Source organism: Zootoca vivipara, chromosome 1, assembly GCF_963506605.1.
Source record: "Zootoca vivipara chromosome 1, rZooViv1.1, whole genome shotgun sequence".
NCBI lineage: Eukaryota > Metazoa > Chordata > Lepidosauria > Squamata > Lacertidae > Zootoca > Zootoca vivipara.
The window spans coordinates 19,041,548-19,102,590 of NC_083276.1; the positions used below are offsets into that span (position 1 = coordinate 19,041,548).

The 61,043-nt window shown below is 43.8% G+C and overlaps 1 protein-coding gene across 1 annotated transcript; it reads right to left on the reverse strand.

Annotated features, from left to right (window-relative positions):
• Positions 1 to 10,086: 10,086 nt before the first annotated feature.
• On the reverse strand, positions 10,087 to 48,341 carry C1H14orf132 (chromosome 1 C14orf132 homolog). Its single transcript, XM_035117261.2, has 3 exons — positions 48,333 to 48,341; positions 46,878 to 47,189; positions 10,087 to 12,324 (listed from the first exon to the last, which is right to left on the reverse strand). Exons 1-3 carry the CDS (start codon positions 48,339 to 48,341, stop codon positions 12,100 to 12,102), a joined length of 546 nt encoding a protein of 181 aa, XP_034973152.2. The 3' UTR covers positions 10,087 to 12,099.
• Positions 48,342 to 61,043: the final 12,702 nt, after the last annotated feature.

Below are 61,043 nucleotides of genomic sequence, written 5' to 3' on the forward strand. Positions count from 1 at the left end.
TCTCTGTAAAGGAGAAATTGAGGCCTTCAGCTTTTAGGCACCAGGTTGATAAAGACTGTCATATACAGATTTGCATTTCTGTATCTTTGCATTCTTAAAAGTTCACCTCACTGATGAATCCATATAGAGAAAGTGCTAGCAGGGCCGTTTTCAGTTGAGGGTTACTGACGAGCAACACCTGGACATGAGCATCTAACTTCGCCCACATGTAAAACAGCGCAAGATGGAAGCAATTCTAGCATTTATGTGGTTTGGCAAAGCCAAGTCGAGTCCTTCTGTGAGAATCCTTGGGACAGCCAAAGAAGAAAATTGCTCTTGGGTGTTCACTTATATTCTCATGTAATAGAGGAACAAAACGCTTTCAACACAAACAACAGAATCTAAGTCTATTAATTAAAGAACAGGGAGGAGAAATCCTGTTAGGTTAGGCAAAAACAGCTACAGAACACTGTATTTATCTATTTCATGAAATTTGTACACTGCTTGATTGTAAGAACAAAACAAACCTCAAACTGGTTCACAGAACAGTAAAATCAAGAAAAACACACACACAATGACATTATTATTTATCTACCATTCGTTAATTCCATGAATCAGCTGCCCCATAATCTAGGTTCTTTGGACAATGAACTCTTGTAAAAGATTAAAATTCATAAATCTGGTAGAATACCCATTATTAATTTGAGTGTGGGTTGGGTAGAGGAAGGAACTGTATATTATAGGGTAGACACCTGGAGCTAAAGTGCACTATATATAGGAACCCTGTAACTGTGTCTGGGGTATCCTGTGTCATACTGTATAGTGCTTCACTTTCCTCCATAGACGGTCATTCAGTCCCACAAACCAGGGGCAGCCAATGTGCCTTCCAGATGCCGATGGACTACAACACCCATTCTACTAGACCATTGGCCGTGTTGGTTTGGGGATGATGGGACATGGAGTCCAGCAACTCCCAGAGAGCACCACATTGGCTTTTCTGGCTACAGACAAAAGTAGAGAGGTGCACTGGGACACTCTTTTGGGGAGTGCCTAAATCTTCTCCTGGCACTAACCATTCAGAATTAAGCCTGGTCTTGTCCATTGATCTATTGATCACATTTCTCCTGGGAGATCCCTGAAGGCAACTGTCCTCTCATTACAGAAGAAGATGTCTTATGTTGTGTCCATCTAGCTTCGTATGGTTTTCTTCGGATGCTTGGGAATGAATATGGGGTCTTAAGAACATAAGAAGTGCCTGTTGGGTCAGACCAATGGCCAATCTATTTTCATGGTGGCCACCCAGGTGCCTACAAGGAATGGGCTTGACCACGAGAGACAGACTGCAGCACAGCTAGACAGCTAAACAAATACTCGTGTGCATGCCCTCAATGGAGCTAAGAGGAAGGCACGTTTGGCAAATCCTCACCGTGATCAGGTCCCACCCGCAAACCTATGTCCCCACTGTGGAAGGATGTGAGGATCCAGAATTGGCCTCCACAGTCACTTATGGACACACTGTTAAGACCATATTCATGGAAGACAATCTTACTTAGGTATCACCAAAGAAGAAGAAATTGATGGGAGGGAACAACACACAGTGAAAATATATCCAATGAAGTACCCCCAGACTTATTCTTTTGGCTGGCAATGTAAATTCTCAGACTATTGCAACCTGTTATGGTGAACTGAAATTATTTCTTCCATGAAGATCTTAAGAGACATATCATTTAATGTTGAGCACACTGACTTTCAGGGCAGTAATTCAACCAGGATTTCTCCAGAGCCCACAGCTGTGAATCAACCCTGTCACCAGGCGTCAGGGTTACAGCTGCAGCACTTACGGATTTAGGATAGTGAGTCAGAACAGAGCCTCAGGGCAAAATGCCTCTTGTCTAAACCATGGTATGGATCTCTCAGCTGGGAGTACTGGCAACCAAAGAGTGCCGTGCATGGGATGTGCCTGTAATAGACAATTGACCGTTGCTGTGAAGGTAAAACGGGAGAAGTATAATGGCATCTGCAAAGCGTAATACATTGCAATGAGCTAGATCATGGCTTGTGACATAGGCAAAGGCTCATCCACACTGGGGTTTTAAGGTGGATTTGAAGTTGCTTGTGTTTGTTTCGGTTTTGTGGCGTCCACACTATATATTCTTTATCCACGTTGAAGCCTGCACTGCCTACCTCACCCCCCATTTGAATTTTCCTGATCTGCAGATAATCTGATAAGGGAAGAAAATCCAGTATAAAGTCACATTACCTGACTGCAGATGCATTGCATTTTTGTAAAATAATAATAATAATAATAATAATAATAATAATAATAATAATAATAATATATTATTTATACCCCGCCCATCTGGCTGGGTTTCCCCAGCCACTCTGGGCGGCTTCCAACAGAAAAATAAAACACAGTAATCTATTAAACATTAAAAACCTCCCTAAACAGGGCTGCCTTCAGATGTCTTCTAAAAATCTGGTAGCTGTTTTTCTCTTTGACATCTGATGAGAGGGCGTTCCACAGGGCGGGCGCCACCACCGAGAAGGCCCTCTGCCTGGTTCCCTGCAACATGGCTTCTCGCAACGAGGGAACCGCCAGAAGGCCCTCGGTGCTGGACCTCAGTGTCCCGGCAGAACGATGGAAAGAAAAACAGTAACTATAGGAAAAGAATCAAAATATCACCATTTGCAAACATTGATAACTTTAATAGGTTTTTTTTTTTAGAAAAGCACAAATATGACTGTACTTTAACAAAGGCATTTTCACCCTACCCAAATAATAATAATAATAATAATAATAATAATAATAATAATAATAATATCAACAATTACATGTATAGTGAGGCTCATAAACAACAAGGAGCATTGTAGTAGTGAAAAAGTAGTATAGATTTGGTTTGCTTAAACCAGTTGAAGACTTATACAAGATGTTATGCAAACCCCGGGTAAAACACAGAAGCATTCTCAATGTTTTGCCCTCTGTTCAGAAACCCCAGTTATCAAGAACATGTTTTATTACAAGAATAAGTTTCTGTAGAACAATTCATACAAGATAAAAATGGTACAACTGTAGACCTTTCCAAAGAAAGAGAGAGAGAGAATATAAAGATTCCATCACAACACTCGGGATAGCAGTATCTAGCTCAGGTGTAGGGAACTTCTGATGACGTGGCTTCTTCTGAAGGATCACCTGACAGCAGCAGCACGGTGCTAAAATGAACTGGTAGCTGGATCTTGGAGAGACCATTTGAATTTTCCACAATGCATTGAGAAAGGGTGTTGTTGGAAATAAAAAATGGCAGCTCCAATACTCAAATTGCCTGGCCTGCATCAAAATGCTGGGTGAAAAAAGTTTAAAGGTAAAGGGGGCCCAGGGCAGGTGTGAGTAGTAGGCCCTCCTAGAGTACTAGGCAGTTGCCTGAGCAACCAACATGGTGGCACCATGCCAGCTGGCCACTCTCTAGGCTCAAAACATCTCAGCTAATGGCATCCAGAAACTCTTCCACCTGCCTCTTCCACCTGCAGTTGTACATCTGTTTCCACCTGCCTCTTCCACCTGCAGTTGTACCTCAGAAGCTGAACAGAATCTGTTCCAGAAGTCCATTCGACTTCCAACATGTTCGGAAACCAAAGCACGGCTTCGGATTGGCTGCAGCAAGTTCCTGCAGCCAATCAGAAGCCGCAGAAGCCCTGTTGGACGTTCGGTTTCCAAAGAACGTTCTCAAATCAGAACACTCACTTCCGGGTTTTGATCGTTCGGGACCCAATTTGTTCAGGAGCCAAGCTGTTTGAGATCCAAGGTTTGACTGTATTAGGGTGCTGCAGCCAGAGACTTCATTTGCAGCACATGCCACAGTACAGATGACAGGATTCTTCTTTGTAGTTGAACACCTGTCATGTTAGATTACTTAAAAAAGCGGAAAGAACATGCTTGCAACATTGATGGCCTTTTTTGTGTGCAAAACCTCACAAACACCTTAAGAGCTTTCAGCACATTGCAAAAAAAAAAATAGGGAGAAAGAACACACACTCACCAAAAAAAGTTCTGCAAAATAGTGAAAAATAAATAGATTAACCACCCACTCACCATAGAACGATCCACATGAGAAATTTACATCAGAATTATGATTTGTGTCCAGAATCCCAAGAGTGCATAACCTTATGTATGCTTTGGCCCTAATGGGGCTTCCAAGCTCTGAAGGAGCGTAATTGGAGTGCCAAAGTGACACCCAGTTATATTGCATACCAGACTTGTTTGAGGCTATCAAAACAACTGGCTCTACTTCTATACTGATGGCTTCAAAAACAGCCCAGTATTTTAGGTTGGTTAAAAATAACAGAGCATTTATAAAAGGGGCAAATTAATACTGGAAACTCCTCTGCATGAACAGACTCAGGGGAGCGAAAGAGCCCAAGCTCACCACCCCCACTGTGTAGAGAGTCTCTCCACACCACCGGCGGTCACTTCTGGGAACAACCCGGTTTGGGGCACACACTGAGAAATGGGGGAGACTTACACAGATCAGCACCTGATCATTTCTGTTCCAGCCAACCCTGATCTCAGCAAGATCAGGGGACCTGGTTGTACAAGCGTTCCCATTCTGCAGACTCGCGGGCAGATGCTCACACCCTAACACACATTTTCTGCAGGAAAGGAATAGTGATGATGGCTAAAAGCCCTGGTCTGCTTCTCTGTCAACACAGCAAAGCCTTACATGCAAGGAACAAGTGGGTAGGATTATAAATCCTAAGAACAATGGCCCACCTAGTCCAGAATTCTGTTCTCACAGTGGCCAGCCAGATGTTTATTGGAAGCCTGTAAGCAGGGCCTGAATGCAATGGCACAGTCCCCACTTGTGACTCCCAGTAATCCAAGGCATACTGCCTCCAACAGGGTAACACAGCCTTAACCTCCATGAATTTGTCTAACCTGCTTTTGTTTTTGTTTTTTTTTAAAAAATATTTTTATTAATTTTCCAATTAAAACCAATTATATCACATTCAATATTTCAAATTATACACATATATATATCAATCAGACCGAATGTTATGCCAAATCATCTAAAGAATTTTTTATTTGGGTTCCCATGCTTCAAGAAATTGGGAATTCCTCGCAACTGTCCACTGCCGTCTTTTTTCTAAAGTTCAAATCGTCCTTCAAGTTCATAATAATCCAGATCTTCCCCTTACAGTCACATAGATGTTTTCCACTTTCACGATTGTTTCCCAGCTGCTGATATAAATATCAAACAAAGTCTCACAGATGTTCTTTCTCCTGTGTGAGTTAATCAGTCCAGCCTCCCCATAAATCTTCTTAATGGAGCTCCTGTTGCGTTGAAGCAATTCGAAGTAGCGCCATCTTAAAAAGCTCAAATCACTTTCGCTTTCCTCTCATGGCCATGAAAATTTACGATCATTATAGAATTTACAGCTTTTCCAGGCAGGAGACCCAAACATCAAACCATAGACTCTTGGTAAATTAATAGATCTCCTTGCCCTATAGCTGAACTTAGCTTCAGGTCGCTGCTCCAATTTAAAGTGCGTCACAGCTCATAAATCCTCCGAACGCATTCAGAACTCCTTCCGTCCGACTAGGGGGGGGCTTTTCTCATCGGCAACTCCACATCTTTAAAAAAATATGCTCAGTAACAACAGTTATAAGGTTCAACTCACACAGTCTTTTGCTTCTCTTTCACTCCAAACAAGCCAGGACATCGCGTCCGGGAAGGTACGAGGCAACAATATGAAGAAAAAAAATAAAATAAAAACTCACTCCCCTTATCGCTCCGTCCCCATCAATCCTTCTTCCAGATGCAGTACAATCTTTGACTCCTCTCACTCGGCAGCATAAATTTCTCAGCAGTAAACAGCGCTTCTTTCCCTCCTTCTGAAGTATGTCCATAGATTTAAGCCTAATTATCTTCTTTAACCATGGAAATCCCCGCCATGCAGATTAGCGTCCGGGAGTCCTGGCCCTTGTAAGTGCTCAGCCCAAGCTCCCCCCACTCCAAAAACAGTCGGAGTGGGTCTGGGGGCATCGCGGGCCAGCGGCCCCTCTCCGTAACCCCCGGAGAGGGTAGGGGGTTGCCATTTACTCCCCTAGCAACCGCCAAATTCCTTACAAAGGTCAGAGAGATGGAAAACAGGTCCGCCATTCCTGCAGGCGGAAACCGGAACCTGAATTTGTCTAACCTGCTTTTGAAGGCAACTCAAATTGGTGCCCATCACGACTTCCTGTGCTGGTAAATTCCACAGTTTGGCTATGCACTCACTCACATAGTATTCAAAGTTCATGCATTTAAGATTAAAAGTTTATGCTCTCCCTAATAAGAAGCTGCTACAGTGCATGGTTTCATTCATGCTTGGCAGGGGGTTGGACTGGATGGCCCTTGTGGTCTCTTCCAACTCTATGATTCTATGATTTGTTCCTTATACAGCTGTGGCTATTCATCACTGCATTACATTGGTACCTTGGTCCCCAAACTTAATCCGTTCCGGAATCTGCGTTCTAAAACCAAGGTGTGCTTTCCCATAGAAAGTAATGCAAAATGGATTAATCCGTTCCAGACTTTTAAAGACAACCCTAAAACAGCAATTTAACATGAATTTTACTATCTTATGAGACCATTGATCCATAAAATAAAAGCAATAATCAATGAACTGCACTCTAAAATAAACAAGACAGTATTGCAGATGATAAAAATTAAAAAATAAAAATTCTTACAGGCACTGATGATAGTCATTGTTTGGATGGGGGGCTTTTATCCATTTCTGCAGTCACACAATCAACCGGGAGCTGAACTGAATTCCACACAGTCCCAAAAACGAAGTCACAAGCCACAGTCACAAGTCAGTCCCATAAAACAAAGAACAAGTCACAGTAAAAAAAATATGAAAAAAGCCACACAAACAAAAACGCAAGAAAATAGTAAAAACAAAAGCTCCAAATATCACCTCTGTGTTGCATGGGTGCTCGGGAGTCAACAGCCGACAGACTCAACAGGAAGCCTCTGGTTAGCAGCAGGGGACTCAATTTACAGACAGAACATACTCAACAGGAAACAGAACATGTTCAGCTTCCGAGGCAAAGTTCACAAACAGGAACACCTACTTCTGGGTTTGCAGCGTTCTGTTTCCAAGTTGTTCATAAACTAAGCTGTTTTAAAACCAAAGTACCACTGTACTAGAAATGGGTAGCGCTTCATCATCTAAGCCAGGGGTTCCCAACAAAATTTTCTCGAGGACCCCTCATTGAGCCGCTATTGTGACAAGGACCCCTATTAATTCCTAATCCTAAATCTAATTCCTAATTCCTAATCTAATTTTTCCAGTAAGCTTAACACTGATCTTGGAAGGGTTAGGTTCAAGGGACGCTGACGATGATTTAGGTTCAATGGACACTGGCAAGATCGGTTCGAGAGTCACTGACTTACTTGCTTGAACATCAAATGCATTATCTTCCTCTTCATCTGTTGGCCATTGTCGTTTTAACGAACCACTTTTTAACCAACGGTCCATTTTTAACTACGCGAACTGTAGCTTCCGCGAAAAACAACACTTTGTTTACAAACACTACTGTTCTGCAAAGAGGCAGCGCGCGCCAGGGAGGAGGGAGGGGAATGGAGAAGACAGGGCACCTGCGCAGTAGCGCACAAATGAAGCCGATGCGCGCAAAGCATCTTGGGGAGGTGAGCGTTAGTAGAATGCACGTGCTGCCTCTTTGCAAAACAGTAGTGTTTGTAAAGCGCCACCTAACGGCATACAGCAGAACTACTGCCTCTATCTAATTCTAGACTCTGCTCATGCAGGAAGCGGCCAAAACAAAAAATCTGTTATCATACAAAATATATTTAATATTTTTTTTATTCTAATAGCATCTTGCGGACCCCTCTGGCATAGCTCGCGGACCCCTGTTGGGAACCACTGATCTAAGCAAAGAGAAGCAGATTAAAACTGTGAGGACTCTAAATGCAAAATTAATTTTTTTCGAAGGTTTTTTATTTTATTTTTACTGAATTCATTTCACAGGCCCTCCAGTTCTGTGATTACCTGCAGGACACTGGGCAAAATTACATTATCAGGGACATGATGTGAAAAACAGAACTGCTTTACACATTAATAATTCCCCTGCAGGAAAATGTGGAGAAGTTATTAAGATCTTGAAATACTCTAGGATACACAGAGGAAGCTTTCATAGGAGGGAAAAACACACAGCAAATCACTGAACTAGGATGGTCAATTTCATTTGTCCCTTCCTAAGTCCATTAATTCCAACAATTCTCCTCTGAGCAGAATTTAGTCGGATATAACCCTTTGATAGCCTTATCCTCAATTTGTCCAATTGTAAAGCCATTCATTTTGGTGGCCATCACTGCCTCTTGTGGGAAGCAGTACCACAGAATATTAGTAGCAGTTTGGTCTTAAATCAGTAATTGAGATATGTGAGACCATTACTAATAATATTAGCAAACTGTGGGTATGGAAAATATGGGGTGGAGAGAGATAAGAACTACTTCTCTGCCTTGTTTTCTGAAAACACTACACTCATGCAATGAAATTACATCACTTGCTCTTTAAAAAGACAGCTTAGTTCTTTTCTCCACAATTTGTCTGCTCTTTTTTCCAAGGCTGAATGATCTCTTAAAATTTGGTCTAGTCCGTCGGCAAACAAACACAAACACTGTTAATTGCACTTAGATTAAAACCCACAAATTAGCTAAAGCGAAGCATTGTTATCAGCAAATTCATCAAGCAGCACAGGGAGCCGACTGGGTAAAAATAAAATAAAATAAGTACAATTGTGTGTAACCATGGTGAAATGGTTTTATCTCTTACTGGCGGTGCAAAGTTTGTCTTTGCTGCAAAAATGTGCCAGAGCTGCTGAAACTCCTATGAATATCTAATCAATCTAATCATGAAGCTAGCAATAGGCCTGCAACAAAACAAAAAAGCACTCAGGAGCGTGAAACTAAAGTCATTTAGTTTTCATTAGTGGTTTGGAATGGGAACTGACGGGGGAGGGGTGAACTGGGGAAATTTGGGTTTGAGCAGTAGCCTCACAGAATCGTAGAGCTGGAAGGGATCTTGAGGGTCATCTAGTCCTATTTCCTGCAATGGAATCTCAACACTCGGTCTCCCATCCAATTTGAAACCAGGCCAGACCCTGCTTAGCTTTGCAAATGTGCTGCTTGAACAAATGATGACTGATGACTTGATGGAAAATAATGGTAAGGCAAGAAAAGATGTATTGCTAGTCAACTGTTTAAAAGGTAGGTCTGATGCATAAATGGGGGGGGGGGAGTTAGACGATGCCTATAAATATTCACTAGCCATACTGATATTTTCCTTCTACTGATACCTCTTCCATCATTTTTAGAGGTTTCACTGCATCCTCCATCTTTATCTCTGCAGTTGTTTATGACAGAAGTTTCCCGGTCCAGTCCTATGAGCATTTTTCTCCCTATGTTCCATGGGGCTTTCTCCCAGGAAGATATGTGCACAGGATTTCAGCCTCTGACTCTGCCTTCCATGCAACAACCACAGTGCAATGATCTTGAGAATCAGGCCGTTGCTTATTAATGGATTAATCCTCACAGCATTTCCAAATGCAATAAAGGAAATGTTCACCAAAATGTACATCCACTTTTGGAAACACTGAAATATTTGACTGCAAAAAAAATGATAATAAATAAAAACACAAAGTGCACTTTTATAGCATTCGTCATGATTATATTTTTATATGACATGCTAACTGAAACCATGTTGCCAGTGCAGGGAGAACGCTCATCAACCTGCTGATAACAACAGCCACTCAAGTGTGCAGAACCAGAAGGTTGGCCAGAAAAATAATACAGATGCTTTTGAGGAATAATCACATAAGGTCTGAAATGGGGGGGGGGGGTTGAGCTTTGGGAATGGGAAGAGGTAGAAGACATATAAGCAGTACAAACGATGGCTTGGAACTGGGGTGGAGAACCTATGCCAGGAGTGTACAGTGGTACCTCTACTTACAAATAATTCTACTTACGAATTTTTCTACTTACAAATGGAGCTCTGTCCGCCATCTTGGATGCGGTTTAGATAGGATTTTATCTACTTACGAATTTTTAGATAGGGTTGCTTCGACTTACGAATTTTTCTCCCAATGCATTCCTATGGGATTCAACTTACAATTTTTTTCGACTTACAAATGTGTGTTTGGAACGCATTAAATTCGTAAGTAGAGGTACCACTGTAGTGACAAATTTAGAAGTGCAGTGTCCCTTCCTGCTAGTCCTAGCCATGCCCCCTCACAGCTATATCCCTTCTACAATTATATAACTTTCTAAAATATTACTTTTTAGAACTACCATTTTCTGTGCGTGTCCACAGAGTGTTCCAGTATCTTCTTTCAGAGTGACTTGAGTTGTGTGGGTTTTTTTCCATGAAGTTCCATTTTACAACCTTCTCCTGAAACTGAAGCACCTTGTGTTCTTGGTGTCCCTAAATGCTTAGCTTGAGAACATACAGAGGCTACAAAAGCTCCCCTTTCCGGGTGATTCTAGAACACTGGAAACAGGGACCTACAAGAGGAATGGTAACAGATCGGTGACATCTCCATAAGCCACTACACCATTGCCTTTGGACCTCTATGTGCTGCAGTAGTGATGCTGATAACCAGCCGTCACTGTCTGATTGTTTTTTGACTGTGTCTGACAAGCAAGCAGGTGGTAGCAATGATGACTCAGAGAAGTAGCAGGTGGCAAGTGAGTGCAGAGCAGTGAGTGGACAACTGGAGCCCTCCATATGGTGTTGGACTACAACTCCCATCCTCCCTGTCTATTGCCCATGCTGGCTGGGTCTGCTGGAAACTGGAGCCACAAGAATAGGTTCTCTATCCCTGGTTTAGAACAACAGCAAAAAAAAAGGTCTTCTCCTAATTCCCTTTGACATTATTTTTTATACAAATATCTCTATGGACCTGGTGAAAGAGTGGCATTGGTTTCTGAGCCACAGACACACAATAACATCTCATTCTGTTCTAGACCATCACAGACTTTGTTCAATGCAGCTGGGTTAGAAGACATTAGAATCTCTCTCTGTGCATGAGAGAGTGGCTTCGGGATTGTCACCATTATGTTTCCCCATACTGTATAACCAAGATCAATACAAGACTCTATCAATATTGTTACAAGCCTCTATTTCATTATCAGATCCTGAACTTCCACCATGTTATCCTTCCAGACTCAGGGTTTTCAGATTTATGCAACTGGATTGTACAACTTTCTAGACACCTGAGCCGTTTTCTTTCCCCCGGCAGGAGGAACTGCTAGGAAAGTAACCGTATCTACAAAACCGACTGAAATATTTCAATGTGCCTTTGTAATGGACAACAAAAAAGGGGTACTCTCCACATGCTGCCTTGCCAGAACCTTCCTGTCATTTAAAAATAAAAATTAAAACCAGTTCTGCATGTCTACTTGTCCAGTGCCTATGGAGGGCAAGAAAAAATATTGCTGCAGAACGTAAGGAGGAAAAGTATTCATGTACAAAGCTCCAGTTCAGGAGTAATTAGATACTTAAAACCAAAGAGAAATGAGAGAAGCAACAAATTCACTAGCCAGCAAGCACCAGAGCCCTTGGGGAGCACACCTGCCTTTTCTTTTGTGTGCGTTGCAGTTTGCATGATGGGGAAAGGCTGTAGCTCAGTTGTGAAGCCTCTGCTTTGCATTCAGAAGGTCTCAGGTTCAATCCCTGGCAACTCCAGATAGGAGATGGGGTAAAGTCCCTCTGTCTGAAACCCTGGAGATCTGCTGCCAGTCAGTAAGACAATAGCGAGCTAGATTCACTGGCTTTTCATGTTAAGCTTTACATTTAATTGATTATGCTGCTAATGAGATGCTTCCTCCCCACATCATTTACAAAGGACCTCAAGGGTGGCTCCCCGGCCTCATTATCTTTTGGTCACCTATTGTTAAGCTTGTTCTTAGCTAACAAGGGTCTACCTACAAATATTTAAAAAGATTTACATTTGTATATAGGCATGTGCGCATATATATATATATCTACATACATACACACACACACTCTGCGCTGATGAAACAGCAACTGTCCACCTCCCCTAGCTGTTGTCCTTTCTTCTCAGAACGTGAAGGCATACACAACTCCAACAACAACTATGTTTCCAATTGTGGCTATAATTGCAATCCATAACAAAATGGCGTCATTTGAAGAACGGGAGGCATCTTCAGGCTGGTTCGGCATTGAAGCAGCTGCATGGACGTTGCCAGAGGAATTAAACAAGGAGTATTCCGTACTAAAGTCCTCGTTGGGCGAATCCATGAAGGCTCCTCCCATAACTGGAAGCTGTGGAAGAATAATTTAGAACATTAGGGTCAAGAATTGGAGGAAGAGGTCCATAAATAGAAACTTGTTTGCTGTTTGCTGTTGGTTTACAACTCCCATCACCTGCTGTTTGTGGTGGAGTTCAGCAATATCTGGTGATATAATGGTGAGGATTGCAAAAATATACCTTAAAGAGAGGTGCAAGACTCCTAACATGCAGGTGTCCTCCAAAGGACTCCTAACATGCAGATGATGGGTTTCAAATGTGTTATAGTAGAGGTGCATGAAGTGAGGCATACCTTCCAAGAGCCCTGGAAAAAACAGGGCATCCCATTTGTTCATATGAGACCTTGGCGGCCATTTTGGGTGCTGCGGTCTCATGTGCTCTTGCCCCGAAAAAGTGTTTTCTTTGGGGTGAAAGTGAAGCATGGGTCACGTAACTTGCTACGAGCACATCCCAGAAGATGCACTTCCCAGTTTTGTGTCAGAAAAAGTTGGACAGTATGGTGAGGTAACATTAGTTAGTGGAAGGAAGTGAGGGAGAGAGGGCTAGCAAGTGGCTAATTTAGCCCATTAGTCCTGGTTTCTGAAGGCCTGATGTGCCAGGCTGGTGATTCTATCCTCGCTAAAGCCAAGCCCTCCTTTCTCTGTATGAGATCTGTTCAAGAGTCATTCTTCCAGAATGACCATTTCAGTAAACAGGCCTTGTCCAAGATAAATATTTGATATGGGATTTCAAGCTTCAAACATAGTATCTTACATAGTTTTTGGTGGGAGGGGAAAACATATTCATGTGGACACACAATTCAGCATGTCCAAGTGCCTTCTTGATCCCAGGCAAGAAACCAGTACTTTGGGGGGGGGGCGTGAATTAAGAGTCTTTTCCTTCAGATGAATTTAAATTCTAATTCAGAGCTTGTCTGGAGCCTGAGACAAATTCTGCCATGAAAGCTAACAGCTGGGCTTGAAGTTCCAATGACAGGCAGCCTCTGCCACAGCCATTCCCCACAAATTCTGCAGTCAATTAAGACAAAGTTAAGCATCTGATATGACAAGACCCATCATTTAAGAGAATTTTAAGAAACTTTAAGAGATTGAGCTGGTGTGGCCTCATGTCCTATTTTAAAAAGACGAGTCCTCAGCTTGAAGGGCTGCCAAGCCATGAAACTCACTGAGTTAATAGAATCTAACCTCAGAGAGGATTGCTGCATGGATAAAATGAGAACAGCACCCTCCATCTTTGCCACCCTGAGCTGCTTGAAGAAGTTTGGGGTACCACATTGCTTGGCACCTCAGTACCCAAGGGAATGTCTCCTCCCATATGATGCTACGCTTGACAATGGAGCCCCTCATCCAAGTGTCTTCTCAATCAGAAAGACTTTGAGAAAGAGAACATTTCTCAGTGGTGTTCTGTAAGCCTGGAAATACCAGTTACTGGAAACCAAAAGAGTCAGGAGGAGTGCTGCTGTGCTCAAGTGCTACTTGAAGACTTCACATGTGCACCTGGTTGACCACTGTGATAGCAGGATGCTTGACTAGATGAGCCACTGGCCCTAATCCAGTACATTCTTACATTCATTCTTGCTGGGTTATGAAATGCTCACCCAAGGGAAACTGGCTTGGGAGTACCGACATTGTTTTTTTAAAATAATATTCTTATTAATTTTTTATATAAACACAAACAAAACATAAAACACAACAATATATATATTTTCTGTCCCTCCATCCTCCCTTCCCCCACCAGTCCACTTCTGCCACCAGTAGGACCAGTAGGCGTTGAGAGCCGAAGGGGTCCATTTTAAGGCTAAGTTCGTCCTCCCCCCTCCTCCTCCACCCCCGCCCCCCCTGCCACCAGAAGGCCAGGTGCGGAAGAGCAGCATGGTTTGGATTTCCCCCAGCTGTTCCTTAAACACACACATATAAAACAAACAAATAAATTTACCAATTCTTATATCTTAACATTATACTTATGGGTTCCTCAGATCTCTTCTTCCTGGTCTTCCTAATTTCTTAACATAATTGTGGCGGATTTTCTATTCATGACTAAAATCTTTTCCTTTAAATATTCACATTATCCTCCTCCTTTTTCGTGCCCCCTCCCCACGGATCCCCTCCTGCCACGAGGTGAATCCATGAGGTGCGGCCTTCCAAAGGAGATCCATTTTTGTGTCTGGGTTTCCCTCCACCCCCTCCTCTCTCCTCAGAGCACCCGGGAGTACCGACATTGTTGTCGTTTAGGCATCAAGCGAAGCCTTTTCTGTTCTCCCAGCTTTCACGGTAGTGTTAACTTCTGGCATTTTGCTAATCATGTTAGTATGTTATCAGCTCTTGATTTTATTGCGTTTTCTTAGTGTGGTTCATTTGGATGTTAGGACTTATTGTGGACTTCCGCTGCATATTATTGTGTTTTTAAACAAAAAATCTTACCCCAATTCTCTGGAGAAGATTCAGGACACACAGAGACTGAGGGATGGGCACACAGTCCCACTGGAAGAAATGTTCCACTTGCACAGTTATTTAGTTGAACACTGCCCTAGGTGTCTAATACCAGTATAGTTGTACCTCTGGTTATGAACTTAATTCATTCTGGAGGTCTGTTCTTAACCCGAAACCATTCTTAACCTGAGGTACCACTTTAGCTAATGGGGCCTCCCACTGCGGCACGATTTCTGTTCTCATCCTGAGGTAAAGTTCTTAACTCGAGGTACTACTTCCGAGTTAGCAGAGTCTGTAACCCGAAATGTTTGTTACCTGAGGTGTTTGTAACCCAAGGTACCACTGTATAGTTAAAAATCTTCTGTAGTACTGTGTGATTTGAATAAGTGAGCACAAAAGGAAATTGTGTAAGAAGAGCAGATCTTTTCAAATGAGCAACTGGGAAAACCCAGAGTTCTCTTCCTTTGGGGGAAGCTGGGGGAATTACTCTTCTTAATTGTCCATGTGAATCATTGTTACAGAAAGCTCTCAAAGTCTAGTGGTTTGAGAGCCTTTATCAGTGAAGAAAGACACATCAGAGCTGGCCCTAAGCCCAGATAGCCAAATAGCTAAGGGGACCGATTGGGTTTCTAACATGTCTCTACTAGGCAAGCTTTAGAGAAGATTATTCTTATAATTGGGCAATGTGCTATTTGTAGCAAAGCCCCACAATACATCATCTTTCCATTTAAATTGTACCCTCGGTGCCTTACTTTCCCCAGGGTTGGCAGAAAATCTTAAGAGATCAGTGTCAAGCCCTTTACAAGACATTTAGAAAAGGAGCTTGAAAAGGGGTGTTTTAGACTATGTTTTCTGTATTCACAAAACAATCCCTAGAAAAAGCTCAGGGAACAAATGAAATGATGCTTGTGGAAATTGATTTTGTTTGGCACAAACATATACTAGCTGCGGGAAAACTGAACGATGTGGTTTAAAGCAATCTTTAGGTTTCCGATCCCAGCATCCAAAAGAGGACTCTGCCAGATTGTCTTGTTTTATTGAGCATTCATCTTGTTTGGATGGTGGTTTTAGGATGTCGCCCAACACTGCCATTATCCAGTGCATTTTCCTGTCACTTTCCTTGCCACAAAACCCCCACTTCTTTGGGAAGTGGCTTTGTTGCGCAAGACCATCAACTCCACTTTGTATGAATGAATTATAGTGTGATGGTCTAGAAGCAGCCGGACTCAACAGGAAAATCTCTCATTAATGTCTTTCAGTAAGTGGGGAACCAAAGCATGGGGGTGGGTTGCACCGCAGCTCAGCGGTAGAGCTCTGGCTTTGCATTCAGAAGGTCACAGGTTCAATCCCCCAGATCTCCAGTTTTAAAAAGGGTCAGGTGGCAGGCAATGTGAAAGACCTCTGCTTCGGAGAGTGGACAGCCACTGCAACTCAAAGTTACCAATACAGTGGTACCTCTGGATACGTACTTGATCCGTTCCCGGGTGCTGTTCTTACCCCGAAAAGTATGTATCTGGAGTGGTGCTTCCGCGCATGCGCAAAGCGCGCAGAACGCAGAAGTAAACACTTCCGGGTCCGCCGTGTTCTTAAGCTGAAAATACGCAACCCGCAGCAAACGTAAACAGAGGTATGACTGTATACGGAAAATAGTCGGACCTGCTTTATATGGCAGTTCCCTACATTTCCATCTTTCTACTCACCATCTTGTACATTTCAAGATTATCTCAAGGTCATGCAAGTATTTGTAAACTCTGGGGGAAGATTAAGTACCTTGTATGCTTAAAAAGATTAAGTATGTTAGAATCCATTCCAACGGATCTTGGCCCAGGACAAAGCTGTACGAACAGACCACATCTGTTTTCAGCAACAGATTATCGGGAAATAAAAAGGAAAGACTGAAAAGGGGAAGAAACTCTAAAAATTCAGATTGCAAACAACCCAGACCTTTATTTTATTTTTTGGGGGTAGAGACAGATCCAGATCTCCCCACCCTACTTCTTTTAATTAAGAAATTCAAAATAAACATGGATCAAAGTGGAAAAGCTTCTCAGATGATCAGATGGTGCCTCCTGAATCGAACTTGAACTCTGGTGGTTTCCTATACAACAATGGAGGCCGGCAGTTCAGTTGAGGGGGCACAGGGCAAGCTGTCTGACACACAGTTCTCTGTCCTCCAACACCTTGCATCACTCCCTGCCCCCCTGCAACTGCTGCCCGAGGCAGCCACTTTATTCTGCCCAATGGGAGGGCCGGCCCTGCAGAGGATTGATGTTTTAGGAGCCATGAGATATTTAAAGGGTTTCTTGCAGGACATCAATACTTTGCACAAGAGATGCAAAGGAAAAGAAGGTTTAAGGTATGCCAGTCTGCTCATATTAAGGAAATGAAGCTTTCTCAAGGGAGCTCAGAGTCTGCAGAATAAATTCTTTCTAATGAAGCACTTATTGCTATGGAAGCAATTGAATTCAAAAAGCACACGGTTGCACACGTGCCATGTAATCCGACCTTGTGGCTCAGCATCTTTTCGTACCATTGTTTAAATGAGAGAGGCCCAACATCACAAATACTTATGATTAGTATGCAATAATGAAAAAAATGTATGCTGTGACCCACCCCCCCAAAGCTAGCATATTTGACACTTATGTAACTAATAATTCTTACATGAAATAATGTAAATTTTCCACAGACAATCGAGATTCAGAATGAGTGTGCAGTTCCCACTGGTTCCATGTTCTGCTAAATGATAAAAATTTTATATTGCTCCTCCTGGCCCCCTTTACCTCAGCAACCTTCACATTTATGCCTTGAAATGTATATGTTAAAGTATTAATGTGAAAGCGAGCTTTCTCACAAAGGAAATCTCTTTGCTATGGATAAAAATCAGTGTTAAAAGTCAAGTCCAAAAATGTTTTATTTAGTGAAAATAAAAATAAGTGTATACAAAATGCTCCAAATAGCAGGATGCTGTCAATAAATTCAGCCTGATGCAACCCCACACATTATACAGCTTGCCATTTAAAATATAAAAAAGAGAGAGAGAAAACTGAAAGAGAAATATAATAATGAAATTATATAAAGTGAAACAAACAAGGCTACCAACATACTAAGTAGGTTCACGTTTGAATTTCAATTCATCATAAAATAAATATCTATCTGTGCCAATTTCCCCTTTTGCTCACAGTTGTTGCTCTAAATAACAATAGGATGCAAAAAAACAGATAGCTGGATGTCAGGGGGTCTCTTTACAGAGAGCCCCCACCCATCATTTTCACCAGCTCATCACCCAGTGTCAGCACCAGCAGCGAGTCAGAGCAGAGGAATGAGGACGTGAGCGGGGTGGAGAGAGGGCTGTCGTATGCTACAGAGCCCTCTGAGGGAGAGCTAGGGGAGGAGGAGCTGAGACAACCATCAGACACAGGGCGGCCATTTCCCCCGACGCCTGAATTGAGGCGTGCAGCCAGGGCCGGTGCTAGGGTTTTTTGTGCCCTAGGCGAGATCACCTTCTGGCGCCCTCCCCCCCCCATTAATAAAAAATAAAATTTAAAAAACTAAAAAAAATAGAAAAAATAAAAAATAAAAAAAAAACAGCTGAGAGGCGCGGCGAGGTGGCTCCAGGCTCGCGCTCCCTGCATGCCCCTGGAGCTTCACGCGGGGAGCGCGAGCCTGGGGCCGCCTCCACTGCGCCTGTCAGATGTTGAGCGGCTTCAGCCCACTCTCCGGAGGCACGCATGCGCCTCAGGATAGCGGCTTGAAGCCGCTGAACAGGTGACAGGCGCAGTGGAGGCGGCTTCATGCAGCACTGGGGGGCGGCGGGCAGGCTGGCTAGCACCCCCTCCATTTTAGCGCCCTAGGCAGCTGCCTAGTTTGCCTTAATGGACACACTGGCCCTGGGCATGCTAGAACCCGTAGGGCAAGGGGGCGGCGTTTGGGGGTCCCCAGACTCTTATGGTGGGCGAAGACTAGGAAGAAGCCATTGTGAGGTTCTGATACGGACTGAGTAGTCATGTTTCTTGATATTCTTGCACTGTAAATAGCATGCACAATAAAACTCCGAAAGGAAAGACGAAGTGGAGCGTCTTTACTCATGAGTAGCCGCAACCCTCTCTGACACTGTGTAATGTTTCATGCTTTAAAATGCTTATATTTGTGTGCTAAATTAGTTAAAGAACTAGGCCACTAATCATAAGTTTGTTGGTTTTGATAACTTGTGTTGTGTATTGAGTCAAAGGGTTTTATATCTGTATTACTATTGTCTGTATTTGCATTAGGGTAAAGTAACTGCCTTTTGGTTCCAGAAGGTAAAGCTACTATTGGTTCATTTAAGCTGCTGTATTTGGATCCTCTGTCTTATTGGTTTCCTCCAAAAGGCAGCACTGTGATTGCCTGATATTGTTCCCTCCAAAATGTATCCCTTTCTAGCTATTCCCCCGTCCCTATAAATGTAGCTTTCCTCCTCTCAGAGCTTAGTCTTGTTTGCTTTAATAAAGAGCTGTTACTAGAGAACTGTCTCCAGCATGTTATGTCAACAGAGCTGAAATCACGAACCCCACGTCACAACAACTTATAAAATTATTTGCTTTTTAATCCCATATATAGTGGAGCTAGATTGGGAGGGGTCTTGTACCTAAAATAAAAATAAAATAAAATGTTGAAAGAGTTGGGGAGAATATGCCCCTTATTAATACTAAGAATAAGTTAGTTACATTTTGTAAATGCTGTGGTGCAATGTTGTTATAGTTTGCAAAAAATTGATGGAACCAATAAGTTTAAAATACCGTAATAAAATTTCCAACCAGCAAACCCCCACATTATAATGAATGGAGAGCATCATAAAGCTGTATATTATCATTGTACTTGCTATTCCAGCATATCAAAAAAATACAATTTCTCCACATTCTGAAAAACAATACTGAGCAGCTTCTGCCCCTGTGTTCTATGGGGGGTTTCTGCCTTCCCTGAGCTTGCCAAATATATTTTATATATTTGGTTAATTCTGCTTGTATTCTCCTATAATGAGTTCACCCAATCATTTTTGCCATATTCCAAATCTTCTCGACCCACTCAAAAGTAGTCAGAGGAAAAAAGCTCCCCCCCCCCGAATTCTTAGCAATTATTATTTTTGCTGCAGTAATCAAATTGATTACCACCCCTTGATCACTGTCTATGGCAACATCTACACTTTTTAAGTATCCAAGCAGAAATATCTTAGGAACACATATCCAAATGGAGCCTAACATTTCTGAAATTGTTTCAGAAATAGAATTCCTAAAAAAAGAAGAAGAAGGGACAATTCCAGAAAATGTGGGTGTGATCTGTTTAGCAGATTAAAAACCAGTGCTGCATGATATTGATTTTTTTTTTTTGGGGACAACAGTGCCCCTCTTCACTGCATGCTGCAGTGCAAACTGCTTTTAATATTCCTTGGAATAAAAAAACAAACGCAGTTTGTGCTACTATATAAGGAGCTGCTGTTCGTGAATGTGTTGCAAGCTGCATTGCTTACATGAAGTCTCTTGCATGTGTTTAAAGGGGCTTCCTGGATCAGGGTCAATAAAGAAGAAGCCTTGTTCCATAAATACTGTAATATCAAACCTAAAACCGGGGGTGGGGGTGGGGGTGAATCTACAGCAACATACATCAACAAATATGTACTTCCTCCACCCGCCCTAGCCACCCTTTCAGAACCTAAGAAGTTGCTTCATAATAAATCAGACTGATTAGTCCATCTAAGTCAGTACTGCCCACATCCCCTGGTATCAGACCCTTACGTATCTACCCTGATCAGCTGTAATTCCTGCAATGTAGGGGCAGATCCGACACAAGACATTTCGGCACCTGAGGCAGACCCCAAAGCAGAAACCCCCCCCCCCGCCAGGGAAGAAGGAGTGTGAGGGGGGGGAATCTACATCAGGAACAAGAGAGGAAGAAAGATTGACGTAGAGACCTGCTGCCCCCGTGGATTCTACCACATGAGGCAGTTGCATCCATGACAGAGTGCCATCCAACCTCTGCTCAAAAACCTCCAGGGAAGGAGAGTCCACAACCTCCCGAGGGAGTCCATTCCACTGTCAAACAGCTCTTACTGTCAGAAAGTTCTTCCTGATTTTTAGTTGGAATCTCCTTTCTTGTAACTTGAAGCCATTGGTTTGAGTCCTACCCTCCAGAGTGGGAGAAAACAAGCTTGCTCCATCTTCCATGTGACAGCCCTTGAGATATTTGAAGATGGGTATCACATCAAAGGTCCGTATAGTTAAAGCTATGGTTTTCTCAGTAGTGATGTATGGAAGTGAGAGCTGGACCATAAAGAAGAAGGCTGATCGCTGAAGAATTGATGCTTTTGAATTATGGTGCTGGAGGAGACTCTTGAGCAGGCATCCCCAAACTGCGGCCCTCCAGATGTTTTGGCCTACAACTCCCATGATTCCTAGTTAACAGGACCAGTGGTCGGGGAAGATGGGAATTGTAGTCCAAAACATCTGGAGGGCCGAAGTTTGGGGATGCCTGCTCTTGAGAGTCCCACGGACTGCAAGAAGATCAAACCTATCCATTCTTAAGGAAATCAGCCCTGAGTGCTCACTGGAAGGACAGATTCTGAAGCTGAGGCTCCAATACTTTGGCCACCTCATGAAAAGAGAAGACTCCCTGGAAAAGATCCTGATGTTGACTTCCTGGAAAAGACCCTGATGTTGGGAAAGATGGAGGGCACAAGGAGAAGGGGACAACAGAGGACGAGATGGTTGGACAGTGTTCTCGAAGCTACCAACATGAGTGTGACCAAACTGCGGGAGGCAGTGCAAGACAGGAGTGCCTGGCGTGCTATGGTCCATGGGGTCACAAAGAGTTGGACATGACTAAAGGACTAAACAACAACATCATCATCATCATATCTTCTCTCAGTCTCCTCTCATCCAAGCTAAGCATACCCTGCTGCCTCAACCGTTCCCCAGAAGGCTTGGTTTCCAGACCCATGGTCATCTTGGCCATCTTCCTCTGAACACGTTCCAGCTTGTCAATCAATTAAGTTTACTGTACAAATGAATCAGCAGTGATTCTACTTAGACACAAAACTTTTGTTTGAACAACATGCTGCATAATGGTGACGAGTACCCAGCTATCTAATTGGGGGAGAGGATCTGCAAAGCAGAGTTTCGTGTCTCCACACCCTGCCTCTGGACTCCAGAAGGCTATTTTCACATGGTCCCTTCCAAGAAACCCTTAAGGCTTCATCCCTGGAGCAATTCTGGTCTATCTTAATTTAGCAGTCCAAACGCATAACAAGAGTGATACAGACAGGTTGATGGCAAACTCAGTTTGCACGCTTCCATCCATGACCTTGTATTGCTGGTTAATTGTCGAATTAAATCAAAATAACAGAAAGCAGACCTTGGAAACAGCAATGGAAAATCCATTTTCGAAATATACAAAATTAATTACCTCACATTGCTCTTGTAATTACCTCCCATACCATTGTGAAATGAATACTGGATGATTAGCAGAATGTTAAATAAAAAGTCAACACATGCACATTATTTAAAAGTACTTTGCAGAAGGTAAGTATATGCCCATGTCTCTCCCCACTTTATATATTCGAGAATACTTATAAACTATGAAATGGACATGGGCATTTTGGTTTTTGTTTGTTTGTTTGTTTATATATATATTTTTTTTAAAAAAACCTCATTTGAGACAATTCACATTTTAGTATTGCCATTGGGCTTACAGTTTGCTGTGGGCAGTGACCTGTCTCTAAATAGGTATATTTACGATTGCATCCCCAAGGTGGCTGGCAGTCAGGTGTTGAGAATGAAGCATTTTCTGCCATTACCCGAAGCAATGACTCTACTCATTTTAGTAAATACATCTCAACTTCCCTCTATAGAATGGCATCCCCAAACAGAATGAACCAGCCCAAAGCTTGTATATCCCCCCTAAGAATATCAACATGCCTTCTGCAGTGAAACTTGGCAAAGTGCCTTGATGTGAGATAACTGGATGGTCATTCAAGTTTTAGATGTTGGACTGTGGTTTGAGATTTAACAGTACTATGAGGTTTATATAACTGCCGCAACACAATAAGCAGAAGAATGTACAGATGACATTAAAGATCTATTCAGTCAAACACCCTGTTTCCTATTTGGGGCTGATTCCTTCCAGGCTGTTGTCAGACCCACTAGCCAAGAACCACAATGCTGCGTAGAAATATACATCCCTCAATACATTCCAAATTATTCTTATTCTTTTATTCTTATTCTTATTTATTTTTTTAGACCCTGCGTTTCCCCCGGACAGGGACTCAAGGTGGCTTACAGATAAAATAGGAACAGCTAAAAACAAGGAGAATTTTTTTAAAACATTAATAGTATTAATAATGTATATAATTTTTAGAGATCTATTAAAAACATAACTACAATAAAAACAGCACGGCACCAGCCCTTGTTATAACAGTAATCCAAGCCTAACTGCTATAACTCTTTATTTTATTTATGCCATTTCTCCAACCCCCCTCATCCGAATTATGAAATCTGGGAGGTGTGTTAACCATCGTCTTAGACCCACCTCCCCATGAAAAAATAGGACCATGTCATTTAACTGGTATTTTCTCCGGATCAACAGAAAGTGCACCAGCCTTAAACACTGCAAAGAAAACATGTGCCAGAAAAATTCTGGGCAGGAGTCCACCCCCCCCAAAAAAACCTGCTTCCCCCCCACAAACTGACAACCCACATTTAGCATCACTTCTGAACTTACCTGTGTGACAAGTAAGGACTGTTTATCCTTCCCTTCCCCAGCCATTGATGCACTCGAAATCACAAACATTCCTTTTGTCCTTGACAGGGAAAAGTTATGGTGTTCCGAATCTTTAACTTTAGAACAGGGAAAAGATTTTCCCTCCCTCTCTCATATTAAAGGAACTAGAGGTCATCCAATGAAGTTGAATTTTGGAAGATTCAGAACAGGCAAAATAAAGTATTTCTTCCCATCCTGCAGAGGCCGATGAGACGGCAGGCCTGCAAGCATCAGGACATCAGTACAACAGCGCTTTTCCTACTTGTGATTTCCAGTAAGTGGCACTGTCTCAAACACATAGTTGTCATAGCTAGGCCATGAACGGCTACTAGCCATGTTTGCCATGTTCCCACTCCTCTTTCGAAGGCTTCTTCTTCTTCTTTGGCGATCACTCATAGCCGAGTAAGATTGTCTTCCATAAACACAGTTTTAACAATGAGTCCGTAAGTGACTGTGGAGGCCAATTCTGGATCCACACGTCCTTCCACAGTGGGGACATTGGTTTCCGGGCTAGAGTTGATCATGGTGTGCATTTGCCAAGCATGCCTTCCTCTTAGCACATTTCTCCCCTGCATCCTGAGTTCGAGTGACTTCAAAGCCCATGACACCTTTGGTAAAGGCTGTTCTCCAACTGGAGCACTCGCAGGCCAGTGTTTCCCAGTTGTCAGTGTTTATACTACATTTTTAAAGATTTGCCTTGAGATAGTCTTTTAACCTCTTTTGTTGACCACCAGCATTACACTTTCCATTTTTAAGTTCAGAATAGAGTAGTTGCTTTGGAAGACGATCATCAGGCATCTGTACAACATGACCAGTCCAATGAAGTTGATGTTGAAGAATCATTGCTTCAACACTGGTGATCTTTGCTTCTTCCAGTACACTGATATTAGTTCGCCTGTCTTCCCAAGTGATGTGAATTTTTTTTCGGAGACATCGTTGATAGAATCTTTCAAGGAGTTGGAGATGGCGTTTATAAGTGGTCTGTGTTTCACAAGCATATAGTAAGGTTGGTAGTACAATAGCTTTGTAAACAAAAGCTATTGCAAAATGCTTTAGTTACAGGTAGGTAGCCGTGTTGGTCTGAGTCAAAACAAAATAAAAAAAATTCCTTCAGTAGCACCTTAAAGACCAACTAAGTTTTTATTTTGGTATGAGCGTTCGTGTGCATGCACACTTCATCAGATACCAAATGCTTTGTATGTTCTGGAAATGTTATAACTAGGTTTGAGGAAGTCTAGCTGGACTAGGTGGACCATTGGCCTGATGTTCTTAATCCCTTCCATTTTAGACCAAACGTAGAAGCTGGTCACATGTGTTAATCCCTGGCTCCTGCTTCAGAAGTAGAAGCATGTTTTTTTTTTTTCTTAAGCAAAAGCCAGGGAACCAAGAAACCAAGCTCTGTCCCGTTACCATCACCACACATAAGCAAAGTACTCCTCTGGCGAGCACTGCATTCTGGAATCTTTGCAAATAATCTGATAAAGTGTTAAGCTCTGCTGTAAAGAAGAAGAATTAAAAGCCAGCTCTGAGATGTATTTCAGGAACCATATGGGAAGCTTTCCCCTTCAACCAGAGCCTCAGAGAAAAATCATAAGGGATCTGTTTAGTTTTGTAACATTTGCCTGGAAAGGAGGCTGAGTAGACTCGCCCTTGCACTGTTTATGCGTGTGCAATTAACATTTTGTGCGGCCAATGTAAATATTTCTTTTTAAAAACAAAAATGCATGGTGCACATTAAGTTTACATTGTTGATTATTTTATTCACAGTGCTGAAAATTCAGCCTGAAAAATAACCAGCAAAACCTATGACTCAATCTGTGCCTTTCAGTAATCTTTTCTGAGAGCATTTGCTATTAATCGAATTACTGTCGCTGTGCATTGGTGAGCCAATTAATTCTAGGGCCTCACGACATATGCACGTTTTGTCCTGATCTCAGTTTTAAGAGAGAGAGAAAATGTGATTCCATGAGGTGCTATTCAAGTACCTTTTACTCTTGAATAGACCCGCTGAAACGAACAAACCTAACTTAAGCCATGTTCATTCATTTCAAAGGGCCTTCTCTGAGCAAGACTTAGTTGAATGCTACTCATGGCTTCCCAAAATGGCCGCCGTGCACTCTTCCTTGAAATAGCTTGAAGCAGTAACTGATTCAAGGTATTCACCGACTCTTTGTGGTGACTGGGTAACAAGGTAAATCGGGGTGATTCGGCAGATGCGGTTTCCCCCTCACCTCATGAGTTGAAGCTTGATGCCAGTAACACCTTTGAATTGGATCAGGGCCACACATAGCACCGTATCTTGACTTTTCGGTACTTTCTCCTGAGAAATGAGCTCCATTAGGCTTTTCTCCTTTAATTGTTTCTATCCCAGCTGGTTATTTTAAGACTTTCGAGAACTAGTACCCGACTTTCCTTGTTTACTTTTCCTCTCCATTTTCCCCCTTGTATGGTGTCTTTTATGGTGCAAGCCAGTGGGCAAAGGCTGTCTTGCTTTTATTGATCTTATGCAAACTTCTCTGAGAGCCTTATTGACGGATGAGCACATGTAAAATAAAATGTTAAAAATGGACAAACAAGCAGCTCTGACAGCCTGATTGAATGGGATATATCAATGGTTTGAGTACAGGCAAAAAGAATTTTTTTCTTCAAGTAATTTTTATACATTTTCCAACATTACAAAATCACAAAAACAAAAAATGAAACAAAACAAACAAACATATCAATTCTTGCATTTTTTACTTAACATTGTTGACTTCCTCAAATCCCCCCTCACTGAGTCCATTTTGGAATTCCAATTAAGCAATTTCCATTTTATATCTTAATTCATTCTAACACATTTTATCATTATCACTCAAATATTCTATTCTAAAAGCATCATCTATTCTTCACCAATAATTAATCAATTTATCCAAATCAAAATTTATTTTTCCGTCCTTCTATCTTCTATTTCTCCCCTTAGCCTAAAATTTATTACCAAGAATTTTCCATAAATTTAAATATTAATTCTTCTATCATACTAACATTTAAACACTTAAAAACTAATTCAGCCCTCCTTCCCCTGGACTCAGGGTCTCCCAGATACTTCAGCGAGTTCCATAAGTCATTCGAGTTTCGGACCATCACAGGCAAAAAGAAATTTTTAACTGATACACAAGTTTGTTTATTACTTATGTATTGCATTTATATTCCACTTTTTTATTTGTGGAGCTCAAGGTGGTTCTCTCCCTCATTTGTTCCCCACAACAACCATGTAAGTAGGTTAGGCTGAGACTGGACCAAGATCAGCTAGTGAGAGTATCATGTGGCTTGGGACCCTCATACCTATGGGACCGCCTCTCCTGGTATGCCCCGCAGAGAACCTTAAGGTCCACAAACAACAATATTCTGGATATCTCGAGCCATAAGGTGGCTAGATTGGCCTCAACTAGGGCCAGGGCCTTTTCAGTATTGGCCCCAACTTGGTGGGACGCTCTTTCACAGGAGACCAGGGCCCTGCGGGATTTGTCATCTTTCCGCAGGGCCTGCAAGACTGAGCTGTTCCGCCTGGCCTTTGGGTTGGATTCAGTCTGACCCCTGTGTTTTCCTCCCTCATGGTTTGGATTTATGGACTACTTAAAATGAGGCTGCATTTTAAATTTTAATATTGTATTTTAATCTGTATTTTAATTAATTGTTTTCTTTTCTTTTATGTCTTATTGTTATTTTGTTGGTGTTAGCCGCCCTGAGCCTGGTTTTGACTGGGGGGGGGGTATAAATAAAAACAGGGCCGGCTCTAGGTAGACACCCGGTGGCGCAGGGCACCATGGCGCCGGCCCGCCAGGAGGGCGCCGCGAGCTGCGCCCGCCCGCTGGCCGGCTGGTCCGCCGGTTCGACAACCACGCTGTGCCCGCCCGCCCACTGCGCTGGGAAATGGGACGGGGGGCGCCGGAGGGATCCGTCGCTCCACGGCGCCAGGGGCGCTTAAGACGGCCCTGAATAAATTTTGATGGTGATGATGATGATGTCTGAGTGGGGATTTGAACCCTAGCCTCCCAAGTCTTCGTCCAACCCTCTCACCACTACACGGAACCTGCAACCTCTTTTGACCTCTTTTTGCTGTTGTAGTTCATTTTGCAAATGCATAAAAGACCACCCTTATGTGGGCCATTGATAAGCTTTCCTCCCCACAAGGCTGCCCTCTTGCCTCATAACTTCAGTTCCCCCAAGCATTCGGTAGAGCTTCAATGATGCAACTTGGTTGGTTTAGGAGTCTTTACTTGAAGAGATCCTCTACCTCCATTGTTGATAGATGTCCCCTGAAGCCCAGCAGAGACAGCACTTTCCCCACAGGCAATGAAAGACGTTTTTTATTCAAGGAGGCGTATGGTGACTATTGTAGCCAGGAGGCTGTTCTAAGGGAGCAGCTATTTTAACAATATTTATGCACGCAGGCTCAGTTGACTGCGGCTTCATGGAGAACCACACCCCACAGTTGCATGGAAGGATTTGGAGATTAGGGCCCCAAGAAATGGGAGTGGCTCTGTGAGCATGCAAGGTTACAGAGATCCATCCTCAGATCGCTTGCCTCATAAGAAACGTTCCTGCACATTTGGGAAACGGAGAATGCTGTGGGCAGCGACAAGAGGAACTCCCCCCCCCCAAACTCTTCTGAAGCCTGCCTGACAGTTGCATGCAAGCTTCAAGAGAAAAGACCTATGTGGTTCGATGCAGAAAGGCTGTCTAATTAGCGCTGCGATTTGCATTTCAAATGCATCAGAGTAAAACGGCAACACAGGGCTTTCTCAAACAGATGCTCTCAGGCAGGCTGTTGTTCCACTGGGCTAATGACTGTCATACATAATTAGGTCACTGATTTCAGAGCGTTAGGGGGTTTTACCTTCCTTTTGGGAAAATGTTTACAGTGTATAATGAAAAGGGGTGGGGGGAAATGTACTCGAAACCCAGTACCCTAATGAGAGTAAATGATAGGTTTTTTGGGTACAGTATTTCCATTGAGATAAAAACAGCAATGCATGATAGAATGATTTAAGGAGCATTGTACGGAAGAGTATAAAGAGATTCAATTGCGATAACCTAGAATGCTGGCTGCCAGTAAGGACGGAAGAAGTAACCACTGATAGCGTTAGCCTCCCTGAACTGGTATAATCCTCTTGAAGCCATCCAACTTGGTGGCCATCACGACCTCTCCTGGGGGCAAATTCATAGATTAACTATGTGCTGTGTGACTATTGGGCTATAAATGACTACTTAGAGACACTATTGTAGGGTTGCCATATTTTGAAGAGCAAAAAAAGAGGACGCTAGGACGACTCTCGTTTAAATACCCCTACTATATGTAGGCTATAGAAGCTGTGATATATTGCTGAGGGGGGCAGGAGAAGATAAGAGGAAAGCAAGTCTTCAGCCACCAGTTATGTCTATGTCCCATCCAGAAATTATAGCCAGAGACATTTGGGCGAATTTTTTAAAAATCCGCCTGGACACAATATTTACCCCTGAAAAAGAGGACGTGTCCTGGAAAAAGAGGACACATGGCAACCCAACACTATCACTATGTTCTACCTCTGCTGTGGGAGGTAGTACAGTGGTACCCCGCAAGACGAATGCCTCGTGCAACGAAAAACTCTCAAGACGAAAGCGTTTTGCGTTGTACAAGGCATCTCGCAAAACGAAGTTTCCTATGGCCGCGCTTCACAAGACGAATAGGAACGCATTAATTAAATGGGTAGACCGGGTAAATGGTAAACCGCACTTTTGCAAGATGAATTTTTTGCTATACGAAGCAACTCGCTGAACGAATTAATTTTGTCTTGCGAGGTACCACTGTACATCTCAGAACACCAGTTGCTGCGAGTGCTGTTGCGCTCACATCCTGCTTTCAGGCTTCTCATCAGCATCTGGTTGACCATTGTAAGAACAGGATGCTGGACTAATTGGGCCTTGGGAGGGCTGTTGCTTGATCTAGCAGGCTCTTCCTATGGTCTTAGTATCAAAGGTGAGCCCCTAGAAAATTCAGTTGCTGGCATTCCCATTTCATAATTTGCCTGAAAGAGGATGGGAATCCAGGGGAAGGACTTTGCTAAACCTGAAGAGTTAACAGGAATGGTCTCTCCCTCAGGAGGTAGTGGACTCTCCTTGCTTGAAGGTTTTAAAGCAGAGGTTGGGTGGCCATCTGCATGGATGCTTTAGCTGAGATTCCTGCATTGCAGGGGAGTTAGACTAGAGGAACCTTGGGGTCCCTCAACTCCACTATTCTATGATTCTAATTTCTACAGTTGCAACTTGAAGAATTGTCTTAGACTGCAGTCTTGCACCTTTTTGCTCACTCTGTCACCAGTCACAATTAGAAGCACACACCCCTTCCCCCCAAAAAAACAAACCCCAGTTGCATTTGGTTTTTATTTAAAAAGGAAAGTCAAGAGATCAGTTGTGGATCTTGGGAAAACATCCAGTTTGGCTCCCAGTGCACAGTTTAAATGATGTGTGCAAAACAGTTAAGATCTCACTGCTCTCTGCACAAAGCCCTAGCATGTTCAAGAGAAGTTACTGATGTACTCGAATGAAAAGGAAAATGCTCAGATTAAGAAGCTTATCAAAAGAATTACCCAGTCCAACAAGCTATTGATGGTACTATCATTATTTCTCTTAAAGCACTGCTCTGCTATTATGGATGAAAGAATGAGATCATTTAAGAGTAAACAGAATGGCTTGAAAGCAAGGAAGAGATGGTGGCAGAATCAGATGAAAGTAAAACAAAGAGCGATGCTCCCATTTTACTAAGCTAAAAAAAGAGAAAAACCTTCTTCCCTTGTTCATACAATGGCCTTTCCCACTAATGAAAAGTGTGTATAAATATACCAATGCATAGCTTTCAGCAAGGAAACAAAGATTTGTTGCATTACATGAAAATGTACCTGCTTAGAACTCTAAGATGCATTTATGTGACCTGATTGGTTTTTCTCCAAGCTGCTATTGCCAGCACATCTGCTTTTGCTTCATTCCATGCTACAAAGCTGTTCATCTGAAGGATCTGTGATCAATAGCTAACACAGCGACTTCAAGAGCGGTAGCTGCTTCGCACACAAAAGCAAGGCCCTGTCAGTTCCATTTCCAAGCGGCCACCACATATGCTAATTTAACACAAGAACTTGGCTCATGTAAGCTGCGTCCTCCAATTAAGACGCAGTCAGCAAACACCAACACAGCACAGATACAACAGAGTGAATGATCTGAATCGGTAAAAATATTAGTCTGTAGAATTCAAATAGCAACCTTTGAAACAAGCATTACAGCAGTGTTTATTGTTATGAATGGGTTGTGTTTGCTTCCTACATCAGCTTCCATTCACCGGAGAATGGTGAATGGAATCATCATTCATCATTCATTGTACATTTAAAGCCACCACTTTTAATAATATTAATAATAAATAAAATTTTATTTATACCCAACCCTCCCCAGTCAGAACCAGGCTCAGGGTGGCTGACATCAATAAAATTACAATAAGACATAAAAGAAAGAAAAACAAATGATTAAAATGCGGGTTAAAATACAATTTAAATTTAAATTTTTTAAAGAGTCACGGCTTAGATTGCTAATGGTGGTGCGAGTTGCTTTTTCTCTCACAGAGCTACAATTCTCAGCATTTCCTGTCAAGAGGCATTGTTACCCCACTTTAAAAAACTTTTTAAATAGTGGGTATAAGACAGGCCCTGGCAGATTGAGTGGATGAGACCAATAGTGGGTCCAACAGTCAAGAAGGCGGCTTCCGCTCATGCTGTAGAGCAGGCATGTAGTTTTGGACTACAATTCCCATCTTCCCCAACCACTGGTCCTGCTAGCTAGGGATCATGGGAGTTGTAGGCCAAAACATCTGGAGGGCCGCAGGTTTGAAATGCCTGCTGTAGAGGGAAGTGAGGAACAGATGGGGTTGTCAACCTGGGAAGGTAGCCCATCTAGGAGAAGGAAAACTCTGACTCTCAAGTTTCTCCCCAGTCCAATGTCTCCAAGGGAGGAGCTCACACGTGCCAGGTACCTCTCACTCCCAGGGCCTTCTTAGGTGTACCGGGCGCCGTGGCGCACTGATCCCTGTGGTGTCCCTCGTGCTCTGCCGGGCAGGGGCAGGCGCAGCGGACAGGGCGCGACAGGCAGGGACGCTGCCAGCTGTGCTCTGCCTCCACCTACTTGGCTGAAGCACGATGGCAGCAGCGGCAGCAAAGCTGCCTCTGTCAGGAGAAACATGAACCTGGACCTGGGCTACCTCCCGCCCACACTCCTTCAATTCACAGCGAGCACATGCATGCAAATGAGGTGCCGCGGAGCATTGTGGGGCAGCGCTCTCTGTGCTCGCTGTGAATTGAAGGAGTGTGGGCGGAAGGTAGCCCAGGTCCAGGTTCATGTTTCTCCCGATGGAGGCAGCTCCGCTTCTGCTGCTGCCGCCTCACTACAGCCACCGCTGCCGGGAAAGGAGCGGCCCGGGGCGGCTCTGTGTACCTCCTTGATGCGCCCCCTGCTGGGCGGGCGCCCTGGTGCACTGTGCCAGTAAGCCCTGCTCACTCCCCATCAGCCAACCACCTGTACATAGATTACAGCAAGCAAAAATTAACAGAGATGACATGGAGGTTTGTTTGTTTTTAGTTTCAGGGTGCCCTGCCTTCACAAAGTGACTTATGAATCTCTAAAGCACACAACAGTACATTTGCAAAACTGCCAGTCTGTACAGATAACACTGGCCTAGACAAAACTTGCATGTGAAGGCGGGCTTCGGCAGATTGAGCGGACAAGACCAAACAGTCAAGAAGGCATTTTGCACATGCTGTAATGAGGGGCAGATGCAGCTTGTCAATGTGGGAAAGTAGCCCATCTAGGAGAAGGAAAACTCTGATCCTAAACCTCTGCTGCCTTGCAGGATATCTTTGAGAGAAGAAAAGGCTAAACCCCACACAAATCTGGAGAGGAGTCCCTAAGGCAGTTGGATGGCACCTTGTACACCTCCTTCTGGCAATTCCTGCAAGCTCAGATCAAACATATTGCTCTGCTTTCCTTTGGACCACATCAGTGAGGCTGAGATGAGGATCTTGTCGTCTGGGCAGCCCAGGACCTCCATACGCACTGCCCAGGCTTGTGCCCCAGGGAGGTCACTTCAGTGATGCTAATGCAGTGGTTCGACTTCACTCCTGGAGGTGCACTCCATGATGCCAGCAACAATGGCAACCCCCAGCAACCACTGGCCATTGGCCATGCTTTCCAGGGCTGCGTGGAGCTTTAGTTCAGCAACTTCTAGAAGGCCAAATGTCCCCCACACTTCATATAGGGTCATCACACTGAGAGCCTAGCAGACCCTTGGCTCAGTAATAAAGCATGAAAAGTCATCTGCATGAAAAGGGTCTCACATTCAATCCATTGCCTGAAACTCTGGAGAGCGGGGTCTAGCCAGTACAGATAACACTGAGCTAGATAGACCAATAACCAGACTATGTTTGTGGCATTTTTCTATGTTCCGCTGATATTCCTGGACAGGGGACATTGTTAATGGGTTTTCCCAGAGGTTATGAGCACCAGAACTTTTATATTAGGCACCATACCTCCTGTCCCTTAGTCCTGCACTTAAAATTCAATATATTGATGGGCCACTGCAAGAGAGCACCCATCCACCTGCCACCTTAATTTGCCCAGAGGCACTCTATACAAATCTATGCTAATTTGTGTCATGGGCCTGTGAAACACCTCTTAAATCTGTTTTTAAGAGCAAACGTCTTAAGCCACACGGCAGGCTACCCTTCCTTTAGAAAGTTTGCAAAGATTTGTTCCAAGTATTTCCAGTTCATTATGAATTCTATCCTGTAAAAACATTCAAGGGTGCCTCAGTATTGTGTGGTCTCCCAAGAAAGTGTGTGTGTGTGTGTGTGTGTGTGTGTGCGCGCACGCACACGCACGCACACATACATACATACATACACACACTTTGCTGCACACAGGGCATTCTGTGTGCAAGGCTGATGGTCTACAGAGGAAGGCAAGGTGTTTCACAGCAAAAGTTTCTTTTGGCCGATTCCTGGTTTTTTTTCCCATCTCTGAGCACACTTGTCAGGAAAAGCATGCCATCTGCCTCACCTTCAGCACAAAATCTGTCATTAAAATGTATGATTTCAGTCTCCTAGCCATCTGTCATTTCCTTGGTATGTTCAAACTAGCAGTGTGAAATTCAAGAGTTGCAAAAATGGCAGCTCCCCCCCCCTGTTGTTTTGGCAAAGGCTACTCCACTAATAGGTCATTTCACAGGTGCTAGCCATGCCTAAGACATCTGTTTCCGTTGCGTCCTCACATGCCCTTTCACTGTGTCTTACCATTATAGTGAACTGGGATTTAAACCGGGAGAGGAGGGCTAACTAAAAGCAATGGGGTAGAAGACTGCACAAACTAATCGCAAATCAGAACCATGTTACACAGAACAACTCTGTGTGCTGAGCCATGTGGGTGAATCATGGCATCACAACCCTTTGATAATGGTTTGTGTTGCCATGATTGAAGTCTGCCCAAAACCATGTGCAGAGACATATTAAGTAGGTCTAAAAACTAAATCAGCCTTTGCCCACCTGGTGCTTTCCAGAGGTTGTGGGACTCACTGGGATGATAAGAGCTGAAGGCCAACCATCTCCAAAGGGCATCAGGTTGTGGATGACTCAATGAGAAAGAATGGACTTGTTCAGGCAGCTGAGCACTTCTTTGTCACTCAGTTCAGACGTAACAACAAACTATGGTTTGGCATTACACAGATGAGCTCTCTACCCCTGTGATTATTCAAGAGACAAGTCTATTACACCAACACCCCGAGAAAAACAATTTATGCTATTGCAATTTGTTTCCTAAGAGAGGAAGTTAGGAATTTAAATTTGCTGTGTCACCCCTTTTTTAAGCATGGAGGGAGAGAAAGCAAGCAACTGATAAGTGTAAACTGTTTAATTATAATTTGCTGATGTTTAATTTTACTGTTTACTATTGGATTCTAATAGATTATTGAATGTTGCTTTATTTGATACAAGTTGTTTATTTTAAAGTTATTGTGACCTTTTATATAGGATCTGGTTGTTACTATTAATATTTGATGGTTGTTGTTGTTGTTGTTGTTGTTGTGTGTTGGAAGGCGCCCAGAGTCGCTGGGGCAGCCCAGCCCAGCCAGATGGGCATGGCAACAACAACAACAACAACAACAACAACAACAACAACAATACTTTCCATTCTATTACCCCAGGGCAAAATGCTTTGTACATTCTGGAAATGTTGTAACTAGGTTTGAGGAAGTCTAGCGTTTAATTCCCAAGGGAGCAGAACAGAGGAAAGGAGTTCCTCCACTCAGGTCAGACCTGGCCCTGTTTCCCCATGCCACTTCCTGATTGGTTGGTTATGACCCCAACCAACAAGCTAGGTTGTGTCACACCAAGAAGTGTGGGGTATGCTTATTCTCCAGCTTCCATCACCCTGGCAAATTCCCAAAGAAGAGCTCCCTGTGCAAGCGGAAACCAACGCTTGTAAAATCTAGGAATCAAACCTGCTTTCTGGGGTGCTGGAGTGTTTCCTGATCCGTGCAACGAATATTGTCAACCCCAACAGCCTTACTAGGACATGAACTCATTTATTTTGGTTGTCTGTTCAAGTATGGCTGCAACCTTATACTTGGGAATAATCCTCATTAAATTCAGTGGGGCTTACTTCTCAGTAGACATGTATCAGATTGCTCCGTAAGTTCATTAGACTGCACTGTATTCATTTGCTTTGGCACTCATTGCTTTGTGGTTGCTAATCAAACTAGGATCCCAGACAATGACACTGCCCAACCTTCCCCAGTCCAATGTTGTGGACTGAAACTCCCTTCAGCCCCAGCCAGCACAGATAATGGTCCAAGATCTCTGAAATGCAGAAGGCTGCAGAAGGCTGGTATCAGTATTTCGGGTGGCACCTTGCATAATTTTTGCAAGCAGGTCAGACAATCCAGCTGTAATGCATTCTTCATTTTCTAGATTCAGAGCCTGCTGGGCATTAGGAAACTCAGAAAGATAAATTCCTCATATGACTTAAAATGTACATCGCTGAATTTTCAGACACCACAAGGGATTTGGCCTCTTGCAGCCAAGACAACCTTTCTTATCAACCTAGGATTTCAAACACGCTTGTAGCCAATAAGAGATGTGGACAGAATTTTAAAAGCATTTTTCCAACTCGCTGACTGCTGGAACCTTTAGAGCTTGTGAGTACAAAATTCACTCTCAAATGGGAATGAGTGGTAATTGGGCTAACAGCAGAAAGGGAACGTTATCACCACAAACAAAACACAACTATCCAAAGACGAACATTTAAAGCAGATATACATGTGTGTTCATTCGTATAAACCCATGCACTGACTATCCACTTCTGAAAAATTCACTTGTACTTTGAAGACATGCAAAATCTGTTTAAACCTACAAATAGGGGTTAATCGGGATTTGAGAAACAGATTAACCTTTTTGCTAAAAAGCCAACTGCAACCCTATGTGTATTACTCTTCTCAGAAATGTGTTGTGAATAGCACGTGAGCACACATATGAGAGAGAGAGAGAGAGAGAGAGAGAGAGAGAGAGAGAGAGAGAGAGAGAGAGAGAGAGATATCCAGGAGAAACTTAAAAACCACTTCTAATAAGCTAAGTGTTGGAAATGTAGAGAAAAGGAGGGTATGTTCTATTATATGTGGTGAGAATGTAAGGTTATTAAAAGCTTCTGGGAAATGATCTATAATGAGCTGAAGAAAATGTTTAAATTAACTTTTGTTTAAAAACCAGAAGCTTTCTTATTAGGATTGATAGGAACTGAACTACCTAAATAACAGAAGAAAATATTTATGTACGCTACAACAGCCGCCCGAATACTGTTAGCACAAAGATGGAAGGAAGAAAAGACACCGACAAAAGAAGAATGGCAGATCAAGCTAATGGACTATGTAGAAACGGCAAAATTAACTGCATAAGTTCAGAGACTATGATAACGAGAAATTTTAAAAAGAGTGGGAATCGTTTATTGTTTATGTGCACAAATACTGTAAACAAGTTGATAAAAATACTGTAAACAAGTTGAGGCTTTTAAGTAAATGCTTACAATTAGTAGAAAATTAGATAAAATTAAGGGAAATAATAATAGAAAAAGTTTAAGAATGGATATGCAGAAGAAATTTGTTAATATAAGCAACCAGAAGAGGGTATAGAGGGAAGTCCAGAGATTTAAAGAATCTCAAACAGAAGGTTTGTGAAAAGGTATTTGTTTTTATTTGTGAAAATGTAACTGTGAAAACCTAATAAAAATTATTTACCAAAAAAATCTCTCCACTACTGCTGATCCTACCAATCTCATTTAAGATAAATTTATATTTATATTTTTTCATTTATATCCCACCTTTCCTCCAGGAAGTTCAAGGTGGCATACAATGTTCTCCTCCTCCCCATTTTCTCCTCTAAACAATCCTATGAAATGGGTTAGGCTAAGAGATAGTGACTGGCCCAAGGTCACCCAGTGAGCTTCACAACTGAGTAGGGATTTGAGTGACCAACACTCTGACCACTACTCCATATATCTTGAACACAGGAAGCTTCCTTGTGATGAATGGCTCTCCAGGGTTTGAGGCAAGAGTCTTCCCTAGCCCTATCTGGAGATGCCTGGACTGAACATGAGATTTACCACCAAGCTATGGCCCTTTCCCATTCTGCATCACTACATTATTGTGATACAATTAAAGTTCCTGCCAATGCAACCACATTTTCCTTTTGAATGTATGTAGGAGAAGACACAACTGATGCTATTTATCCAAGGCCTTCTGGCTGGACAGTGAATTACCTAAAAGGATACTTTCACCTTGGACAATCCTAATCCTGTCTCCAAAGCACAGGTTGGTTAGTGCTTTGCCACCAGCGACACCCCACTTTTGTGCTATTGTGCATCACATTCATCGAGGACCTAGCAGATTTGACAGCTGGAGGTTTTGATGGATCAACCGAGTGTCAAAGGATTAACATTCCACACTCCTTGAAGGGATTTCGTGCCACGAAGCATTTCACATGGAAGCGGTGCCTGCACTAACACATTTGGTCACTGCTGAACTTCCTGGCGACATTGTTCTAATTTTCCACCTCGCTGCATTTCATTTCAAGGATCTAAATGGGGGTTGTCAAATGACACCATTACACATGACAACCCAACAAGAGCCAGGTAGAATAGTATTCCCACTTTAGACCAAATGCCTGGCTTGCAAAATTATGATTGGGATGATTTTTTTCCCTTTTCCTTTTTAACCCATTTACAGGTAGGTAGCCGTGTTGGTCTGAGTCGAAGCAAAATAGAAAAATTCCTTCAGTAGCACCTTAAAGACCAACTAAGTTTTTATTTTGGTATGAGCTTTCGTGTGCATGCACACTTCTTCAGATACACTGGAAACGGAAGTGTCAGACCCTTATATATATATATACAGAGGGGGGTGGGGGGTGGGTGGGAATGGGTGATGGGCTGTTCTTTTTAACCCAATCATTGAAACTAATCAATTGTCAAGAACCGAACCCTGTTTGGATATAAAGAAAAGAAACCTTAGCATGTCACAGTAGGCATGCTTGTTTAGAAAGTTTAGCTCTTTGCAATGGGGTCGAGACTACAAAATGATGATCACCCCTTCGGTTACATCAGGGGATGTGAATGATGTGTGCATGCTTTTTCAATTTGGCAGACTGCAAATTGGTACAGACTTCCCTGCCAAAGAGTTATACAGCACCATCCAGGGTGGACGGGGCTTTCTATCCCCCCAAAGCAGAGGCATATCGAGAAGACATAACACTGCCTGCTTGCACTGCCAAGCAGGCCTATGTCCACTGGTGCAATTTGGCAATTTTAGATTCTGGACGCAATGGTCTTATGGGAGCCCCTACAGGCATGATTCGGCCAAAGCATTCTAAAACCCCACTGGGGAAGTTAGGGCTATGTAGAGGCTCCCCACCTCAAAATGTCTGTATGGCAGCCAGAATGGAGTCTTCTCCTGTGTTATAGAAATCTGTGGTGCAATTAGGTAGTTTTATAGATTCTGGACCAATGACTGGCAAATCTGGCGATTTTTAAATGTAGTTCTCCACATTTCCACCTCACTTTGCAATTTTTAAAAAAGTTTTCATGAGAGTTTTAACGAGCATTCGTCAGCATTTTAGTGCAATTTCCTCCTGATATACACATGCAATTTTTGCCTAACATGCATTTTTTTCTTTTTGCAAAACACTTTCCCTTAATATCATGCATTTTTGTATGCTATTTTCACTAATATATACACCTTCATCCACACTTTACCCATTTTTGTGCACATTACTTGGCTGGAGAAATGCGTGGCAAAATTCAGAGAAGTGCAAATTTCAAAGGAGGGCTGTTTTGGTTTGTGCACTGTTTCGGAAAGAGCGAATTACGTAGGTTCACCTTTTAATGCAATTTGGATTGAATTACTCATCTGTCACCACCGATGTGGGAAAAACATTCCCAGAACATCTCCCAGGGTGTTTTCCCAAGGGAATGGATGTCTATTGCCTCCCCCCCCCGCCTCGTGCCCACATCTACCACCATCTGCCCACTGGCTGTGCTCCACAAAGGCCAGATCTGCCACACCTCCCAGCTACCCCGAGCCATGCAGCTTTGATCACAGCTTGGATCCTAAGAAGAACCATATTTTCAGTTCTTTTTGCAGCCCCAAGCCTTAAGGTTCAGGTAGGCATGTGCAGCAGGTGGCAAACGATTTCTCACTGCCTTGGGATATTCAGTTGGTCCTAATAAAAGACATTAAGGGACGCCGGTGGCGCTGTGGTCTAAACCACTGAGCCTAGGGCTTGCCGATCAGAAGGTCAACAGTTCAAATCTCCGCGATGGGGTGTGCGCCCATTGTTCGGTCCCAGCTCCTGCCAACCTAGCAGTTCAAAAGCACACCAAAGTGCAAGTAGATAAATAGGTACCGTACCGCTACAGAGCGAAGGTAAACGGCGTTTCCGTGTGCTGCTCAGGTTCGCCAGAAGTGGCTTAGTCATGCTGGCAACATGACCTGGGAGCTGAACGCCGGCTCACTCCGGCAATAATGCAAGATGAGCACCGCAACCCCAGAGTCGGTTACGGCTGGACCTAATGGAAGGGGTCTTTAATAAAAGACATTACACTACAGGCAGCCCTGTTTAGGGAAGCTTTTAATATTTAATAGATATTGTATTTTAATATTTTGTTGGAAGCCACCCAGAGTGGCTGGGGAAACCTAGCCAGATGGGCTGGGTATAAACAAATTATTATTATTATTATTATTATTATTATTATTATTATTATTATTATTTCTGGATTCCACCCCAGCTTCCAAGGGGCCAGCATGCATGACTGCAGCTTCACCCCCCTCCCCTCCCCACCAGGCTACCGTATTTTTTCCGTATTTAGGAAAAAAATATAGTCTTATACACGGGGGGGAAAGGCACATATAGGAGATAATTTAAAAAATGCAACTGAAAGCCACAGACACCTTCCTGCTAAGAATTAAAGAACTAAAACAATTTAGTGGGGGTGACTGTCCGGTCATCTGTTGCATGAAACAACAACAATATTGTCATGCAATATGTTCCAAAGACCATCATTTCTAGCACAGAGCAAGCTTTGTGGAGAAGCATCTGACGAAGCCCACTGGACTGGCACAGGCAGATCTCAGGTTTGCTGAATTGACTTTGCTTCCACCCCACCCACCAGAAGCCTGAGGTCCCCCAAATGAAACCAAGTGCAAAATTGGGGCTTTGGGAGGCAGATGAAACCGATGCAAAATGGAGCCCCAGAGCCAAGCGATGGGACCAATTACTTACTGTTTCCTGTTAGCCATATACTGACATTGCACTAATTCAAACCTACACCTTAAGGTGCCTTCCATGAACTTCCTTAATTTATCTTAGGAACCAGGTCAACAGCTTCCCATGAGAGAAACCCAGATTGTGACACTATGAAGGTTTGCTGCCAAGCATCAAAGAAGCCGTGTGTTTTTCATCTCTGAGCAGTTGATGTCTGTGTGCCACATCTAGGCAGGTATTCATGCATTTTTAACATGTGGTGTCTCCACCAGGTTCTCTATTCCCCAACCCCTGGAAAAAAATATATAACCTCTTTCTCTTTTTAAAGCTCATTTTCTTGGATTTGTTCCAGAAAAGAATACATTGCCAAACGGGAATGGAACATTCATTACTGTCATGGATACTTATACACAGGCCAGGAGCGAAACTTGGAAGGCCTACATTTCCAAGCAGATAACGGACGGGATTCATTTTTTTGCTCCTGCTCTGTTTCTAAGATGCAGAAACGCAAAAGGACCGTGCAATCAGCATGAGCTCCACTAACAGGAGCTCAGTAATTCTGCCTTCTTAGCCAGCTCTTGGCTCATCCTTACAGAGGAGGGAAGCCACAAGGCCTAGCTCAGACTTCTTTACTCTTACTTTTAAAGGAGACTGTCGTGTTATTATTATTTTAAAGGGGAAACTTACCAGGAACAATCCAGACTGGACAAGCCAGACTGGATTGCTTAATTTAAATGATTCTAACGAATCCATCAACTTGCTTCCAGCAATCTGCAAGGGAATGTTCTCTGCTGCTTGCTCACTAGCGTGAGTGAGGAGGGATAATATTTAATCAATATATCCTCTCCTACCTTCCTCAACATTCCCACACTTCCAACACTACAATTCTATAGTTCTATGATTATGGAAGCAAAGCACCTCCCTGGAAATAGGAAATTATTCCAGTGGCTCCCAACTCTATCATGTCTTAGTGGAAGGCAGAGCATAGAACCATTACCTATAATCTCAGCTCAGCCAGTACTCCGCATGTGCCCCAGAATTACTTGATTCATTTGGCTTTGCTCTGGCCTACACATACCCCTAAGCCATAGCACAAACCCTGACCAGAGGCTGACCTGTGGTTTGTTTACTGCCAACAAACCACAATCTGAAGCCGTCATTTGTTGTTGGTGTATGAACATTTGTTTGTTTAACTATGGTTTGTTATTATGTGTGAACCTATCATTATTTGGGAACCAAACTATGGTTTGTTTACTCACCCCTTCCCATTCTCTCACCAAGCAACAAAGGCACAAGACATGAATAGCTGGGGAAAAAACTAAACTTTGGAGAAGCATGCCATGGTTTGTTTGATCAACTGTGGGGAAGCTCATGGTTAACTCAAAGTTTGTTAACCAAACCATGGCTCAGTGTTACGTGTACACCAGGAAGTAGAATGAGTGCAGGACTACTGCCAATATTAACAGAGGATGGAGACATTGGCCTAGACTGCCTTCCTTAACACCCTGTGCATGGAGCTGAGTGGAGCAGGCCAAATATGCACCTGCCCTATTTGACACCGCTGGTGCAAGCATATTCCTCTATTTAATTAGTACAAACAATGTGTCAAAGTGAGGCACAACAGAGTTTAACTAAGCGAAGGAACTTGTTTGGAATGTCAAGGCTCAAGTCTAGAATATCGAAGGATCATCAGTGCTTCTGTGCCGTTCAAGAAGACACTTATGTCAGAGGTTAAGAGATCTGACACCTTTCCCTCTCAAATTATAACCAGTGCTGTAAACATAGAGGATTCTTTTGGTGGTAACATCCTTGCATTATTGCCACTATCAATCCCTCTATTTTCAATCTTCAGGTGCATCCTTACGTAGCCAAAGTAGCACTATCAATGCACAAGAGTGATGCATCAGAGATTTGGTAGGAACATCAAGGTTTGAAGAAGTACAACAAACCTTTGGAACAAAATTAAGGCACCCAAAAATGGTGCAATGTGGACCAAGCATGCTCAGTGGCTGTGTAATACAGACCACTGGCAGAGGGAGAAAAGAAAAGAAGGGGACAGGGTTGTAATAGAATTGAGACATCTTACAGGAGGTCCCACCTGTGTTCCTGCAAAAGCAGTTCAAGGAGATGGTAGACCTTATGAGAGCAAGCTATATTGACCCCTGCTTCAGTTACATCAGTTCAGTCACCTTGTGAATTGTGAATGGGAAGCAAGGTTTGGATCTTACTCTGCAAAACGCAAGCAACTCAGGACTGAGGGAAGTTCATTCTTGCCCCCAAACGCTGTAGTTTGCATCCTTCCCTCTATAGATTTTTTAAAAACAACAACAACAACAACAACAACAACTACAACCCGATTTCTTTTATCATAAATATACCTGTTGGGCAAAAAAATCCACATATTTTCATAAATATTGCAAGCAGTTCTTATAGTAGGAAACCATTTCAGGTTTGTATCAGAGCAGTGCATATGTAGAACAAAGGGAGGGTATGATAAGCATGCAATCCAATACATAAATTAAATACAATGTAAGATAGATGTAGAAACTGGATTCCTCATTGTGAGAAGTGAGGTTACAGGGAACCAGGCAGAGGGCCTTCTTGGCAGTGGAACCCTGTGGAACGCCCTCCTATCAGATGTCAAGGAAATAAACAACTATTTGACTTTTCAAAGACATCTGAAGGCAGCCCTGTATAGGGAAGTTTGTTAATAGCTGATATTTTATTCTACTTTTGTTGGTACCCGCCCAGAGTGGCTGGGGCAAAAACAGTCAGACCGGGCAATATAAAAATAATAAAATTATTATTCCTGCAGTGTAGGAGGTTGGATTAGATGACCCTTGTGGTCCATTCCAACTCTACAATTCTGTGATTCTAAGCTGTCTTTTACTAAGTCGGGTTTTAAGCAGGGTTCTCTCTCAGCCTTACCTACAAATGCTAAGGGCAGAACCTGGGACCTGCTGAATGCAAAGCTACTGAGCTATGGTGTAAAGCAACCACATTCTTTTGGCTCTCCCTATTACCAAAATAAGGACGTGGGTGGCGCTGTGGGTTAAACCACAGAGCCTAGGACTTGCTGATCAGAAGGTCGGCGGTTCGAATCCCCGCGACAGGGTGAGCTCCCGTTGCTCAGTCCCTGCTCCTGCCAACCTAGCAGTTCGAAAGCATGTCAGTGCAAATAGGTAGGTGACCTGGAAGTTGTACGCCGGCTCCCTCAGCCAGTAAAGCGAGATGAGCGCCGCAACCCCAGAGTCGTCCGCAACTGGACCTAATGGTCAGGGGTCCCTTTACCTTTACCTATTACTGAAATACATCATGCAAAATATAACTGAGTAACTGGAGAGCCATTTCGCAAATGGTTTTCATCCCTTCCGGAGAGAAGAGACAGGAATTTATGTCAGGCGGGGGCGGGGAAGCCTGTCAGGATTACCAGCAGACAAATATTTCATCTCTCCTTAATGCAGCCTAATTCAATTTAACATGAAATCACCTGACATAAGCTCAAAGCTTTTGCAATAAGTATGAATGGGCCAGACAGCTAGATAGTAACCAGCAGGCAAGAATATATTGGCTGTGCTCCTAATGTTACTGTTAAGATGCCATGTTTGAGAAAAAGGGAGAGAAAGCATGCCAGTAATGACCAATGACAACTGGAGGTGCTGTTTGTTATTATTGAGATTTCTAACTTCAGCTGCCCTTATGGCAAAGACAGGAAACTTTTCAAAACATACTCTGGGTGCCTACTTATCCAGGAGGTGGGAACTTTGATTAAATCTATTTTGGTGAAGGGGTTCCACCACCACCACAACAACCCACCTTTCCAAACAAAGAGCACTCTAAGATATACACCCACACACAGTCCATTTCAATTAATGGGAACCACCAAAAAGGCACCCATGTCTCATGCAGCTCTTGTTCATTTCTCTAGGGCTGTGTAGGAGAATTTCTTGGTTGGTCAGGCCCAAAGATTGCTTTTCTTTTCTTTTTTTACAGGAAGAACAGTAGAATTACACCAGATATATTATCCTCATTGTTCAAAACTCCCAATGTTCTAGGTGCATTTTGCGACAGGGAATTTCATTAGTGCGAGCTTTTTCTGAGCTCTGGGCGCAGTACTGCGCCTAAGATTTTGGAGTAAAACTGCAGAGTGGACAGAAAGGAGGACCTTCTTCTGCCTCCCCACTTCCACCTACTTTCTGAAGACTTTCTTAAGAATATTAGGAAAGTGGGCAAGGGAAGGACTAGACCAGGCTTCCCCAAACTTCGGCCCTCCAGATGTTTTGGACTACAATTCCCATCATCCCTGACCACTGGTCCTGTTAGCTAGGGATCATGGGAGTTGTAGGCCAAAACATCTGGAGGGCCACAGTTTGGGGATGCCTGGACTAGACCATGTGAAAAATGAACATAATATTTTAGCTGCAGTTCATTCATTTTCAGCTTTGTATTCTAGTTATAAAAAAGTGTGCCGAGACATTCCGTCGTTGTGCCCATAACCTAGGTTTAAGGTACCATTTAGCTCCTAGCTTTCATATCTCAGTTTCTAACACTGGTTATCCTATGACCGACTTCAGTGACACTATATGAGGTCAGTCAAGAAACCAGCTGGGGAGATAAGAACCAGCAGGAGCTTCCTCCCTTCAGCTCTTCCATATAGGAAATTAAACTTTAATCCTTCATTGAGGCTCTACTAAACCTTTTGCCATAAGGCAGGGGTGGGCAGACATCAAGCTTGCAGAATCAACTAAGTTTTTTTTTTACCCTAGAATACTGAAGTCCACTAGCTGGAGCTTAGTCCAGTCCAGTCCAGTCCAAAATACATATCTATGATTCTGTGTTAAATAGTAGTTTAGGAAAGGGGTGGATACACCCTTAGAATTAATGAACAGAGCACCTTACATATATAGAATCATAGAGCTGGAAGTGACCCTGAGGATCATCTAGTCCAACCCCCTGCAATGCATATGTAGCTTTCCCATATGGGGATCAAACCTGCAACCTTGGCATTATCAGCACCACACTCTAGTCTTGTGGTCCAGGAGGTTGCCTGTGCTGTGCATGTCTAGGAACTCAGTTTTCAGTCTTCGCATACAAAACTGCACTTGTTGTTTTCCCTTAAGTCCTTGTCCCCCACTCATTTCAGCATCTCTCTCTCTCTCTCTCTCTCTCTCTCTCTCTCTCTCTCTCTCTCTCTCTCTCTCTCTGTGTGTGTGTGTGTGTGTGTGTGTGTTGTTGTTGTTGTTGTTGCTATCGTTAAACAATTGGGTGTTGGAAATCCTTGGTTATCTACTGCAAGCCAGAAATCTAACAGTAGATCAAACATTGCTAACCTGATACTTCCCAGATGTTTTGGACTACAAATCCCATCAGCCATAGTCAGCATGGCTGTGCTGGATGGGTAGGTTAAGACAGAGAGGATGGAAAGATGGATGGACCAGGCACAGAGCAGCACAGTGGGGCTTATTTCTCAGCAGACAAGCACAGGTAAAGCTCAAATCTTATATCTATAATAATTGGAAGTAAATCCCTTTGAATTTAGTGGCGCTTACTCTGAGTAGAGGATAGTGCTGTTACATTATATATACATGGAAATAGGGTTGTTGTTTTTTGAAAATTATTCCTACCCATCTGCTCTATCCCCACAGGAAAGTGTACTTCCTGATGCTACACACCACCACATCTAATTATCCCACATTTATCAGGTTTCCAAGCATACTGAATTTTGCATACACCCTGGGACCTTAGGGTGATGGACGGGTAATACATTATTATTATTAGAAATGCAAATTATTAAGTGGGACAGAAACGTCTTAAGCAAATGAAAGAAATCAGTACAGTTGGAGAATTCTATTATTTGCTGCTGCAAGGGAGACGCAGCCCTTCATCTCTTTCAGGGGGAAATTGGCTTGTTGCATTCAAAATAAGGAGGAAAACAAAAATCTCGCACAAACCTCTTTATCCCTCCCACCCCACGCTCTTCTCGGGGTTATTTCACTACGCCCAAAAACCCCAGGGCTGGAAAGTACAGTAACAAAGGAGAGAGAGAGAGAGAGAGAGAGAGAGAGAGAGAGAGAGAGAGAGGCTTCCCCACTCCCCTCCTCCAGCTCCTCGCCTAAAAATAGAAAAGGGGGGGGGAAATCAGTGCATCTCAAAGCATCCACCCAGAAACCTGTGCAACCGCAACACCCTTTCCTAGCGAGGGGCGGCTTCGAGGTCGCCCCTCTATACAAAGCCTCCTCCATTCTTTTCATTGTATTCACTCGACGGGACTTGTATCCCGCTTAGTCGCCCAGAACCTCAAAGTGGTTCCGCTGGAATCCTAAGCGCTTTACGCAAAATCCCCCCTCATTCATCACGACAGCTATGGATGTCAGAGGTGGATGACCCACGCCCGCCCGCCCCCCCAATATTCGGGGGCGCGGAGAGGGGCGGTTCGAAGGCTCAGCGGACCCTCGCGGAGCATCACGGGGTGGGGTCGGGACGTTGCCTCTCGCCATTTACCTGCGCGGCCATAAAGGAGAGATCCATGGTGCTGCTGGATCCCGAGGTGCTGCTGCTGCTACTGCTGGCGCTGTTGTTGTTGGTGCTCCTCGCCGAACTGGCGGTGAAGCTGGTGCTGAGATTGCTGCTACCCCCCGGCGTGGCTTCGTCTCTGGGGGGCTGGGGAGGGGCCTCCCCCAGCAGCAGCTTGGGGCGCGTTACCAGTTCCAGCTCCCTGGGGTGGCGGAGCCCGCGCGGCTGCCTGGCTGTCCCCAGCTTCCTCGGAACATGGTCCGCCCCGATGCTTGCTGTAGCTCGAGCCTCCACAAGCAACTAGTCCGCGCGAGGAGCCGCCTTCGCTGCTGCCTGGCCACGCCCCCTTTCCCGGGCCGCTTAGTCGCAGCAGCAGCAGCAGCAGACAAAGGGGGACAGGCTCTCCTCTCTCCGCCTCCTGCTCCAGCGAGGGCTTCTGCCTGGTGCAAGGGAAATTGCTAAGCCAGCCAACCACCTGAGTCCCCAGCTACGATGCCAAACACACACATATTACGCACACAGAGATGGAGTGTGTCTGTGTTCCCCCTTGGCAGTTCTCCTGTGACTTAAAAAAAAATGCCCGGATGATATGAGAGGCAGGCAGACGTTCAACAGGTCACTTCTGTTGCCCAGCCGCACAGCATCTCCGTTGTTCGTAGGCACTCATTAGATTTTCAAAAGGCTTTCTTTCTATATATTTTTTTTACAAGGCGCCTCACCAAAGGCTCCTGAGCAAGCTGCGCAGTTACGAAATAAGAAATAGCTCCGTTGGTTAGAGCGCGGTGCTGATGGACAGCTGCATATTCCTGCAACGGAATCGGGGTGGCCAGCTCCCAAGAGACTGCGATCTACCTACAGAGTTAAAAACTGGCAGTAATCTACCCCCTTTTGGGGGTTCAGGTCAAAGTTGTTGAGCTTTTTTGGGAGGAGGAAAGCCTCTTTCTAGGGGTGCAGGCTTCTTTGGGGGGAGCTGGTGATCTACCACATATGTCCAGTGATCTACCAGTAGATCACGACCTACCTGTTGGGCATGCCTGGAGATGATCCTCCAGCTCCCTTCTAACTCTACAATCCTATGATTCAAGAGGAGAGGGCTTCCTGTATCAGGACTTGGTTATGTAGCAGGGAGTAAGGATAAAAGAACAGCTCTCTGCACGGAGAGATGTAGAAAGTGGAGTGTCCCCAACCCTCACCCCACAAGGATCAGGCGTGGGCCTGTACTAAATGGTTCAGGGTGATAAAAACAAGGTGGAGAGTACCAAAAGGATGACCGAGTGAATGGGTGGTAAACTGGCAAATGCAGTTTGGCGTAAAAGAAAAGTGTAAAGCTGTATATGTTGTGGTGAAACCTTAATTTCTTGTATATGCTCATTGGGTCTCCCTCATGGGCATCCAATGAAGCTGGAGGCTGGAGGAATCAGGACAGATAAAATATTTACTCACATGGCACATAGTTAAACTACGGAACTCACTCCTGCAGGAGGCAGTGATATGCCACCAACTTGGATGGCTTTAGAAGAGGATGCACGGAGGATGAGAATTTCAATGACTACTAGCCATTCTGACTACGCTCTGCCTCTATGGTTGGACGCATTGACCCTAACTCTGGAATTTCCCCCCTCCCTGCCCAGGAAAATATTGATGGCTACAGCTTTGATAAGCTGCTGCTGCTGCTGCCTAGTTAAAGCATAGCTGTTCTCTCAGGCAAAGTCTGCCCTGCTGTCTTGTTAACATTAATTGCTGCCTGCAGATCTTTGTTGTCCTCTGTTTTAATTGTCCTGGTTTTATTGTGTTTGATTGGAAGCTGTGAGGTGTGGACCACATTGTGGTGAAAAGCATTCTGTGCGCTTCATAAATAGGTAAAATACCCTTTAATAAAAATTGCACTAATGAAAGTAATTTAGTTGACTCTCCCCAACTTCACTTCTTCTAGATTCATGGTTTGTTTATTACTCAGCATTGAGAACGTGGATATAGAGACGATTTGAACTTTAGAAATAAGACGGCAGTGGACAGTTGCGAGGAATTCCCAATTTCTTGAAGCATGGGAACCCAAAAATAAATTATTTAGATGATTTGGCATAACATTCGGTTTGATTGATATATATATGTGTATAATTTGAAATATTGAATGTGATATAATTGGTTTTAATTGGAAAATTAATAAAAATATTTAAAAAAAAAAAAAAAAAGAGAACGTGGATATAGAGTTCACTTTATGGCATTTGAAGCAGCAAGGCCACTTGGAGTATGGGGCCATGGGCAAAATGGGCATTATGACTCATGAAGCATCTCTTGTCTATATATGTGCATGCCTATGTACAGGAACACTCTTATAAACCAGACCTTTGGTTGATTTGATTGACATCCAATGCCAGGCTTCTTCAAACTCAGCCCACCAGATGTTTTGGCCTACAACTCGCATGATCCCTAGCTAGCAGGACCTGTGGTCAGGCATGATGGGAATTGTAGTCTCAAAACGTCTGAAGGGCCGAGTTTGAGGAAGCCTGTCCTATGCCTTTTTAAATTGTGAAGTTCTTTTTGGGCTATTAGGTTGTTGTTCTTATTTTGATTATGGATTTTGTTTTTTGTTGTTGTTTTTATAGAAAATATCTTTATTGTTTTAAAAAGGTGTAATTACAAACATTTCATACTTCATACATACACAATTTCCCCAGACAGTATACAACAACAACAAAAAACCCCATTGCAGGCACAAAAAAGAGCAAAAAGAAAAAGAGTAAAAAAGAAAAAGAAAAATACAAAAAGAAAAAAGGATTAACACCAAACAAATTTAAAAAGAAAAAGAAGAAAAGAAATTGTTCTTCCAATTATCCAGTCTGTAATTCATATTTTCCCCAAATTATCGCACATTCAAGAATATATTAACTACTTAATACTTTTTCCATACATAATAAATCAGATTCAGCCTAAGCCTGCTATTAGGGATTTCGATATTCCGCTTTTAAATCAATATTCTTCAAACATCTCCCATTCCTTCTTTGCTTTTTGTCTTGTTTGCCCCCTTATTCTTGCTGATGTTGTTGCCAATTGAATATATTCTACCATCAATGTTTGCCCATCTGCTATATTTGGTACTTTATCTGATTTCCAGTTACGGCCTATCAGGATCCTTGCTGCCACTAATCCATACATAATCCTTTTTGTTGTTTTAATTTCTTCATACATAATCCCACTAATCCTTTTTGTTGTTTTAATTTCTTCTGGTATTGAATTTAATAAAAATCTCAGGCTTTTCCTTAAATGTACTTTTAAATATTTTTTTCAGTTCTTCATATATCAAATTCCAATAGTTGCTTATGTTTGGGCAGCTCCACCACATATGTATCATGGATCCTTTTTCTCCTTTACATCTCCAGCATACATCCAAATTATTTTTAAACATTTTGGCAATTTTTTCTGGCGTTTGATACCACCTGTACATAATTTTTAATATATTTTCTTTTAGGTTATAACAGGCAGTGAATTTCATATCTTGTTTCCATAATTTTCCCCCTTGTTCTATTGGGACATTGTATCCAAAATCTTGGGCCCATTTTATCATCACTGATTTTGTTTGTTCTTCTTTAAGTTCCCATTCTAATAGCAGGTCGTATATATGTGAAATGTATTTTCCTTTCCTCTGAGTCAGTTCTATCTCAAATTTTGATTTTTCTTTTGCAAGTCCCAATTTTTTATCTAATATGAATCTTTGGTTTATTTGAAAATATTGAAGCCAATCAGATAGATGTTCTTTTACTTCTTCTTTTTTTAAAAAATGATCATTCATTTTGTTTTCCCCCTAACAATTCATGGTATGTGGCATTTTTGGTATCCATGTTGAGTTTTTTGACTGTTACCACCTCCTTTGGTGAAACCCACAGAGGTATTTTAGGCTCTAAAATACCCTTATATTAAATCCAGATCAGATATAGTGATTTCCTTATCAGATGGTTCAGAAAACCTCTATGAGATTTCACCTTATCATAGATTAGATATGAATGCCAACCAAAACGGTTGTCGACCCTCTCTAGGTCCAGTAATTCCGTGTCCTTCAGAATTATCCATTCTTTTAACCATATCAAACCTGCTGCCGCATGGTACAGTTCTAAATCTGGGAGAGCAAATCCCCCCCTTTCAATCCTATCGGTCAGCAGTTGATATTTTATTCTAGGTCTTCTACCACTCTAGATAAATTCCTTTGTCCACTCTGAAAAACATTTCATACCTCCTAGAATCGGTATCATTTGAAATAAGTACATCATCCTCGGGAGTATACTCATTTTAACAGCTGATATTCTTCCCCACAGTGATAGTGACAATTTGTTCCATATTTCCATGTCTCGCTTAATTTCCCTCCATACTCTTTTATAATTATCATCATATAATTTAATACATCTTGGTGCTATCCAAATACCTAAATATTTTGCTTTTGTTTTTACTTCTATTCCTGTCCGTTTCTGTAATTCCTCCCTTTCTTTTGCATTCATATTTTTGGTGAGTAACCAAATGAAAATGGATTTTGTGGTTTTCTATTTTGATTTTATTCTGTAAACCACCCTGAGACTTGCGGGTATAGGGCGGTATATAAATTCAAATGATGATGATGAAGATAAATTCATTCTGGAGGTCCGTTCTTAACCTGAAACTGTTCTTAACCTGAGGTACCACTTTAGCTAATGGGGCCTCCCGCTGCTGCTGCGCTGCCGCCGTGCATTTTCTGTTCTCATCCTGAAGCAAAGTTCTTAATCCGAGGTACTATTTCTGGGTTAGCAGAGTCTGTAATCTGAAGCGTCTGTAACCTGAGGTACCACTGTAATGTCAAAACCAACCCTTACCAGCACTCCACAGTATTGGTAAGTTTATTCGTTGTCCATAATGGGCATTGCAACCATGAGACTTCAATATATGTACATTTTTATTAAGTTTTCACAAAGTTCCAGGTCATGTTGCTGTTTGTGTTCCCATATGTGGGGACCTCCAATTGTTTGTAGTTTTGTAGCCCTGGACCAGCACACTGCCTAGCTGCTGCAGCAAGCTGGACGAGGGGGGGAAATTCAGTCTGAAGCCCAGGAAGGGGGAGGGCTCTGTGGGTGAGTGGCTCTCATGCCTGAGAAAAAGGTCAGTTGGCCTGTCTGGGTGCCCTACCTCTGAAGGAGCAGGTATGTGGTTTGGTAGTGGTCCTAGATCAGGCATCCCCAAACTGCAGCCCTCCAGATGTTTTGGCCTACAACTCCCATGATCCTTAGCTAACAGGACCAGTGGTTGGGGAAGATGGGAATTGTAGTCCAAAACATCTGGAGGGCCGAAGTTTGGCAATGCCTGTCCTAGATGCATCTTTGTCACTAGAGGCTCAGGTGTTGTAGCAGTGCAGAAATCTTTTTCTCTATCCACTTTTTCCAGGCCATGAATAATTTTTATAGAACTTCGATCTTGTCCCCTTGTGCTGCAAACTTTCCTCATAAGGGATTCTCTAGTTAATTATCCCAAATAAAGAAACAAAGAAAACATCCCCATGCCTTAGAAGAGCCTTCATCAACCAGGTGACCTCTGGGCAGCTTAGATTACAACTCCCATTGTGGTCACTGTCACCACCAGACAACAGGGGGCACCGGGTTGGCAAAGGTTGACTCAGAGCCTTGAACAAATTATGCAATACGTAACTCGATATCACTTGGGAAGCCAAATGCAGGCTGCACTATCTTATACCGGCACATGCTTGCCTGGGAGTAACTGAACTTTCTCATAGACATCTATGCACCACTCACTCAAAAACAGACTATGGGTTATTAGAGTGCTTCATGAAGATTTGCTTTAAAGCTGTTTACTTCAAAGGGGGGAGGACAGGTTTTTGTCGTCCCCACCCCCACCCCGCTCAGAGCACTGGAACATACGTCAATTAGTGAATGGTTGGGTTTGTCAGATTTCCTGAGGCATAGTAGGAAATCCTTTGTTGCACTGAATGTGTGCATAAGCTCTGCTTTTGCTTCATAAAGCACATCTAACGAAATTTGACAATTGAGTCTGGCATCCAAAGAGGATTTTTTTAAAAATGTGCATGTATTTATGTGTGTTTGCATTTACTGTATGTTGTGTTCTAGTCCCCAAAGCAATTCAAAGTTCTCCTTTCTTAGACCTCTTTTAAACAATACAAACATTTGGAATGCGAGGATTAGCTTGCTGAATGAGACTCATGGCCCAGTTAGCGAAGTCCCCTGTTTTTAATCTCACAAGATGGAGATAACCATCCACCCACAATTGCATTCTGCCTCTGGACTAGAGAAGTGAAGGTCTGGCGGGGGGTGGGGGTGGGGGTGGGGGCAGAAAACAGGGGAACCACCAGTCCTCAGTTTCCTCCCTCACACCTTCACATCCTTCATGTGTTTGTCTAACTTTTTCAAATCTCTTCTGCTAGTGCCTTAGTCCCCATCATGGCTAGGACCTTTTTTTTGTCTGTATCACTCTTTAATCTTTCAATAGGGCAAAGGCAGAGGGCCTTCTCAGTAGTCACAACCACCCCATGGAACGCCCTCGCATCAGTTGCCAAGGAAATAAACAACTGTTAGACTTTTAGAAGACATCTGAAGGCAGCTCTGTTTAGGGAAGTTTTTAATGTTTGATGTTCTATCGTGTTTTTAATATTCTGTTGGGAGCTGCCCAGAGTGGCTGGGGAAAGCCAGTCAGATGGGCAGCATACAAATATCATCATCATCATCATCATCATCATCATCATCCATCCTTCCTGGCAATACTTGTTGGTTGAAAGGTAGGCTATGCAGAGTGTGAGCTGGCCCTTGCTGCCAGAAGAACTCAAACTCGGGTTTCTATTTCTGCCAGTGTTTAATAAATGTATAGATCTGGGATATATATATAGGCAAGATAAGGTTTACAGGTGCAGCGGGTGAATCACATGGCTAGTTGCAAGCTGAGACGTTGATCCAACAAGCTCCACGTCCCCCTGCCTCTTCCTTTTGAAGAGTGGGGCAGACACAAGACTTAAAACAAGATAAATCTGTATCCTGAATGGTAACCTTTGAATGCATTTACAGTGTTGTCAATTAAACACTGTCCCCATATGAACACCATCCCATTTTTATTGTGTTCTGTGCTTTGCACTAGGGAGCCCCGTGGGATTCACCCAACCGAAGCATCTGGAAATTTGCTGCCTTTGGTGAGCCCCGTCCAAATGGATCTGAGGAGCCCTGCCTGGAGACAAGAGTGCAGAACGTCTGCCAACCCCCAACCCCCCCCCCCCACTCCACCCCCTGTTGTTTCCTTACAACAGAAAGCAGACGAGAGATGCTGAATTTTTAATACCAGAGCCTGATTGGATTGAATTGCCAGAAGAAAATGCACTTAAGGAACTCTTTACATTTTTCATTCATACTTCAGCACCACTTAGGGAACTGAATAAATAATCAGTAATTTGATGGAATTCCCAGCCGCCCACCCGTGTAATGTGACAGAAATGTGTCTGCACAGGTATTTTAGGGGAACAATGGGGGGAAAGGCACCAGAACATTGTTGCATGATCTGTCGAGTGAAAATGCAGAGAGAAGAAGCTGGTGCTCTTTGCCCCTTCTCTTTTGTTCATCTGCTTTCAGTGCCACCTTTTCCCTCGAAAGGTCCTTCCAGGGGGATCGCAAGTTAAGAGCACAGCAAACACAAAATGTAAGCCGGAAAAAAAATCATATAAGAAAAAGAAGGAGAACACAGCAGAGATCTAGCCTCAAGCAGCAAAAAAGGACCCCGGGAAGATGAAATACGTATATTCCTGCTTAAAAGCCTGACAAAGGAAACTTGTTGTTGTTTAGTCGTTTAGTCGTGTCCGACTCTTCGTGACCCCATGGACCATAGCACGCCAGGCACTCCTGTCTTCCACTGCCTCCCGCAGTTTGGTCAAACTCATGTTCATAGCTTCGAGAACACTGTCCAACCATCTCATCCTCTGTCGTCCCCTTCTCCTTGTGCCCTCAATCTTTCCCAACATCAGGGTCTTTTCCAGGGAGTCTTCTCTTTTCATGAGGTGGCCAAAGTATTGGAGCCTCAGCTTCACAATCTGTCCTTCCAGTGAGCACTCAGGGCTGATTTCCTTCAGAATGGATAGGTTTGATCTTCTTGCAGTCCATGGGACTCTCAAGAGTCTCCTCCAGCACCACAATTCAAAAGCATCAATTCTTCGGCGATCAGCCTTCTTTATGGTCCAGCTCTCACTTCCATACATCACTACTGGGAAAACCATAGCTTTAACTATACGGACCTTTGTCGGCAAGGTGATGTCTCTGCTTTTTAAGATGCTGTCTAGGTTTGTCATTGCTTTTCTCCCAAGAAGCAGGCGTCTTTTAATTTCGTGACTGCTGTCACCATCTGCAGTGATCAAGGAGCCCAAGGAAGTAAAATCTCTCACTGCCTCCATTTCTTCCCCTTCTATTTGCCAGGAGGTGATGGGACCAGTGGCCATGATCTTGGTTTTTTTGATGTTGAGCTTCAGACCATATTTTGTGCTCTCCTCTTTCACGCTCATTAAAAGGTTCTTTAATTCCTCCTCACTTTCTGCCATCAAGGTTGTGTCATCTGCATATCTGAGGTTGTTGATATTTTTTCCGGCAATCTTAATTCTGGCTTGGGATTCATCTAGTCCAGCCTTTCGCATGATGAATTCTGCATATAAGTTAAATAAGCAGGAAGACAATATACAACCTTGTCGTACTCCTTTCCCAATTTTGAACCAACCAGATGTCTCCTGACAATGGAAACTAGTATTTTCAAAATGGCAGAGCTCCTGTAAGGCAAGGCCCGCCTGAATCTTGGTGGGGTCGGGAAAGAGCAGTAGGTTCTGTAGCAGTGGCCCCCATGAATCTGAGAAACCCCATATTGTGAAAAACAGTTTGTTGCGTACACAATTGCAACCACAGCATGTTGTTCCCCTCCCCATGGCCATGGACCTTGCTATGCCGTCGTGTGTCGTCTGTCGTTGGGACAGGGGCATGGCAGGAATTCCCCCCACTTGGCTGATTGGCTGGTGCCATTTGGGTTCGCCTGCCGCATAGCAAATCGTCACAACTTGGCATTTCCATGTGCTGCTCTGGTTCACCAGAAGCTGCTTTGTCATGCTGGCCACATGACCTGCAAGCTGTACGCCAGCTCCCTTGGCCAATAATGCGTGATGAGCACTGCAACCCCAGAGTTGGTCATGACTGGACCTAATGGTCAGGGGTCCCTTTACCTTTACCTATTATTGGGTTATTGTTTTTATTTTTTTAATTTTTTATATTGTGATCTTTTTTTGTGAACCTGAGATCTCCGGGTATAGGGTGGTATATAAATAATAATAATAATAATAATAATAATAATAATAATAATAAACCAGAGTCCTAAAAATGCCAGTGTTCTGGATAGCGGTTTGCAGTGCACATCCTTAAGTCTGAATTGCCCACGGACCCAGGGCAAGGATTAAATATTCTTTTGATGATGCTGTATTGGGAAACAGTCCTTGCTGATCTACTGTAAATCACCCAGAGAGCTATCTGTAGATCCCCATTGACCTTCTACTCATCTCTGGTCTAGCTGCGGCCATCAAACTGGGCCAGGCTACGCAAAGAGTTTCATTAACTCCAGGGCTCCAATTAAGCTAATTTATTTAGGAACAAATGAGAAAATTGATTCCAAAATGGGGGGAACACAAAACAAAACACAAGAGTTAACTAGCTAACCTTTATATGTGAGCCAAAAATAGAACAGTGTGCATTTCAAAAGAGCTTACAGGCAGAGTCTGGGTGTCTATGGGCAAAGAGTCAGGCCTCTTGACCAATCCCAAGAAGAGCCAGCAGAGGTGGGCACTAGAATTCAAATGCTCCAATCAAAAAGCTCCAAATGGCCATGGTCTTTGGTACATCCTGCATATTCCTTTAGATAAAAATTTGCTGAGGGCCTAGGACCCTCGTACTTACGGGACCGTCTCTCCCGGTATGCCCCGCAGAGGACCTTAAGGTCCATAAGCAGTAATACCTTAGAGGTCCCAGGCCTGAAGGAAATCAGATTAGCCTCTACTAGAACCAGGGCCTTCTCAACACTGGTGGAACACCCTTTCTCATGAGACCAGGGCCCTGCGGGACCTGATTTCTTTCCGCAGTGCCTGTAAGACAGAGATCCTGGCATTTGGCCTGGAGCCAACCTGATTCCATCCCCCCATTTTCCCTTTCATTTTCCCTTTTATATGAGGCTGAATTTTTAATTTTTAATTTGATTTTGATGTATGTAGTCTTGTTGTTGAGTTGTATTTTAACCAGTTGTTTTATATTGGGCTTTGGCTGGGGAGGGTGGGGTATAAATAAAAATTTATTATTATTATTATTATTATTATTATTATTATTATTATTATTATGTCATGGCAAGACCTTCCACTGATTCAGATTGTGGTGCCTACAGATGCCTGGGCAGGCCTATGCATAGTTTTAGCTCAGAGGCTTGCTGTAGGAAGAAGGGAGGGAGGGAGCACCGGTTCATCACAAAGGCCAGATGTCGAGGTGAGTCGGGCCCTTTCTTGTAGGGCAAGGCTGGAGAATCTTTTCCAGCCTGAGTGAAGCATTCCCTTCAAGGGGAACCTCCCATTGGGGCTCTGTATTCCAGTATGGAGGGGCAACGGATACGCTTCTTACCTCTGTAAAGGTAAAGGGTAAAGGGACCCCTGACTATTAGGTCCAGTTGTGACCGACTCTGGGGTTGCAGCGCTTATCTCGCATTATTGGCCAAGGGAGCCGGCATACAGCTTCCAGGTCATGTGGCCAGCATGACAAAGCCGCTTCTGGCAAACCAGAGCAGCACATGGAAATGCCAATATGGAAACCCAATAATACCCACCCCCAAAAGAGCCACATTTTAAAAGAGCATAGGATGTCAACCAGATCAACTAAAGGCCTGGTTAAAAAGGAACGTTTTTGGCTGGCGCCTAAAGGTGTATAATGAAGGCGCCAGGCAAACTTCCCTGGGGAGAGCATTCCACAGATGGGGAGCCACTGCAGAGAAGGCCTGTTCTTGCACTGCCACACTCCGGACCTCTCAAGGAGGAGGCCTCAGAAGATGATCTCATGGTCCACGTAGGTTCATATGGAAAGAGGCAGTCCTTGAGGTATTGCAGTCCTGAGCCTGGATCAGGGTCCATGGCTCCAGATGTTTTCTTGGAGAAGCTGATACCACCTTCTGCAGATGACAGGCCTCCTAACAGAAATAGACCAAGTCTGACCATTGGCCCATCTCGCTCAGTACTGTCTACATCAACTGGCAGTGACTTTCCAGACTTTCCAACCTGGAAATGCTGGAACCTTCTGGGTGCAAAGCAGATGTTCTACCACTGAACTACAACTTGGATAGCCATCATGGTGACTGCTGAAAACATAAGCAACAGACAAAAGGTAAGGCAGCAGAATGGATCTCAATCGTTCCACAACCCCATCACCAGCCATTATTATCACAGCAACTTTCTCATGTGCATCCAGCACCTTGCGAGACCAATTTTGTTTCATTTTTCTCCCCAACGGTAGCTGATTCCCTCTTTTCTCGGAATCAGCTGTTATTATGGTGCCCTGCAGATTGGTTGAGATGCTGTTCCTAGCCTTGAAGTGAAAGATGACATAAGGAAGCATATTGCGGTGATGCTGATTAAAAAAATATCCTAGTATCATTTGCCTCTTTGACAAGTCATGTGCAGCAAGGGCTTCATGTAATGTAAGCCCACTGGCTGTTTTTCCCTTGAAAAGCACCCTTGGAGTGATTATTTTCAATGAGGTGGAGGGGGGAGATAGAGGTGGGGAGGGAGGAGGAAGTTTCTCTCTGAAACTCCTTAACGCCAAGCCGTTTTTCTTCCCATGGTATTCCAGACCCACACTGCAAAATACACATAGCTATGAAACTTCTGGAAGGAAAAAACAGCTGGCAGAGGATGTTTCAGAGAGAAATAGGAATGGCAATGGACACCAGATCCCCTTCTGGCCCTTTCTTACTGCAAATCCCTCCCTCCTGAGGATGCTTTGCAACCCAGAGAAGCAGGTGACAATCTTACATAGCACACGGTTGTACTGTAATGTTTAGTTTTGCAGCGAGAAGATAGATGCCTGTTCACAGTGTCTCCAATGAGTAGGGCACAACTGATTTACAGTTGAACAAGAGGATTGCATTCCTGCCTCGTGGATGAGTTCCGCCAAGCAAACATAAAACAGCAGGAGGGCGTTGGAAGAGTGGATTTATTGGGACTCTGGGTGCGTTTACGAGGGAAGAGTGTTGCAAATGGCCTCCCCACCTCATTCGCTTCTTCCTCCAGAACAACAGCTTGGGGTCTCTTTATTGATGAGTGGTGGTTTTGTCAGTTGTGTGGCACACAATAGTCTAGGCCAGGGATGGTGAAATATACTCGGAGTCAAGAGTGAATTTCATGCTCTTTATTCAGCTCATAGTCATCAAGGAGGAGAAGAGAAGACGAATGGCTCTTTCCCCCAAACCATCTGCTTATATACATTATTTACACAATGGGCCTTGCGTGATTGGCTACTTCAGGGCTACACCTGTGGGCCAATTATATTGTGGATTGACTTTTGCCTGCAGCCTGATTGGCTGCTCCTACAGGCCAATCAGGTAGCAGATTCACTTCTGCCAGCCGCCTGATTGGCTGCTCCAGCAGGCCAATCAGGTTGCGGATTCACTTCCACCTGGAGTTGGATTGGGTAGCTCCCGCTGATTCTGAATCCTATTGTTCTAGGATTCAGCTCAGTACATAACACCCCTCCCCTCTAAGTTCCAGTCCTGCCCGGGAAGTTGCATTCGTAGTCCCCAAGGTCTGCTGGCCGCCTCCGTGTGCGTTGTGGCCTGGGGTGTTCCTTGGTCAGGGGTTCTGGTTCTGGCTCGTGTTCCGAGGCTGCTGGCTGTGCCGGGGCTGTCTGGTCTGGCGCCACTGAACCACTAGGTTGTAGCTCTGGTTCCGGTGTCCTTCCAGCCTCGGGGCGCCCCTCTGTGCCTACTGCTTCTGCTTCCTCTGCCCACCCCTCTCGCTCTGCAGGCCTCACTGCCCTGCTGTCCCCTTGGGACCCCTCTGTCCCGCTCTCCTCCCGGGTTCCTCCTGGGAATCGTCGCCGTATCTGGTCGCAGTGGCGGCGCCAACATTGCCCCCCTTCCGTTAGTACCTCGTACGACACGGGACCGGTCACCTTGGTGACTGTGGCGGGTACCCATGCTGGGCCTGCCCCAAAATTCTTTGCATACACTGGGTCCTGGGCCACAAATGTCCGGGGGTTCCTGCCTTTCCCCACCACTACCTCATCCTGAGCTCTGTCGGGGTGAAGTCGGTCCAGTCTAGTTGCAAGGCGCCGGCCCATTAGTAATTCAGCTGGGCTCCGGCCCGTCGTTGTGCTTGGGGTGCTGTGCTGTGCTAGAAGAAATGCGGCAAGGCAGTATTCCCAGTCCCCTTGTGTCATGCGGCGGAGGCTGTCCTTGGTGGTCCGCACCATGCGCTCCGCTTGGCCATTGGTGGCAGGGTGGAATGGTGCTGAGCGGATGTGGCGGATGGCGTTCTGCGCTGTGAAGGTCTGGAACTCCTCTGACGTGAATGCGGTTCCATTGTCCGAGACGAGGGTGTCAGGGAGCCCGTGGGTCGCAAACAGCTTACGTAGTACCCGGATGGCTGCCGCCGTAGAAGTGGATGGTACCAGTGCGACCTCCAGCCATTTGGTGTAGGAATCCACCACTATGAAGAATGTTTTTCCCTGGAAGGGGCCAGCGAAGTCCACGTGCAAGCGTGACCATGGATGTCGGGCGGACTCCCAGGGCTGGACTGGGGCCCTTGGGGGATCCGGGCGGGATTCTTGGCAGGTCTGGCAGTGTTGGACCCAGGCCTCTATCTCTCTGTCAATCCCCGGCCACCACACATAACTCCTGGCAAGGGCCTTCATCCTCACTACCCCTGGGTGTGTCTCGTGTAGGGCTGTGAGGACCCTTTTGCGGAGGGGCTGGGGAACAACAACCCTGCTTCCCCATAACAGGCACCCCTTGTGGGCCGACAGTTCATGTTTGCGGTTTGTGTAGCCAGCGAATTCTGGCCCGGGGCTGCTGCTGGGCCATCCTCGCCACACCCAGTCCAGGACCCGGGAGATGACCCTATCTTTTGTG

What these genes read in the sequence shown, in the direction of transcription:
- C1H14orf132 (XM_035117261.2), bottom strand. An exon ending in TCTCCTTTATGGCCGCGCAG is followed by an intron (nt 12,325 to 46,877) that starts GTAAATGGCGAG and finishes ATTCTTCCACAG; the next exon opens with CTTCCAGTTATGGGAGGAGC.